We start from the raw sequence: 72,089 nt of genomic DNA on the forward strand, positions 1-72,089 counted from the left end.
GCGATACCTGGTGCACAATAGCCCAACCCTTAAGAGCCATGTTACCTTGGCACGTGTATGGCAAATAATAAACCTGCACAGCCTAGTGAGCCACAATAAAGACATCTTTTCCTTGATAGACGGAATCTTGTCGAATCTCGACTTGACCAATATTAGGGCTCCGTTTCGTTAGTCGAGGATTGAACCAGTGGCATTTGAACATGACGAGACGAAGAGGTTTTGAACCATAAAATGAAAGTTCATAGATTTCTTCGATTATGCCATGAAACTCGAGGCCATCAGTGCCGGGAGTACAAACTCCGCTGTTTGTGGTTTTTCGATGGGGCTGAGCTCGCTCGTAGCTTGCTGTGTGAAAGCGATATCCATTCACATCATAACCTGAATAAGCTTTCCCTTATTGTCGAAGCCATTTGCAACCTGTCTCAACTCCTTACTCATAGTTGCATCGGTTTGGGCCTACAAGCGCAAGAATGAAAGATTGCCGAACTAAGTACGCGAAACTCGAAATCTCGAACTAGGTACAAGGTAAATTGGACAATACCTTTGTTTTGAACCAAGAAATGAAATCAGGCCTCCCTGCTCCTAGACCCTATGAAAGAAGGGTATCGGTTTGTCGTGGGATAGGACCCCTTGGTTGATGCTAGGATACACGAATAAATTCCCTGTGCAAATGAGAAAGAATCAGTTGGATGCAGAATAGTGACAGTGTATTGAAACAAGTTCGTTGAGAACTTACTCAATGAACGGCTTCACCTCGGTTAGGTTTTGCAACACATATAGCATGATACTGCTCCACTCTTCATTATCCAACCTCTTATTGGTCGATCCACTTGCGCTTCCGAGTTGCCCTTGGAAAAGGCTGAGGTTGGATTCATTCTCGTCAGCATTGTAGTGAGGGAGTGGATTATGCACGCTAGGAAGGTTCGTTGTGTAGTATAGCTATGTGAAGTTTGTCACCTCCTCTAGAATGGAAGCCTCTGCAATGGAAGCCTCAATTTTTGCTTTATTTCTACATTTTTTGCGAACGGCCTTCAGACATCTGTTTCGCGGTTTCCTCAGTCATGAATAGCCTTTGAAGCCTCGGCACGAAGGGAAGGTGCCGTAAGACTCGAGCGGGTATCTTAAGCTGCCTCTTCTGGCCACCACCATCACCAGACTCTACCTCCAGGAACCTGGAAGCTTTACACTTCGGACAGTTATTTGCCTCCTTGTGTTCTTCATGAAATAGGACACACCCGTTCGGACAAGCATGTATCTGCTCATACGGCATCTTTAGTGCTTTAAGGAGCTTCTGTGCCTCGTACATGGTCTTTAGCAACATGTGGTCCTTTGGAAGCAGGGTGCCAACCACGGCCAACACCTTATCGAAGCCTTCTCGACTCATGTTCAAATCGGACTTCAACCCCATCAAGCGACTAATGGCATCCAGCTGAGAGACCTCAGAATGAGCGTGAAGGGGTTTCATCGCCGAGTCCATCATGTACTTGAACGCATCTACGGCTGCCTGCATCTCCGCCTCCTCGCGTCCTTTAGCAAACTGTGCTTGGTGAACGTCATCTACCATGTCTGCTACCCCGGCATCAGCATCGAAAGCCTCGACGCGTGGTCTCACCACCTCCTCTCTCATACGATCGGCTTCACCATGGTGGACCCACCGGGTGTAGTTCGGCGTAAACCCATTCTTGTGCAGATGTATACCCATGACTTCCTGGTTTTGCATTCTCCTGTTACCACACTTGCTGCAGGGACACAAAGCCATTTTCGGGTATCTAGCGGCCTTGCCAAATGCACGCTTCAAGAAACGATCGGTCTTGTTCATCCATTCAATGCTGACATCACCCTGACTTGTCCGGCCCGTGTACATCCACTGACGGTCCTCCATCCTCTAGCATATATAACATCTCCATAGGTGACCATCAATTGCATCTATGCGGTGTCCCTACTCTCTAATAGGTGAGGATAGGTCCTAATCCCACCCACGGATGCGTAGATGAGGTTAGTTTCTATGCTCCGCTCCTATCCGAGATAGAATTTCGGCAGCACCTCCCCGATGTTCTCCCGATACACGTCCTGCAAGGGAGAGTGTGTATCCAGAGAACAACAGGGGGTGATGCCGAAACACCATCTCGAACCAGAGCGGACCATGGAAACTAACCCATCTACGCATCCGTGGGCTGTCCAAAAAATGTGGATAATCCGAAACAGATACGGTCGTAGATATACAAAGATCTGCATACCTCCAACCGTATCTCTTTCGGACGGGAGACACCTAACTAGGTTACGCGACCAAAGACCACATACGGATAGAGGGGTTATACCTAGGGTGCCAGTGAGGTTAGGGTAGCGGGGCGGTGGAGAGTCGGTGCAGTGGCGAGTCGACGCGGTGCAGGAAGACCCACAGCGCTGACGAAGACGATTGGGGTCGCCGAGTCCCTCCCACAGGTCCTCCTGCAAAAAAGGGCAAAAATGGTTAGTGTAGACTCAAAATTTCGGCAGCACCTCCCCTGCACGGGGAGGTTCCCAAAACCTACAAAAAACATGGCACAAAGGCCAACAACCACATATATACCAAACATGGGCACGAAGGCCAACAACCACCAATATATCAAGAGGAGCCATGTACTTTAGTTCTCTTTCCATGCAGATGAAAGTATTGAAGTAGTACAACAACAATTACTACTAATCCTACAACTACTACTAACACTACTACTAACAACTACTTAACTACTAACAGTACTAATACTAAGAACTACTTAACTATTAACAACTACTACTACTAACCACTACTACTTACTAACTACTACTATTTACTAACTACTACTACTAGTAACCCTACAACTAACACTACTAACTAATACTACTAACCACTACTACTTACTAACTACTACTACTACTAACCCTACAACTAACACTACTAACTACTACAACTAACACTACTAACTACTACTACTAACACTACAACTAACTACTACTAACTACTACTACTACTAACCCTACAAGGGTAGGGCTTACCTTGGCGGCAAGAACGGCAAGCGCGAGGGCCGGCGACGATGGCGGGGATGACCGCAGCAGCACGAGGATCAACGGGCGGTCAGAACGACACGAGGATCGACGGGCGATCGGGTCGGCACCTTCCTCTTCTTCCTCCTCCCCCTTCTCTTTCTTCCTCTTCTTCCTCCTCCCCCTTCTCTTTCTTCCTCTTCCTCCTCCCCCTTCTCTTTCTTCCTCTTGCTCCTCTCCTTCTCCCTCTGCTGGCTGGCCGCAGGGCACGGCGGGGCTGGTGGAGCTCGGGGTCAGCAGGGGAGCTCAGGGCCGGGGGAGCTCTAGGCGGCTCGGGGCCGGACGGGTCGCTGTCCCCGGGGAGCTCGGAGCCCAGGGCGTTGGTGAGCTCGGGGCGACGGACGGGGACCCAGGGTGCGGGCGCGGGGCCACCGGGGTGGGGGTGTAGGGCTGCCGGGGCGGGGGCGCTGGGCCGCCGGGGCCGGGCGGGAAAGCCGGCCGAGCGCCAGGGCGAGCACCGCCGGGACGGGGGTGGGGGGGCACGGGACGAGGGCGTGGGGCGCGGGACAGGGGCGCCGGGGCGGGCTCGGCAGGACCTCGCTGGAGGGGGACGACGGCAGGGGCGGCGCGGGCGGCCGGGGGTGGCGACGACGCGGCAGGGACGCAGGGGCGGGTGGGAGAGGAGTGAGGAGGGGTGGGGTTGGGCCGGCCCATTGTGGGCCTTTAGGTTAAAAGATTTGCCGAGTGCCGGGCCCAGCGGCACTCGACAAAGGGTTTTTTATTTTTTGTTAAAAAATTCTTTGCCGAGTGCCCTGTGACCTGGCACTCGGCAAAGGCTTCTTTGCCGAGTGCCAAGGTTGGCACTCGGAAAATTAATTTTTTTTTGTTTTTTTCGCCCCATTTTTTTTGGGGCCTTGCTATAGTAATTAAAACTCCGTTTCAAAATTTGGGACAATTTTGAGTTTTTTACTATATTTCCTTAATTATTTTTGTTTCGTTGAATTTTTCTGACTATTTCAAATTTGAACTGCATGTACATGAAAGAATGGAATTTGGTCATTCAAAAAATGGTATTCATGATGTTTGGCGTATGTTGAGGCCGTATCCAGGAACTCGCATGAAATTATGAGCATCCTTTTGTCGTAACATGACGATATACTTGCGGGAAAAGTGTATTTAAATTATATAAAATCCAAACAAAGTCCAAAAATCACGAAACTTGTCGAGGTGTCTTGTTATCGCAAGTGGAGGCCATGGTAAAAAAATTGAGAAAGTTTGAAGCAAGTTGTGACGTCGGATACCTAAAAGCCAGACATCTCCACATGTGATCACAAGACACCTCGACATGCGGAGATGTCTGGCTTTTAGGCATCTGACGTCACAACTTACTCCAAACTTTCTCAATTTTTTTACCACGGCCTCCATATGTGATAACAAGACACCTCGACAAGTTTCGTGATTTTCAGACTTCGTTTGTATTTTATATAATTTAAATACACTTTTCCCGCAAGTATATCGTCATGTTACGACAACAAGATGCTCGTAATTTCATGCGAGTTCCTGGATACGGCCTCAACATACGCCAAACATCATGAATACCATTTTTTGAATGACCAAATTCCATTATTTCATGTACATGCAGTTCAAATTTGAAATAGTCGAAAAAATTCAACGAAACAAAAATAATTAAGGAAATATAGTAAACAAACTCAAAATTATCCCAAAGTTTGAAATTGAGTTTTAATTACTGTAGCAAGGCCCCAGAAAAAAATGGGCAAAAAAAACAAAAAAAATTAATTTACCGAGTGCCAACCTTGGCACTCGGCAAAGAAGCCTTTGCCGAGTGCCAAGCAGTGTTTTCCTAAACGCTAAACGGTAAACATCGGTCACCTACTGTTTAGCCATTATTCGGGCAAAACGTCCCATTAAACGGGCTAAACGGCCAATTAAACGGGGTAAACGGGTGATTAAACGGAAACGGCGCACCACCGTGTAGCGTTTACACGGTGTTTAAATGGGCTAAACGGCCGTTTAGGCGAACAGTGGTGCCAGGTCACAGGGCACTCGGCAAATAATTTTTTTAAAAAAAAATAAAAAACCCTTTGCCGAGAGCCTAACGTCGGGGCACTCGGCAAACGCTGACGGCAGGTGGCCGCCGTCACGCCGGCCACCTTTGCCGACGGCCAAATTTTGCCGAGTGCCCGGCACTCGGCAAAGATTTTTTTGCCGACGGCCAATCTTTGCCGAGGGCCTGGCACTCGGCAAAGGAAAATTTTTGCCGACGGCTAAAGTTTGCCGAGTGTCCGGCTCTCGGCAAAGGCATATTTGCCGACGGCCTATCTTTGCCGAGTGCCGCTGGGTCCGGCTCTCGGCAAAGATTGCCTTTGCCGAATGCCCAACAAAAAGCGCTCGGCAAAGCTTTTTGCACTCGGCAAATCAGCCTGGTCCGGTAGTGCATAGATGATAGAGGAATGCATGTTCATGCAAAATTTAAGGTTAATAAATTTGGTGCAAGGAAAAAAAGGAAATCAGCGTGTAAGTGGGTTGGGTCGGAATGACCTGTTCATCTGAACATGCAACCCTTTTTCTATTGCATGATGATTCTCTTTTTTATTTTCCCATGCACGAAAACTTTGTTCAACCTCAAATTTTGTATGAACACGTATATTTGCGTTATCTACCAATCCATATTTTTGGTTGATTTTTTCTTCAATTTTTTATGTGTTTTTAAATGTAGGAGCATGGGAGGATAAGATTTTGTAAGGGCCTTCTGATGGCAACATATTGTATCAGTAATAGTATATCTATTTTATAGGGTTTTTTTGTTCTTATTTTATAGGGTTTTAAGAGTACAGAAAGCTTGCTGCTTGCCTTTTCTTACCTTTAAACATAACACTTGTTTCTCACATGCTCTTCATTAGCCCTTATAACACTCTGGTTAGTACTTCTCCTCACAAACAAAATGATAAATCTCCATTAGTGCACTCAAAATGGGCATGACAAACAAGATTCTTATTAGGTGCGCAGAGAAGTAGTGAGAGAAGTCATAGTTTCGTGCTAGTAAGATCATGTACATCAGAATTTCAGAGACTGGAAAAGCATGGGAGTACCAGATAGCAAACCATTATGAAACATCAGAGGAACTGAACTGAGAATAACATCCTAGCACTTTGAAAAGCCTCCCATCAACAGACGAAAATGATATCCATTAGAAGGCAGCTTGCACAACCAAACATACACTGTAAAAAGCTGTAAATGCCTTTTTTTTTAAAAACAAAACGGATGTTAATGCATATCAAAATAACAGAACTTGCACACTTGTGCAATATCTTGCTCCGTGTAACACAGGAGCACCAAATATGCCATCTTTTATGGGCTTTTGACGATTTATTGGCCCAGACTCAATTGGATCGGAATTTGGCAAACTGTCAGAGAAGAATGCTTCATCGTTACCACTCTACTAAGTTCTATAATTTAAATAAAAAATATTGGTTAAGTTAATTATCTGGGATAACTTGGATTGAGATGTAACGGTTCGGTGGCAGCTAGAAGGCCTGTGCTATATGTACTTGTGCACTAGAAATACAACAATTCATGTACCATATTCTTCTCAACGCCACATGGCTTGGAGTTGCAGCAAGATTCAGATTGCTTGACACAAAATGCACATACATACCTGGGCCATCAAACTACAAATAGACCAGATATCAGGATTTAATCTTTAATGTTTAATACCGCAAATGCATACACAACTTGTCTCATATTATTACATCTTGCCCCCCAAAAAAAAAAATTAGGAGATACAAAGATCAACACTTTTGGTACAAGAACTTGTTTTCTACTGGAATGTGACCTTTCTAAAAACCTAAACAAAAAAAAAACAGAGAGGCAAGATTGCCAATTAGCTGAGGAAAAAAGTATTTCTTCACAAATATTATATCTGAAAAGGATTAAGAAATGCAAATAAGCTCAGAATAATAAAGCTGTGCAAGCAGGAATAACCAAGTTTATATCTAACAGACACGCGCCAATTCAAATGGCTCTTCTGATCGAGTGCTAGCGAATCTGATTGAATACAATCGAAAAGGCGAAACAAGGAAAACATAAAGTGTAGTTGTACAACATGCCAAAGCAGCATCAATTTATAACTCGAATCAGCGCAAACTTGTACCGAAAATTTGACCTTGAAATAATTTTGGATTATCTGTTCGCTGTTCGTCAGGCTGCGTACTCTATTGCTGACGAGTTGAAGGTGTGGCCATCACCGATGTAGGTGAAGTGGTTGTTCCCCGCACAGCTCAAGGACTAATATGTCACAGATTGCTCACTAAAACATTTGCAGCTCAGGTTTCTTTTCTTCGGCATCTTGCAGAGCCATCTTTCATAACTCCAGCCACACATTCCAAAAGCAAGCATCAAAAGGCACCTCAGGTATGTGTAACTGGACAATTCAGTGGCCACTACAGATTGCCTTAGCAAAGACTGATAGGTTCTGAACTGATCCTACATGCTACAAATATGCACGAATTGATGCATCGGGAACAAATCTGAATATGTAAGCAAACATCATTGTAGTGTCTCGAGTGAGAAGAAATAATCATAAAAAAAGCAATGTGTGAGCTCTGTTCACAATGTGTCAGGAAGAAGTGAAGAGCAGGGGAGTTTCAGGTTGAATCAATCGCCCACCTAACGACCTAGAAGTCGTATATGCCAGGTGCCAGGACTGCAACTCAGGGGAGTTTCAATTACCATGACAATTGTGCATAGAAGAATACATGTGGAAACAGTTTACAGGTGTAGAGGATAATGATCAAACCTCAGTTATGCTTTGGATTTATTTTTTAATCATCTGATGTCCATTCAAATTATAATACAATGAAAATTGCAACTGCCTAATGTATTGCCTTTTTCATTATAGAAAAGAAGCATAAATATAGTACCAAATGCATCAATTTGTAAACATACACAACAAAAATTCTCTAGCAAGCATTCACAGGGTTCTGAAGAAAGAAGTCATCCGTTCAAATGGACACCTAGCTAGATAGTAGTAAGTGGTAACTGACTTGACAGAAAAAAAAAACCAGGAGACAATAGGAGGTTCTACTGTTAGGATGCAACAGAATGGATCAATACACAGAGAATTTTTTTTGTTTATGGGAGCACTGAGAAACTTCGCTAGCAAGCAGGATCACAAAAACTTACAATGATTGTATAAGACTATAGAGTGCTTCAAAATACAAAATTTATGAGAAATGATTTCCTATACATGTAACCAAATGCAAACCAGAACGATCTAACACCGGTTAGCTGAACAGTTTCCTTTTGTCCTTTTGATGAATGATGAGTAAATAACCTAATAAAAAAATCAGTTCCTAATAAAATTAACTCGTGTTACAGATTTCAGGACACTGATCGACACAACCTACCTCATAGACCAAAAAGAAAAAACAAGTGCCAAAATCAAATCCAAAACATATAAATACCTCACGGATGTACAAAGAAATCAAACCTCAAATGCCTTGCAGATGTACCAAGAATTAAATGAAGAATGGAAAGGAAAAATGTTTATTTGTTAACTTTAATAGGCAAAAGAATTATGAGAACTTTAATATAGGCTAATGTCATGAGAGGAAATGGTGGCACCTTGAACTTTAGTCTGTAACAAAACAATAGTTGTGGGGGGTCCATCAAATATTTTAATATTAAGTTTCATTGATCATAGGTACTCAAACAATAATAATTAGAAAACAACAACATTAATACTGGACAATGAAAATATATGGGTACCTGCTATTTTATATCCTTTATTAGTAGCATGTAAAGTATATATACATTGTGAAGCAAATGAGTGCATCCCCAAAACTGGAGATTGTAGAAACATGCAAAATAGAAAGAAGAGGCATAGCACACCTTAATTCGGCGGCCAATTTTATAGTAATCGAAAATGAGGTAACCGAAGAACTTCGTGACCCAATAAAACTATTTTACTGCTGGTGCATATGAGGAAACCTTGACTGCCAATATGTGTAACAGTAAAGTTGAAGGTTTTGTCAAAATGGTATGATGTAACATTGAGCGATACATTTTATTTTGTAGGGAAACAATGCTTATTAGACTGTAAAGCAAATACGCAATAACCTAGAGAGCATAGTTGAAACACAATCAGTCTGAGGAAAGCACTAATGCATATATGACTATATCATTCACGCAGTTATCATCCATCAGGTAGAGATCATGTGGAGCATCTTACGACTAATAGCTGAAAGGGGAAAAAGCGTCACTAAACTATTCGGTGTTGGATCTCCTCTCATTGTAATCATGGACCACATATTCAGGGTCAGAGCTGTACATGCACTACTAGAAACAGTCGCTTTGCCGTATGCCACAGGCACTCGGCAAAGCCCAAAAAACACTCGGCAAACAACACACAGCATCTACAGTGCCGGCAAACGTTTCTTTGCCGAGTGTTTTTTATCGGGCACTCGGCAAATACTTTGCCGAGAGCTGAAACCGACGCTCGGCGAAAAAAGTAATGTGACGGAGTGGAGACAGTCACGGCGCATTTGCCGAGTGTCAAATCTCAGGCACTCGGCAAACCTTCCTTTTTTGCCGAGTGTCAAATTTCAGGCACTCGGCAAAGCTTCCTCCTTTGCCGTGTGTCAAACTCCAGGCACTCGGAAAACCTCCGTCCTTTGCCGAGTGTCGAATCCCAGACACTCGGTAAAGCTTCCTCCTTTGCCGTGTGTCAAATTCTAGGCACTCGGCAAACCTTCGTCCTTTGTCGAGTGTCAAATCTAGGACACTCGGCAAAGACTGGCCCAGAACGTACAAATGTTGGCTTCTTTGCCGAGTGTCACAGCGTAGACACTCAGCAAAGAAGCCATTTTAGTCCCAGAATGCACAGAATTTTGCCACGTTTCCACTTTGCCGAGTGTTTTAACCCTGGCATTCGGCAAAATGCCTCTTTGCCAAGTGTAACACTCGGCAAAGCGACCATATATTTTCTGTTTTTATGGTTCGGTCACGTATAACGTACGCCACTCAAATAAACATTACAGGCATCACACATAGTTCACAATAAGTATCACAACCAGTTCATATAGATATATCGACAGCAAATAAATGCAAATAAACTTCAGAATCACAAGTAGGTTCATTCACAACCACAAATAGTCACAAGTAGTCACAGGTAATCCATAAACACAAATGCAAATAAAATCACAAGTTCCACTGCAACCACGCTGGATCATAAGGCTCATTTGATGCCGCCGATTGATGCTGCACAAAGGAGAAGAGATTGCATGTGTGAGACAAGATTGCATGATCTCTCTGCTGCCTAACTAGTATAACCCTTGCAACTATCTTCTCAGTTACATTGTGCTCTAGTATGATTGCTTAAGTACTAGTTGGTAATAAACATATAGCATTAGTCACTAAGTTTCTAGTGTCTGGGCATCTTTATAAGATTGATTCTGCATAAACTAGAAACGATGATTCTAAGGTTGTAAAGCGACTCACAGTGCCTAAAACAGTATTTGGAGCAGGTTGAGGAGGAGGGACTGGCATTGGTGGCGGAGGTTGACCAATTGCAGCGTAAACACCCCTCATATATTCAAACATCTGCAGCTCCATCCTCTGTCGCTCTGCCTCCATCCTCTGCCGCTCTGCCTCCATCTTCGCCTCTAGCTTCTCTCGGCGCCTCGTTTCTTGTTCCAACTGAGCCTACAATATTTCATCCCAATGTTATAATGCAATGCAAAAGTACGTAAAAATCAATGAATGATGAATAAAATAGAAATAACCTGGAGTGCGTTCATCTGGAACCGTGTAGAGTCCGATCGTGGGCATATCGCTGGGCTAGAACTCGTGCTCCATGCTCGAATCTGGGAGAGAGTGGGAGTACTAGTCGTGTCGATTGTGCCATCGCCAATCCAGAACCGGCCATGCTTCTTGCCTCCTCCCGCTCTGATGACCACTTCTCCATCAAGGTCATGGGTGCTCGGATCGTACTTTGGGCCATGGACCAACCTTGTCATCGATGTGTATCCATCGAGGAGGCTATGCACGGACTCGTTGTTGTACGCCGAGGGCGGGTCCTCCAGGTTGTAGGCGACGTCGGACGTCGCCTTGCCCTTGTGGGCCAAAGCATATGCCATGAACTGGGAGCAAGGCTCGCCACCATGTGCCGTCGACTGCAAAAAAAGTAATATGATTTGAAATTATGCAGAGTTGAGCGTTAGAATAAGGAAATAAATTCGCGTACCCATCTAGCTGCGTATTCTGAGAGGTTGAGGTTGCCTTGATGGTGTGGTGCACCTGGCATCAGCAAACACCGCTCCTAACAAGCGTTGTGATTCTCCTCCCACGCGGGGTCGAACCACCTATCCACCATCCGGGCCTAGCACTGCATATCGTAGGCGCACCACCATGGAGGCACCTACGTCATCAAGTATATGACATATAAGAAGATGAAATTAAGCGTAATTAATCTCTAATTAATCTCAAAAAATAAGTATTAATGTCGGTGCAGAAAGTGACCAACACGTAAATATTTGTAGTTTTGCCGTACGTTGTGATCGGAGATGGCCTAGCACTCAATGACACAGGGTTTATACTGGTTCAGGCAACGTGCCCTACGTCCAGTTTGAGTCGGTCGGTGACTTTATTCCTAAGCCCAGGTGCTCGAAGTTTGTAGTGGGGTTATAAACGAGAAGGAGAAAGATGGGGGGAGCAAGAGGCCCGGTCAGACTCTGGTCCAAACGCCGAGAGTGATAGGGGCTCCGCTATGAGCTAAGCGTGTGAGCGTGTGCTCGTGGTTTGAAGCTGGTGGTTCTGCTGTGGTGTCCTAGTGATCTGAATGAGTCTGAGAGAACTAGAATGGTGAACCTATCTATTGGAGGAGAGCGCATCCCCTTTTATAGATGAAGGGGATGGCCTTACAAGTGAGAGAGAGGGAGTACGTCGGTTGCTAAGTCTTGCTTCCCATGCCGGCAGGTACAAGAGGATGGTAGGCGCCCACAACACTGTTGAATGTCAGACGCACATGGGAGGTGGCGTTGCCTTCTTTGGGTATGGCAGACGTCGGCGCCTGCCACACTGTTGATGTCTAGGAGCACGTAAGGGGTTTAACCATGTTCGCCCGGTACGGTAAAAGTCGGTGCCCACAACGCTGTCGATGCCCAGAGGCACGTGGGAGGAGCCTTATCATATGGGAGTCAATGGCGCCTACAACACTGTTGGGGTTCTGACAAGTCTGGAAGGTTGCAGGGCACCTTTCTATCATATCCTATCGGTACCTAGGGTTTGATCCTGGTATTGTAGTTTGCCTTTGCACCCTGCCTTATTTCTCCATTCGTTTCCTGGTCCTTATCGAGCGGGCGTCCCCGATCGGCTAGTTCTAGTCGGAGAAGAGTAGTGAGCAGGGGTTCGGCCCGGCCTGTCGGTCGGAGGGCCATCCGGAGGCGGGCTGGAGACCAAAGCGAGTGGTCCTGGTCGAAGCCGGAAGTGGAGTTGGGCCAAGCCTTCTGGTCAGAGAGGCCATCCGGAGGTGGGCTGGAGACCAAAGCGAGGGCTTTCGGTCGGAGAGGTGGGACGGAGTCGGAAGCGGGCGCCGTTCCTCCTCGGCCAGGCCTTCCGGTCGGTGACTGGATCCCCTTTCCGGCCTGTCATTTAGGTACTTGGGCCGGCCCATGAGTTTGCGTGTTGTTTGCAACGTTGCCTGCTGGGCCGAACCTTTGTTGGGAAGCCGGTCCGCGAGGGACCCCGAGTTTATGAACCCGACAGGAGCCCCCGAGCCCCGGATGATTCGGGTAGAATCGTTTGGGAGATTTTTGCCTTGACGGCGGGTGCGCGCGAGCGCACCCGCGGGTGTAGCCCCTAAGCCCCCGATCGATTTGGGCAGAATCATCTGGGTTTTTTTTTTGTATTGCCAGTGGGGGAAGTTTTGTTTCGTCAGCGGGTGCGCACGAGCGCACCCGCAGGTGTAGCCCCCGGGTGATTCGGGCGGAATCGTCCGGGGGGTTTTGTCAGCGGGCGTGTGTGCGTGTTTTTTAGTAGGGACGGAGTTGTCAACCAAGGCGTCGTTGCGCAACCGATGTGGTTAGTTTAGGGACTGGATGAGACAGAGCTCGCTGATCCTGGCGTCGGTGCACATCGTGGGACCGGGCGAGTCAGAGTCGTGGATCCTGATGAGTTAGTTTAGGGATCGGACGAGATGGAGCCCACTGATCCTAGCGTTGGTGCGCGCCGTAGGATCGGGCGAGTCAGACTCGTGGATCCTGATGAGTTAGTTTAGGGGCCGGACGAGATGGAGCTCGCTGATCCTGGCATCGGTGCACGCCGTGGGATCGAGCGAGTCAGAGTCGTGGATCCTGATGAGTTAGTTTAGGGATCGGACGAGACGGAGCCCGCTGATCCTGGCGTCGGTGCGCGCCTTGGGATCGGGTGGGTTCGGAGTCATGGATCCTGATGTGTTAGTTCAGGGATCGGACAAGACGGAGCCCGCTGATCCTAGCATCGGTGCACGCCGTGGGATCGGACGAGTTGGAGTCGTGGATCCTGATGGTGCGAGTTAGTTTCAGGGATAGGACGAGACCGGGCTCACTGATCCTAGCATTGGTGCGCGCCGTGGGATCGGGCGAGTCAGAATCGTGGACCCTAATGGTGCAGTTGAAGCGTAGCCGGATGGGACGAGTTCGGGGTCGCAGACCTAGGTGTTTTGGTGTGTAGTCGAAGCGTAGCCGGATGGGGCGAGTTCGGGGTCGCAGACCCATGCGTTTGGCGTGCAGTCGAAGCATAGCCGGATGGGGCAAGTTTGGGGTCGTAGACCTAGGTGTTTCTTGAGCCCCCGAGCCCTGTTGGGCTTTTGGTAGGGGTTGGTTTGAGTTGTGTGCGTTACCCGTCCTCGGTTTCTCACAACCGAAGGGGCTGAGTTTTGTCCCTTGTTCCGATCGCTCGGGCTCGAGTGACGCACTGGGTGAGCTCGCTAATGGGTATGATCGAGTGGAATCCGGGTCCGTCATTCGTGACGGGATCGGCATAGCCCTCTTGTGACATTCCACTACTCCTTTACCTATAACCCGGTAGATGCCTAGGTCGTTCCGGAGACCGACTCGGGTGGCCTGACGGCCTCCCCTCGATGGAGATTCTATGGGCTTGGCAGATGTTTAGGATCGAACGAGAAGGTTGAGATGACCTAGTCTGCTTCGGGGTAGACCAGGCGAGGGCCGCACAGGGCTCATCTGTGTTTTCTTCCCTAGCTCTGTTTGACGTGGGGCGGCCTCAAACCCTCCGTGGGCCGGCCTTCGAACCCCGGTCGGTCGTTGCTCATATCGAATGAGGCAACTGCCGCTTCGTGACACAACACAGAGCGTTGTGATGCATTTCGCTACATATGCGATGCTTAGTTCCCGAGCCCCCAGGCGGTTCAGGGCCCGAATCGTCCAGGGGACACGGGCGTATGGAATGAATGCGCGTATGGATGTATGAATGAATTTATATAAAGAAATAGCTGGGGTTGGTAGTGTTACCTTGATGACTCGAGCAATGGGGTTTGGAGAGCTCCAATCGGAAATGTCCGACCGGGACTCGTGCATGTCGTTTGTTTTTCAGACTTCATTTGTTTTTTTATAGAATTTAAAAATCATTCGGCCACACGTTCGTGGTCGGGTTTCGTGAGCAAGATGTTCCAAATTTCCTTTTATTTCCCGGATAAGGCCTCACACGGGACTCAATAATATGAATATCATTTTCTACTCATTTTATTATATTATTTGAATCACTTGCAGTTCAAATTTGACTTATACAAAAAAAATCCTTGAAATACAATAAATTAATTAAATATAGCAAACGGATCCAGAAATATATCAAATCTTAACATGGAGTACCACATGTTGTATGTGGAGAGTAGAAAAAGTTTCAAGGCCGGAAGTGAAAAAAAAACTTATTATTTCATGCCGTTTGTCGCTCAAATTCAATGTATATCAATTAAAATTCTATAATTGCACTTAATCAATTAAAATTATCAAATGGATCCAAAAATTTACCAAAATTACACATGAATCAATCTATGTTCTTTATTGCCTATACAAAAAGATTTGAAGTCAAACCCCAATTCGACCGTCACTTTGACTCTAAATCTTACCGAATCCTTCTCAACGCTACGATTCTTCATCTGAGATACTTTGGTTTGTAAACATCGTACGTGACACATTGTGCGAAACCTTTTGAATTTTTTACCACCGCCTCCACGTATGATATCATGAGATCTTGACAAATCTCATGATTTTCAGACTTCGTTTGTTTTTTTAGAATTTTAAAACCATTCGGCCACACGTTCGTGGTCGGGTTTCGTGAACAAGATGTTCCAAATTTCCTTTCATTTCCCGGATAAGGCTTCACACAGGACTCAATAACATGAATATTATTTTTCTACTCATTTTATTATATTATTTGAATCACTTGCAGTTCAAATTTGACTTATACCAAAAAAATTCCTTGAAATGCAATTAATTAATTAAATATAGCAAACGGATCCAGAAATATACCAAATCTTAACATGGAGTACCACATGTTGTATGTGGAGAGTAGAAAAAGTTTCAAGGTCAGAAGTGAAAAAAAACTTTTTAATTTGCCGAGTGCCAAAATAAAACACTCGGCAAACGAACCTATTTGCCGAGTGCCAGATAAAAACACTCGGCAAAGAGACTCTCTTTGCCAAGTGTCATTGGCGGACACTCGGCAAAGTGGTAACGGCCGGCACCCTGGTTGACGGCCGTCACACGTGGCGGTCTTTTGCCGAGTGTCTATTCTTTGCCGAGTGTCTTCTTGTTGTTTGCCGAGTGTTTTATTTCCTACACTCGACAAATAAGTTTTTTTTGCTGAGTGCAATTATTTTGCCGAGTGTTTATCTGTATGCACTCGGTAAAGATATTGTTTGCCGAGTGTCCGAAGGAATGCACTCGGCAAACCACCAGGCACTCGTCATATCTACTGTTTCCGGTAGTGATGGTAAACCCATAATTATGAAAACAATTCAGGTAAACATATTTTAGAGACGCGGTGAGAATTGGAGAATGTAGAAACTCACACCATTCCGTAAGCCTGAATGGCCTAGGATTGGTGATTTCTCTGAGCTCTCCTTGCTGCTGTGGCTCTGCATTTACCTACTTGAATTGGGAGGAAAACATGTTAGTTTGTTAGTTCCTAGGTACAGATAAAAGCTCCCTTCTTTAACACTGGCCATTACTCTTGATTCTGAGCCATTCGACTGATCATTACAATAGAGTCTTGTAGGACGAAGCGGTCCTCCTTTGACCTGCAGTATAGCAGAAACACAGGGAATTTTTTAATATATATGCTGTAATCTAATGGGAAAAAATGGTACAGTTGACAAATTTGATAAAGGAAACATGTATGATAGGCATATTTTGTGAAACAAATCATAAGGCAACCTATTGTGGATAGGAGGTACCAATGTGAGCAATGCATAGAAATAAAAAAATGTGGCTGAAATTGGAAGAACGGCAATCGTAGTATTCAGTAGACGTAGAAGAAAATCAACACAAAAAAAGCTCTAGGAGGGGAAGGGATAAGGAGAGGAAGGGGAACAAGGAGCAGGCACAACCCGGGAGAGGAAGATGCGATGCGCCGTCGTGATCCGGTCCATCTGCCGGCAAGGCCGACCACGGATCAATTAGGAGGTTGTTGCCAGTCCAGCTGATCCAGGATGCAGCGCATGGTCGTCGCCGGCGGCGCAAGGCTGCTCCACCTCTCCACCATCTCCGAGCGCAGCGCCGCGGTAGCCACAGCCCAGTGGCACCTCCCTAGACCTGCAGAGTGTAGGCGCCACCTGCGACCGCGCCGCCGCAGTGCGGGGAGCCTGCCACGAGCGCGCCTCTAGGTTGATCCCGGCAGTGTAGGCGCTGGCGTCGGGGCTGCCAAGGTGGCGCTTGGTACACTCCGCGAGCGCGTGCTCATTGGGGAGAACCCTGTGGACAAGGCGGCTAGAGAGGAGCCGATGTGCGAACTGAAACGCACGGCTAGGTCATGGGCGGTGGTGGCGTGCCGGGGAGTGGCGTGGGTGAGCGCGGGCGAGGACTACAACGCGGGCACGAACGGCGAGGTCAACGGCGCGAGTGCGACGAGCGACTTCACGGCAGGGAGGGAGGCGTGGGCGAGGGGGAGGGAGCGTGGGAGAGGAGGCGGCGGCGTGGGCGAGCGCGTGGTGAGGGGGAGGGCCGCGTGATTGGAGCGGGATCACACGAGGGATGGAGCGTGATTGGAGGGGAGGGAGTAGGCGACGTCCGGGTCCACCACGCGGGTGCGAGCGAGCGAGCGAAGGTAGCCGGGGGACGATTGCTCTGCGTATTTTTTAGTTGTAGAGATTTCATCGTAAAAGGAAGGGGGAAAGAGCGATGGGTGCGGGATCACAGCAGGCAGAACCATGGCCCCATGTTGGAATGTCGTACCAAAACGGTGTCTCCTCTTTAGTCTTTTTAGTTGAGATACAGAGATCTACCAGCATATCCGCCCAAGTACCCACCCTGCTCTCCTTCCATCATCAACACCTGTGATCATGCCAAGTATGCCTTAATGTTAATATAGATTGTAATTGTTTTACTTTTGTACAAAGCAAATAACCACCTTGGCCCTTTCAAGTATTTTCTCCCCTAATATACGCTCTCTGTACCAAAATAAGTTAAATTCTCGTTTACCGATGATTCAAACTTTTCTAAAGTTGACTAATAAATATATAAAAAACTAATATAATAAACTTTATTATATTTATCGTGGAATATACTTTCATAATGAATTTATTTATTCGGCTATATAAATATTTGTATTATTTTTGCAAATATTGATATAAATTTAAAAATGATTGACACGTGGAGAAGGGAAATGTGTGCTTATTTTGGAACGGAACGAGCATATAAAAAATTATTTGAATTTTAGAGGTGGTTCAGTTTGATTATGAGTTTTCCTACACAACAATTGGAGCTGAAATGCAGAAGTCGGGAGGGTAAAGCTGTCATTTCGCACGTGTGGGTGGAGTGAGTGACCGTGGAGGATTTTGTCGTGTGGTGTGGCTCGTGATCCACTTTCCCCAATCCCTATCCATCCATCCGCTTCCGCCGCTCCGCCCGCCGCCGCATCGCATCCCCATCTCATCGCTCCCAGACGAAACCCTAACCCTGCTGCCTGCCGTCGATCTCCACTGCTGCGGCGGCAGCATGGAAGAAGCAGAGAACGGCGTGAGGAACCGATCTCCGACGCGCGCCTCCGGCAACGGCGTGAGGAAGCTACCTCTTTCTCCGACGAGGGACAACGGCGTGAGGAACCGCTCCCCGACGCGCGCCCCCGCCAACGGCGTGAGGAAGCTATCCTCTTCTTCGACGAGGTCGTCCGCCCCGGAGCATAGGAAGCCCTCTGCCTCGCCTCTGCCGCCGCGCGTCCCCAGGTGGCTGATCCTCGACAGCATCGTCCACCGCAGCAGCAGGAGGCGTTGCGGTGTCGTCGAAGACGACGCCACGGCCTCGGCGCTCGCCCACGACTGCGTCGGCCGCCCCGTCCGCGCCTCCCTCAGGATCGCCGACCCGCCCGCGGTCTCCCGTCTCTACATCCACTGGACGGGCAGGCCGCCGATCGAAGGCTTCTCGGAGCCCACCGCCATCGCCGCCCACCGCAACTCCATTCTCTTCCATATGGCCACCACCTTCGAGGATCCTCTGATGTGGAGCAGAGCTCCCTTCTTCCCCGACGACTACTTCGTCTACTCCTGCTCATCCTCGTCTCCGCCGACCCTGACTCTGCTTCCCCCTTCTTCCACGGCGGCGACACCAATCCCAAGCTTGATAATTTCTTCCAGCCATACCGGAACCAGCAGCAGCGCATCATGTTGGACCAAGATGTGGGCATCCTGTGCCATGGCGACGAAGGCGAGTTCACGGTGGCACAACTCACATTTTCTGAGAATGATGAGTTTGAGCTCTGCGTGCTGCACCATGCACCTCCTGCCTCTGGCATCTCAAAGGAATGGAGTGTGAAGAAGGTGCAGAACCCTCCTGACATGAAGATAAACATCTACTCGTGGATGACTGACGTCGTCGTGCCCATTGGCAGATGCTTGTGCTGGGTCGATTACTACCAGGGCATGCTTCTTGTTGATGTCCTCACTGACAGCAGCAGCGACCCAGATCATCAGCAATCGCTCCGTTACATCCCTCTGCCTAAAAAGGCTTTGAAGTCTCGCCGTCCGTACAGGGACGCCGGCTCACCTGACCCATTGCGGTGTGTCTGTGTCACTGACAATGACATCATTAAGCTCGTCTGCATTCTTACTGAACGTCCTGCTTCGTCTTGTCCCTTCGCCATAACAACTTGGACTTTGGATGACAAACATGAAGGCAAATGGACAATGGATGTCGACACCACCATGGGAGCAGAGAAAATTTTCAGTCTTTTTGGCGCTGGCCACAGTTTCCTACCACGGGTGCAGCCAAGTTTTCCTTTGGTGAGCTTGGGTGATCCAGATGTCATCTGCTTCTTGCTGAAGGACAAGGACCGTGGCCTTTTCTGGATGATTGAGGTCAACATGAGGAACAAGAAGCTACAGTCAAGCACCCTCTATATCAGTGAAGAAGAAGAAGAAGGATATCCCCCAAAAAGGGGCCGCCGGAACAATTTCTTTGGTCACTACTTTTGTCGGGTACCATAAAAAGGGGTCCCTTAAGCGAAAACCGAAAAAATCGTTTAGACCCTGTCAAAATCAAAGTCAAGAGACAACTATAGGCTAACCCCTGGCCTTGTCCGAGGCTACCGACTCTCCGCCTCGCTCGAGGCCTCGCACGAGAGGCCTCGGACGGCCTACCGATTTTCCGCCTCGCTCGAGGCCTCGCACGAAAGGCCTCGGACGGGGAACCGATTCTCCGTCTCGCTCGAGGCCCCACGCGTAAAGCCTCGGACGAGGTGTCGATTCTCTGCCTCGCTCGAGGCCGGCTCGGCAACAACCCCGTCGCCTCCGCCTCGACAGGTCTCCCTGACAGAACGTCACGATCAATTAATGCGACCAACCACTCCCGCGACATCAACCGGACGATGGCTCAACACAGCAGAGCGGCCGACGAGACGAGAAGTCGCATCAACACCATGCCGTCCGGGACAGGACGGGGCAGGGGTTATCGGCCGCTGTGCTCGGTACTATGCCCACGACTGACGCCCGCACTGCACTGTGCTACCTAACCCCTGCTCCAGGAACAACGCGGCATGGGGAGTCAAGTCCAGGCCACTATAGCCTCGGAATCAGTGTACAGGACCAACTGCTCCTTCCAAGCCTCGGCAATCCACTTCAGGGTCTCGGCAGCCTCGGGATTCACACCCGCCGAGCCCCCGACGATGTCTCGGCCTCGGCACCAACTAAGCCTCGGCTTTTTACACTACCAGCACACAGCGACCGGCACATCGTCCGCCATGCCCTGCGTCAAGCTATCACGGGAGCTCCCACGTCGCACAGGATCGGATGCGACCGGCGCGTTCTCCAGCACATCAAGGACAGGGCCGCTCCATCGACCATACCGCCATAGTAGCGAGCTACAGGGCTCGGACACGCCACCTCCGCTTACAGGAGCTGTGTAGCGAACACATGTATCACCCCGGTCCCCCCTTCGACTATAAAAGGGAGTGACCGGGGCCATTTCTAGACACGGGCACACGCACAGACAGACAGACGAACTCACTCACTCACGCGCAAGCGACACTTAGTAACACGCACGCTTCCCCGCTGCTTGAGATCAACATCTCAAGCAATTCACACCGCTCCACGCAGAGACCTGGGACAAGCTCCCTCTCTCACCCTGCTTGTAACCCCCTACTACAAGCACTTCGGTGCAAGGAATACGAGATTGATCTCTCAGACTGGACGTAGGGCACCCATTGCCTGAACCAGTATAAACCTTGTGTCCCTTTGCATCATCATCCGGGATTAGGAGCACGCAGTACATTTTCACTAGTTGGTTGAGGACCCGCCGGTCCAAAACACCGACAGTTGGCGCGCCAGGTAGGGGCTCTACTGCGTGTCATCTTCGTCATCCCGACAAGTTCCGGATGGTAGACCCCGTGCTACCACTGCGTCTTGGCACGATAATCTGGTTCGGGAGCCTAGAGTTCATGTCTCTAGGACATGAGTACGATATGGTACTCCTCTCATCTCGAGCCCCACCGACCATCGACGACGTCACGCCCCAGCAGCCTAGGCGCAGGCGGCGCCCAGGCTGCCGTTCTCATCACGCTCGCCAAGCACGGCACGGGCGTGACCACCTCGACCCCGTGCAAGCTCAGGGCGATGCGCCACGCTCTGCCGGTATCCCATGCCCAGCTGTTGGCACAAGGTCCCTGGTTGGGGACCTGTCTAGCCTGAGCCTGGACATGGGAAAGGTGTTGGTGGCGCACGGCGACGCCCCGTCGTCAAGCTCTGCCCCGCCACCTCCTGAGGAGTCGACTCCGGCGGAGCAAAGCCCGGTGATGGCACCATCCCCGTACCCCTTCGGGCTAAGGAACACCGCCGCCGCCTATGCTTCCGCCTACGCTTCCGCACACGCGGAGCCCTCAGGACGCCCTCAACGCTTCGCCCTCGACCTCGACTCCACAACCTCGACTCACACCCGCGCCGACTCCTCGGAGGAGGACGAGGCGTGGGCCGGAGCAGACTTTTCGGGCTTTGCGACCCTGAAGCTATGCACCGCTTCTTGGCCATGAGCGACTACTGCTTCGGTTACTCTGACTCCGATGACGAAGACACTTACGACCCCACTTGCGAGTGTTTCCACATCGGGCTCGGGATGCCGAGAGCAAGCGATGAGGACGAGGGGGCAGGCAACCGTTCCCCGCTTCGCCAGGGGGCAAGCGGCGCCACACCTCCACGCGTTGTCCCACTGGCGGCGCGGAACGGGAACCTTGCACCCGGACAACTTCAACGCCCGGACCTGGAGCAGCTCCGTGAGCTTTAGGCCAAGGTCGAACAAGACCGACTCCTTTTGCAGCAGCTCTGAGACACTCTCGAGCAGGAGCAGCGGGGTCGCGGTGAGGACGGAGGAGCCCGACGGAGGGCCTGTGACGTCCACCACCGCATCAACGACGACGAAGGGGGTGAGCAACCCCCAATCTTCAATCGCGCTAGTCAGAACGTCACGGCAGCGGTGATGCTAGTCCAAGCCCTCTACCACGGAGGGGCGACGGGTCCGCGGCGAGCTCCAGGATCTCCTCGAGACCGCCGTGGTAAAGCAGGCCAAAAGCTCCGCCTCTAGACAACATGGGGGTGCTTCAGAACTACCCGCGACATCACCTCGGTAGGATAGAGAGGCCTCAGTTCGTCCCAAGCCCGCTCGGACGACGACAGCCAACAGGGTCCCCTTGGTGCACGACCGCCTCGGCAACCGACGCGAGGCGCAGGGCGACCACGATGTGGTCAGCAGGCGACAACGCCACGACAATGAGGGGCCCGCCCGAGGCTACCATCCGCACCGAGGTGGCCGCTACGACAGTGGGGAGGACCGCAGTCCTTCTCCTGAGCCGCCTGACCCTCGAGTTTTCAGTAGATCTATCCGTGTTGCTCATTTCCCGGCCCGGTTTTGGTAACCGGCCAACCTCACGAAGTACAGCGGCGAGACCAATCCTGAACTTTGGCTGGCCGATTACCACCTGGCTTGTCAGCTAGGCGGCGCGGACAATGACCTGCTCATCATCCGCAACCTCCCATAGTTCTTGTCAGACTCGGCACGAGCCTGGCTCGAACACCTCCCTCCCTCGCAGATCCACGATTGGCACGACTTGGTAAAGGTCTTCATCGGGAACTTTTAGGGCACATACGTGCGCCCTGGGAACTCCTGGGACCTCAAGAGTTGTCGCCAGGGGCCGGACGAGTCTCTCCGAGACTTCATCCGACGCTTCCCCAAGAAATGCACCGAGTTGCCAAGCGTCGGCGACTCAAAAATTATCCAAGCTTTCCTCTCCGGCACCACCTGCCGAGACCTGGTCCGAGAGTTGGGCCAGAACGTACCAACCCCGGCGGCCATGCTCCTCGACATTGCCACCAACTTTGCCTCGGGCGAAGAGGCCGTTGGGGCCATCTTCCCTGACAACGACGCCAAGGGGAAGTGGAGGGACGAGGCCCCCGGGGCCTCGGCTCCCCACCTCCCCAAGAAAAAGAAGAAGGGTCGCCAGGGGAAGCAAGAAGTCCTCGAGGCCGGCCTAGTCACGACCGTAGAGCGCAAGAATCCCCGAGGCCCCAGAGGCCCCGGGCTCTTCGACGATATGCTTAAGAAACCCTGCCCTTACCACCAGGGCCCGGTGAAGCACGCCCTTGAGGAGTGCACCATGCTCCAGCGTTACTAGACCAAGCTCGGGCTCCCCGACGATGATGCCAAGAGGAGGGGCGCTGGCGATAGGGATGACGACAAGGACGACGGGTTCCCCGAGGTGCACAACGCCTTCATGATCTTCGGCGGGCCTTCAGCGTGCCTCACGGCACGACAGCGAAAGAGGGAGCGCCGGGAGGTCTTCTCGGTGAAGGTGGCCGCTCCCCGGTACCTCAACTGGTCTCGGGAGGCGATCACCTTTGATCAGGATGACCACCCCGACTATGTCCCAAACCCTAGACAGTACCCACTTGTCGTTGACCCCATCATTGGCAACACCTGGCTCACTAAGGTGTTGATGGACAGAGGCAGCGGCCTCAACATCCTCTACGCCAACACACTGGAGCTCCTTGAGCTCAACCAGTCACAGCTCCAAGGCGATGCCGCGCCTTTCCATGGCATCATGTAGGGGAAACGCACGCGACCCCTCGGGCGCATCAACCTGCCCGTCTGTTTCGGTACTCCCTCCAACTACCGCAAGGAGGTTCTCACCTTCGAGGTGGTTGGGTTCAAGGGAACCTACCACGCCATCTTGGGGCGAGCATGCTACGCCAAGTTCATGGCGGTCCCCAACTACACCTACCTCAAGCTCAAGATGCCGGGCCCCAACAGCGTCATCACTGTTGAGTCCACATACGAGCATGCATACGACTGCGACATCGAATGCATCAAGTACACTGAGGCTATCATAGAGGCCGAGACCCTCATCGTCAACCTCGATTGGCTTGGTAGCGAGGCGCCTGACTCCAAGCGTCGAGCTAGGACTTTCGAGCCTGCGGAGGCCATCAAGCTCCTCCTAGTCAACCCTGCCTGCCCTGATGACCGGGCACTGAGGATCAGCGCCACCCTCGACATCAAATAGGAAGTCGTGCTCGTCGACTTTCTTCACGCGAATGCCGATGTATTCGCGTGGAGTCCCTCGGGCATGCTGGGCATACCAAGGGAGGTCACCGAGCACGCCTTGGACATTTGGGCCGGCTCTAGACCGGTGAAGCAACGCCTATGCCGATTCGATGAGGAAAAGCGTAGGACCATCGGCGAGGAGGTGTAGAAGCTTTTGGCGGCCGGATTCATCAAGGAAGTGTCCCATCCAGAGTGGTTGGCTAATCCTGTATTAGTCAAGAAGAAAAATGGGAAGTGGAGGATGTGTGTAGACTACACCGGTCTGAATAAAGCATGCCCAAAAGTCCCTTTCCCATTACCTCGAATCGACCAAATCATCGACTGCACCGTGGGATGTGAAACCCTATCCTTCCTTGATGCTTATTCCGGTTACCATCAAATCAAGATGAAAGAATCTGACCAGCTCGTGACTTCTTTCATCACACCATTTGGCATGTACTACTATGTGACTATGCCGTTCGGCCTCAGAAACATAGGGGCCACATACCAGCGGTGCATGACCCAGGTCTTTGGCGAGCACATCGGGCGAACCGTCGAGGCCTACGTGGATGACATCGTGGTCAAGTCTAGGAGGGCCAGTGATCTCGTCGATGACCTGGAGATTGCCTTCAGATGCCTCAGAGAGAAGGGCACCAAGCTCAACCCCGAGAAGTGTGTCTTCGGGGTCCCTCGAGGCATGCTCTTGGGATTCATAGTCTCGGAGCGCGGCATCGAGGCCAACCCAGAGAAGGTCTCGGCCTGACCAACATGGGACCAATCCGAGACCTCAAGGGAGTGCAGAGGGTTATGGGATGCCTCGTGGCCCTGAGCCGCTTCATCTCGCGCCTTGGCAAAAAAGGCTTGCCTCTGTACCGCCTCTTGAGGAAATCGGAACGCTTTTCTTGGACCCCCGAAGCCGAAGAAGCCCTCGCCAAGCTCAAGGCGTTGCTCACCAATCCTCCCGTCCTAGTACCGCTAGCCAAGGGTAAGGCCCTCTTACTCTATGTGGCCGCAATGACCCAGGTGGTCAGCGCGGCCGTGGTGGTCGAGAGGCAGGAAGAAGGGCATGCTCTACTCATCCAACGACCGGTTTACTTCATCAGCGAAGTGCTCTCCGAGATCAAGACACGCTACCCCCACATCCATAAATTGATCTACGCCATAGTCTTGGCTCGACGCAAGCTGCGTCACTACTTTGAGTCCCACCCGGTGACCGTGGTGTCATCTTTCCCTCTAGGAGAGATAATCCATAACCGGGAGGCCTCGGGTAGGATAGCCAAGTGGGCCATCGAACTCATGGGGGAAGCCCTGTCTTTTGCGCCTCGGAAAGCAATCAAATCTCAGGTCTTGGCCGATTTTGTGGCTGAGTGGACCGACACCCAACTGCCACCTGCTCAAGTCTAGGCGGAATGCTAGACCATGTACTTCGACGGGTCCTTGATGAAGACCGGGGTAGGCGCGGGTCTGCTCTTCATCTCACCCCTTGGAGTGCACATGCGCTACATGATTCGGCTCCACTTCACCGCCTCCAACAATGCAGCCAAGTACGAAGCCCTCGTCAACCGCTTGTAGATCACCATCGAACTTGGAGTACGGCGTCTCGACGTACGGGGCGATTCATAGCTCGTTGTCGATCAAGTGATGAAGGAGTCGAACTGCCATGACCCCAAAATGGAGGCGTACTACAAGCTGGTACGTCGCCTTAAAGACAAGTTCGACGGTCTCAAACTCAACCACATCGTGCGTAAATTCAACGAGGCCACGGATGAACTGGCAAAGATGGCGTCGGCGTGGGCCCCGGTCCCCCCGAACATCTTCGCCAGAGACCTCCACAAACCTTCCATCGACTATGCCTCGGTGGTGGAAGAGGGCCCATCGGTCGAGCCTACCGCAGGGCTCGAGACCCCCTCTGTCGCCGAGACCCCTTCGGCCAAGCCCAAGGTCATGGAAGTCAATGTGGAACCTCCCGAGGCCAACCAGGGCACAAACTGGCAAGTCTCGTTCCTTGATTGCCTCGTCCGAGGAGAGCTTCCCGCAGACAGGACCAAAGCCCGACGGCTTGCTCGATGAGCCAAGACTTACACCCTCAGCAACAGCGAGTTGTACAGGCGAAGCCCATCGGGCGTCCTCCAACGATGCATCACCACCGAGGTAGGCCAAGCCCTACTTTGGGACTTGCACGCGGGAGCCTACGGGCACCATGCAGCGCCTTGGACGCTCGTCGGAAACACCTTCCGCCAAGGGTTCTACTGGCCAACGGTAGTTGCTGACGCCACCAAGCTCGTATGCTCCTGCGAAGGATGCCAGTACTACGCACGGCAGACGCATCTCCTAGCCCAAGCCCTCCAAACCATCCCCATTACATGGCCATCGCCATGTGGGGGCTCGACATGGTTGGGCCTCTACAGAAGGCCCCCGGGGGCTACACCCATCTGCTGGTAGCAATCGATAAGTTCTCCAAGTGGATCGAGGCTCGTCCGATCAATCGAATCAAGTCCAAGCAAGCGGTGCTATTCTTCACTGATATCATCCACAGGTTTGGGGTTCTGAACACCATCATCACCGACAATGGGACGCAGTTCACCGGCCACAAATTCCTGACGTTCTATGACGACCACCATATCCGTGTGGCCTGGTCGGCCGTGGGACATCCTAGGACAAACAGCCAAGTAGAGCGTGCCAACGGCATGATCCTATAAGGCCTCAAGCCAAGAATATACAACGGGTTGAAGAAATTCGGCAAGAAATGGCTTGCCGAACTCCCGTCAGTCATCTGGAGCCTGAGGAACACCCCGAGCCGAGCCACGGGATTTACACCATTCTTCCTGGTCTACGGAGCCGAGGCCATCCTCCCCACTAACTTGGAGTATGGTTCCCCGAGGCTGCAGGCCTACAACGAGCAAAGCAACCACACTGCCCGCGAGGATGCCCTCGACCAATTGGAGGAAGCCCGAGACGTTGCACTACTACATTCAACCAAATACCAGCAAGCCCTACGGCGCTATCAAGCCCGACACATTCGAAGCCGAGACCTGAAGGTGGGTGACCTGGTGCTGAGACTGAGGCAGAACAACAAGGGCCACCACAAGCTGACCCCGCCATGGGAAGGGCCATACATCATCGCCCAAGTGCTGAAGCCCAGGACCTACAAGATAGCCAATGAAAAGGGCGAAATCCTCACCAACGCTTGGAACATAGAACAGCTACATCGCTTTTACCCTTAAATTTCCAAGCATTCTATACATTGTTTCTCGAAATACAATAAAGAAGCGTTCTTTAATTGTTCTAATTTTTGAGAAACCCCCCGAGCCCATCGTGGGCCTCAGCATTATGATAACACCAAAAGGAAGATTCGGCTCTGCATCTACAGAGGTGCCCACTTCGGGGCTCGAGCGAGAAACGGCTCTGCCTCTGTAGAACGAGCCTCCCTCGGGGGCTAGAAGGGGGGACTCCCCCCCTAAGTCCCATGCACCATTTTTTAGTCGTTTTTCAAAAAAAATTCTACGCCAAACTCTCTAGCGCGCTCTGACAAATCAATTGTAAAAGACCTAAGGACTGAAAGTCTATCTTAGGGCCAAAAGACCGGCCGAGTCGCGAGACGGCCTATGCCTCCGGGCTATGGCACTCCCTCACCACCTTTTGCCCTAGGGACAGCTTAGGCTCTGATGAAGTTTTTTGCAAGTGATATGTTCAGAAACGAGACAGGGCAGAGGCTCAGAAATACCATAAAAAGAAACGATTAGAAAGCGTAGACGCATAAGTACTTCAAAAAAGGCCTCGACGGCCACAAACATCACGATAATAATCCTAATTTATTTACACAGCCCCTTTGGCCCAGGTCAAGGCTTAGGATCTCCTGCGTCGGCGGACGGCGTGGGAGGAACCACCTCCTCTTCGAACAGCTTCGCCAGCGCTATGCCGAGGCCCTCTGTTAACACTGGATTTTGGTCGATTCTAGAAGATGACAGGTAGACCCACATGCGGGAAGAAGGGTGTTCGGCAAACAACGCAAGCGGTCGGCTAAATGCTTGTGCGGTCGGTTATTCTGGAAGGCGGTAACTCCATTCGGGAAAACAGAAGATGGCAGGCAAGATCGATCGGAAAGATGAGAGTTGTATTAATAAAGGAATCTATAAGTTTAGGGTAAGGAATCGTAAGTTTCCAAGTTTGTTTAGAAGTTCCTTTGTAAATCGTAGTCCTTTAGGACTCACATTTTGTCTAGGGTATAAATATTGACCCTCGACCATTGTAAGAAAGGTTCACAACCAAATCAATACAACCGGCCCCGTGCCAACTTTCGAGTCCTCTTGTTGTGTCGTCGAGTTCTTCGAGAGGAATCATCGATCCGTCGACCTCCGTAAGTTCCGACAACCTTGTTATCATGTTTAGTATCATGCGGTGGATTTAGACATGGTGCAAGTAGTCTTGTTTGTTTTCAATGGTCGTGCGGCGGATCTTTGCTTGACAATCAAGAAGTCTTTGCTTATGCTTCGTTTATGAGTAGATACCGTGCGGCAGGCGTTTACTCATATGCTTAATGAAGGCAAGATAGTTATCGGCTCTATATTAGATATGGCAAATCTAAATAGATTCATTAAGTTATCCAGTGTTGCATGTTTTAAACCTCTTATATATTTGTAACACACTTCTGCCCAATCTAGATTGATATTGTTCAGACTTCTTTCTCTTGTGATTTTACTCGTGTTTCAACGATCATTGTCTATTCTTATATTACCCTTGCAAAATAGATAATATGCTCATAGTGGCCGAATTGTCTTAATCTAGATTGTCACATGTTGCGGGTTCATGCATGTTAATCACGTTTAAGCTTTAACGAAACTAGGTATCGTGCGGCAGATGCAGGTTTTAGTTTAGTTTAATCGCTTTTATTTGTACGTTCCTTCTTCATGGATCCCAATTCGGTTGGATTGCCGAGCTTGGTTATGCATTAACTCATAATTAATTTCACTTGTTCAAACGTGTCTTCCCATGCACATGCATTCAGCAATTAGGTCTTTACGTGCATTTACCTTACGATTAGCTGAATGGTTTATGAATTTGTTGGCAGACAGCTCTCTATAGCCGTATGTCGTTGTAAGTGGCTTCAGGGCCGTACATGTGGAACTGTCCGGTATTACCCGACATGTTCCGGTTTGACATTTAATTGTTTTATCCCTTGTTAGTTTTTCAGGTCAAACTGACTGGCACGCTTCCGGATCACGAAACACCCGGGAACCCAATTGAAGCCACGCTTTTCGGCTTGCTGTGTGTGAGGCACAGTACGTCACATTTTGTGTCAACACACTTTTTGGCACGCCTGGTGGGACAGTCTGCTAGTTCAAGATGGCATCTGAGATCAACAATGATCATGTTCTGGATGTAAGCATGGCAGAATTGCCAGATAATTACAAGGATTTAGTGCTGCAAGCATGTGAGCAATACCAATGGAAGTGTTTGATGTCTTTTTCAAAAAACAAGAGCAATAAAGTGTTTCAAAAGCAGTCAATGCCAAGGGTTCTTCTTCCGCATCAAACTGATTACACTGAAGAGGAAGATGCTCAGAAGATGGCAGCCCTGGTCTATAAAGCCATGGGAGAAACCATGACAAACCATCACACAGCTTTTCTGAATACCTTTCGGGCAATCATGATCAGTACTTTTGGTCCAATGGTTGATAAATACTTCGAAGAAAATGTTGGACCACTCAATGGGCCGACGCTTTTCAATGTTCCAAAGCATCAAGAGAAGCCTATTGGAAAAGAAGTAGCGTCGCCTTCAAATATAGGTGGATTGACTCATACTGAAAAGCAATCACATCCCACCTATGGCCAGGTGACATTTGGTACCACAGGGGAAGTGCCACCTTCAGCTTATAGAGTTTCTCCAATATCAAACAGATTGCAAAAGAATATGTATGGTGATGGGTATCAAGAATTTACTGATTACAGTGCTATCAATGCTATGCCAAATCCAGGGTATAGAAGTGTTTCAGGATTGCCTTCTGGAGTGCAAGTACAAGGAAATCAGGATCCAGGCATTGATGTTTTGATGCACAGGATGGCCGATATGATGCAAAATCAGTTCGGCTTGAAGCCAAAGAATCAATCCTATTCATACAAGTCTCCTTATCCAGAATGGTACAACAGAGTGGCGTTACCTCCAAGGGTGAAGCCTCCGACATATTTAACTAAGTTTTCTGGTCAAGATGATACTAGTACCATAGAGCACGTCAGTCGATACTTAATGCAGCTTGGAGAAGCTGCTTCAGATGAAGCTTGGAGAATTCGATATTTTCCTTTGTCTCTTACAGGACCAGCTTTCACATGGTTCACATCTCTACCAGCTCATTCCATTGGTACGTGGGCAGAACTAGAACAGAAGTTTCATTCATATTTCTATACGGGTACTAATGAGAAGAAGTTAGTTGATCTCATGAGTCTGAGGATGAGAACAAATGAGACACCATTGGAATATCTTCACAGATTTAGGGAGACCAAGAATATGTGTTATTCTTTAAATTTACCAGATGATCAACTACCTGGAATAGCTATAGCAGGAATGTTGCCGAATATCAGGGAGAAGTTGTTCGGTTTAGAGTTTGATGATCTTGGCCAACTTGCACAGCGTTTAGCAGCTATGAGTAACCAAGCCCAAGGATTTAGGAGAGATAATCGCTTTCAGAAGAACAATGCCACTAATGAGGTGTATCAAGGTTTTCTGGATGAAGCGACTGAGTATATTGATGAAGATGAGATAGCTGCAGCTGAGTTAAATTGGGCAAAGGAACCCACTCAAGTTAGTCAACGCTGGTTGAAGCAACAAAAGGGGACCTATGATTTTGATGTTACTAAGGCAGATAGACTTTTTGCATTGTTGATAAAGGAAGGGCGCATCAAGCTGCCAGAAGGACATCCTATGCTACGTCCTGAAGGAGTGAAAGATAAAAAGTATTGTGGTTTCCATAACACTAATTCTCATTCTATTAATGATTGCCGAGTATTCAGAATACGAATCCAGAAAGCTATCCAAGAGGGACATTTGAGGTTTGATGGTAAGATGAAAATTGATGATCAGCCTTTTCCACAAAATATGATTTCTTTCTCTGTGAATATGGTCTCTGCCAATGATCTCAAGGGTAAAGGCAAGGTGAAGGTGTTGACTTCTGATAGAGCAAAGGAGAGTGGTGCTGTTGACCCGGATCGGCAAGTCACCAGTAAAGAGCTGTAGCAACGAATTCGGTTTCAGAATAGCCGAACCGAAAAAGGTCAAACTTCCGAACCCAGAGTTACATCACGTATTTTGCTAAACAAGTGGCAGAGGGAACAAGAGAAGGAATACTGTAAGAAGCAATGGTTTATGGGAGAACGCCGGAGGTATGAGGAAGAAGTATACCGAAGGGAGCAAGAAGAATACATGACAGAACAGGAGCAGTCTCATTGGGGTTGTTCGTTCTTTAGGCATTGTTGGAATGAAGGTTTGAGGTTGCCTGCAAGAAATAATTGTCCGGAGTGTAGTGTTCAGTACTCCGAGTATAGGCAATCTCGAGTCAACCGCCGTCCCGTCTATGAAAGACTTGGAACAAAGGTTCCTGAAGATGATCGGCGCTTAAAGATAGGTGGCTTTGAGAATCAGCAAAGGAAAAGAGTTGCAGGTTCGGGTTGGATTCATAATAGAGTGCATGATGAGGAAGCTGACTTCTATAAATACGTATGGCAAAAAGGACAGTGGTGTCCTCCAGGCCTGAGGAAAAGTCAGAAAAGAAGAGTGCAACGGTTGAGGAATAGGGAGCTGGAATTGGAAGTTGCCGAAACAAAGCAAATATGGCGTCCTAAAAAGAAGCCTGATGGATGTGGTCCTTCGGCTAATGCTTGCATGGCTTTCTTCCTCCCATCAGAGTTTATAGCTCCCGAAAGCCAAGATGTCCAAGAAGAGGTGTACTCTGATTTTGATGAAAGTGAATGTCAGGATTTGATGGCTCAGCTTGTATTAACACAGCAGGCTGTTTTTGATAAACCAATCAAGAATCGTCACTTGAGACCACTCTATTTAAAGGGATATGTCAATGGCAAGCCTTTAACTAAGATGTTTGTCGATGGAGGGGCTGCTATCAATATCATGTCTTATACTACCTTCAGGAAACTTGGGATGACTAATGAAGAATTGTTGAAAACTGACATGGTGCTCAGAGACTTTGCTGGCAATCCTTCCGATACCCGAGGTGCTATCCATGTCGAGTTGACCATTGGATCGAAAACTCTGATTACTACCTTTTTTGTCATTGATGGCAAGGGGGCATATAGTCTACTCTTGGGCAGAGATTGGATCCATGCTAATTGCTGCATTCCTTCAACCATGCATCAAATTCTCATTCAATGGATTGGAGATGATGTTGAAATTGTACATGCTGATGATTCGGTAAGTGTTGCTGCCACAGAGTCTATTTATTGGGAATATGAAGGCGTTGATTGTTTCTCCGGAAAAGTGTGGAAAGAAGGTCCTGTGAATGTTTTCAGCGAAGACCAACAACCGATCCAAGCAGTCGGCTCTCATAGTAATTTTTAATGGGAAATCCTGTCGATGGCAACAAAGGAAAGTTGGGACGTGGTTTTATGTCGGCTGATAAATTGGAAGAAATTGATGTTGGTGATGATTCTAAGCCAAGACCGATGTATATTAGTGCGAAGTTAGACCCAGAATATAAATCAGAGTTGATAAACCTGTTGAAAGAGTTTAGAGATTGTTTTGCTTGGGATTATACGGAAATGCCTGGATTGGATCGTTCCATTGTTGAGCATCGATTACCCATTAGACCTGGATTTCGTCCTTACAAACAACCTCCACGGAAGATATACAAAGAGGAGGTATTAGCCGATGTAAAGAAGGAAGTTGAAAGATTAATAGAAGCAAACTTCATTCGGCCATGCAAGTATGCAGAGTGGATTTCAAATATAGTATCGGTATACAAGAAAAATGGAAAAATGAGAGTTTGTATAGATTTCAGAAATCTTAATAAGGCAACTCCCATGGATGGTTACCCAATGCCAGTTGCCGATTTGCTGGTAGATGCAGCAGCAGGTTATGAGGTCATTAGTTTTATGGATGGTAATGCTGGCTATAACCAAATTTTTATGGCAATAGAAGATATTTCGAAAACAGCTTTCAGATGTCCTGGTCATATTGGTTTGTTCGAGTGGATAGTCATGACGTTTGGGTTAAAGAATGCCGGTGCAACTTATCAAAGAGCTATGAATTATATTTTTCATGAGCTGATCGGTAAGATTGTAGAAATCTACATCGATGATGTAGTAGTCAAGTCTAGAGATCATGAAAGGCATTTAGCTGATTTAAGAAAGACTCTGGAGTGCACAAGAAAGCATGGCTTGAAGATGAATCCAAACAAATGTGCCTTTGGAGTTTCGGCTGGTGAGTTTTTGGGATTTTTAGTTCATAAAGGAGGAATTGAAGTTGGTAAGAAGAGCATGGAAGCAATAGACAAAGTTGTGCCGCCAACTAATCTCACAGAATTGCAATCATTGTTAGGCAAAATTAACTTTGTAAGAAGATTCATATCCAATCTTTCAGAAAGAGTTTTACCCTTTTCCCCTTTATTGAAGCTCAAAAAAGATCAAAAATTTGTATGGGGTGACATAGAACAAAAGGCTTTTGATGAGATCAAACAATATATGAAAGCACCACCTGTGCTGGTACCTCCACAACTTGACAAGCCTTTTAAGTTGTATGTAGCGGCCGATAGCCTAACGATAGGATCGGCCCTTATGCAAGAGTTTGAAGGAAAAGAAAGAGTCATAGCTTATCTTAGCCGAAAGTTGTTAGACCCGGAAACAAGGTATTCGGCTGCAGAAAAACTTTGCTTATGTGTATATTACTCATGTACCAAATCTCGGCACTATTTGTTGAATTCCGAATGCGTGGTGGTTTCTAGTTTTGATGTAATCAAGCATATGTTATCAATGCCGATTTTGAATGGAAGAATTGGCAAATGGATTTTAGCGTTGTCGGAATTTAATTTAAGATATGAATCGGCAAAGGCGGTAAAGGGTCAAATTATTGCCGATTTTATTACCCAACATAGGGATCTTTCTGTTGAAGTGGTAAGCATTGTGCCTTGGGCTTTGTTCTTCGATGGATCATCTTGTAACAAAGGTGGTGGTGCTGGTATTCTCTTGATTTCCCCACAAGGAAAAACTTTTGAATACGCGGTTCCTATTGAATTTCATGTTACTAATAATCAGGCAGAGTATGAAGCATTGATTAGAGGGCTTCGGCTTCTTATAGAAGTAAAGGCCGCTGCTGTCGAAATCTTTGGGGATTCTGAGTTGGTGATTAATCAATTGAATGGTCAGTATGAATGCAAGAACAATGTGTTAAGAGAATATTATGAGGAGTGTAGAGAACTTTTGAAGAATTTTCTGGTAGTAACCTTGCATCATGTCCCTAGAGAGTGCAATGAAGAAGCAAATAAGTTAGCTCAAGCTGCTTCTGGATATCGAGAGAATCGGGAAATTTTTGCTATAGAAGAAGATGTTTTAAATACTGATCAAGTAGATGGTGATTGGAGATACGAAGTTACCAATTATCTGAAAAATCCATCTCAAAAGGTTTCCCGAAAACTCAGGTACAAAGCTCTCAAATTTGTGTTTCTTGATGATCAGTTATATTACAAGTCCATCGATGGAGTATTGCTCAAATGCTTAAGTCAAGAAGAAGCCAAGAAAGTGATGTATGAGGTTCACGAAGGATTGTGTGGTGCACATCAGTCAGCTTATCGGATGAAGTGGATAATTAGGAGAACTGGTTATTTTTGGCCAACTATGTTGGAAGATTGTTTTGAATATTACAAAGGGTGTCACAATTGTCAGAAATTCGGCAATATTCAAAAGGTTCCAGCGTCTGCTATGAATCCTATAATCAAGCCTTGGCCGTTCAGAGGATGGGGTATAGATTTAATTGGTCAGATCAATCCTCCTTCTAGTAAGGGACACAAATTTGTACTCTTGGCCATGGATTATTTCACCAAGTGGGTTGAAGCTATCTCTTTGAAGAAGGTAACGTCAGAGAATATGATCAGTTTTGTTAAGGAACATATAGTTCATAGATTTGGGATTCCTCAGACTATAACAACTGATCAAGGAACTCAATTTACTTCTTCAGAATTCTGTGACTTTGCCAAAAGTATGGGGATTAAGTTGTATAATTCTTCTCCCTATTATGCGCAAGCTAATGGTCAGGCAGAAGCATCAAATAAGATTATGATTAAAATTATCCAGAAGAAGATTGATGAAAAACCAAGGAAATGACACTTGGTTCTTAATGAAGCATTGTGGGCTTACCGAATGGCTTGTCATGGGTCCACTCAAACGTCTCCCTATGAACTGGTTTATGGACATCATGCTGTGTTACCATGGGAACTACGGTCAGGATCAAGGCGAGTTATTTTACAGAAAGAATTAGCAGAAGAAAACTATAAGAATCTGATGATGGATGGATTGGAAGATTTACATTTGATTCGTCTTAAGGCATTAGAAAATATTGAGAAAAATAAATTACGCGTCGCCAAGTATTATAACAAAAGGGTTAGGCTGAAGCAATTCGCAAAAGGAGATTTGGTTTGGAAAACTGTATTGCCGGTTGGAACAAAGGATAGAGCATTCGGCAAATGGTCTCCAAATTGGGAAGGTCCTTTCCAAATAGTAGAGTGTGTACCTGGCAATGCATACATATTGAAGACTTTATTTGGGGAAGAGTTTACCAGAGCTATCAATGGAAGATTTATTAAGAAATACTACCCCAGTGTTGAGGTTGGTTCGTGAATGTAGATCAGAAAACGACAAGGAAAAAATTGCCTTTAGCCTAAAAATCAGATACAAGACTGAGAATAGCCGATATCATTCATATCGCCTTTAGCACAAAATAGCCGATGCAGTTTGCATCGCCTCTAGCACAAAAAATGTTTGTCTGAAACTGGGTTGTTTTCAGCATTTTTTCTGACAGTCACAAGTGGAATTTTACCGAAAAGAATCAAAGAAGTAAATATTATTCCAAAGGACGAGATTGTTTATAAAGTTCATCCTAATACAAACTATTCCTCAAATAACTTGTTGAGGACGGATTGGGGGTTTGTGATTTCGGCAAGGGCAGCAGCATGATCGTCGTAGGCCTCCAGACGTTCATCGATGTCGTCGACTTCGTCCGGGCGTCCTCCAACGAAGCCAACTGGCTGGGAGGAGTAGTCCTCGTTGGTTTGGGAGGTCATTGCCGCCAGCCCGAGAGAAGCGCCGAGGTGCACACCTTGGATGACGGCCTGATCAATGCGGCCGTCCACAGCATCAAGGCGTGCCTCGGATGTCTCCCCCTGAGCATTCACCTTGTCGGCAATCTTGTTCGCCGCCATCTTCAAGCGGTCATTCTCCGCGGAAAGAGCTGGGCATGAACTAAGAAATGGATTCAAGAACAAGAAATGATGGGTATAGTGAAATTACCTCACTGTCAGAAGCAAAATCGGGTTGCAAGTTTTTGCATAAAGAATGAACTGATATATTGAAGATATGAGCATGCCATTCTTGCCACCAAGAGACAAAGAGAGGGTGAGCAGCATCTATTAGCCCAAATGGAGATGGTTCGTATATTGGTAATTCCCATCCTAATTCAAAGACCTTCTTGGCTTCCATTCCTTCTGTTAGTACTTCCCTTGATTTTATGATTGTTGAGAAGAGGAATTTTGGAGGCAGTTGGCCGCATCCTAATTGTCTGGCCACCATGTTTGGATAATAGAATTCATAGGTGGATTGTACTAATCTCCCATGATGAAATTCGGCTGGCAAAGTGCAAGGTTTGATAAAGGAGTTGAAAATCTCTGTGGATTCTTAGCCTGAACAACCAATTTCATAGCTAAACTTGCAGGGCAAAGTTAGATCTTCATTTTCTCTGTAAGGAAACCAGAGCACATTGCCGAATCCTTTGAAAAATAGCTTGAAGAGATGACCAATGTCTATATCAATGCTTATAGATGCTGCTGCTTCCCCATAAGTCTGACAAGCCTTAACCTTTGCTGTACTGCCTTCAGCATAGTTAACTGAGGGGAAACTTAGGTTGAAGAGGCTCACAGGGGTTATCTGATGCATATATAGTTGGAGCCACATTTGAATTAGCCACCAGGGACCATTTACACAAGAAATTTCTCCACCGTGGCGCATCTGAAGGGTGATCTGATGCATCATATGATAAGCAGACCCTAAAAGATATTTGCCTAATGGGATCTGGGTGCCTGTAGCTAAGTCTTCAGCCATTACCATGTGATTCAGGGTTGGTTCATTGGATTTTCCACAGAAGATGAATCTGCATAGCCACATATTCATGAAGGCTTTCAACTCTTTGTCAGAAACGGTGCCAGATGCATTCATATAGTTCTGGATATGTTTGATCCATCCACATCCAGAACTGACGGCTCTTTGATTACTCTTGCTCTTGTACTTATAAGGATATACTGGCAATGACACATTCAAACCAGTCATCATGAATACGTCGACTAGAGTGATGGTCATAATACCATGACCAAAGATAAAGGCATTGGTAGCGTCAGACCAAAAGTGAGAAGCTGCTATCAGAAGGGAATCATTCCTGGGTGTCTCTGCTAAAGATAACTCCAGACAATGACTGATGTCCTGACTTTCCCAGTGGCTGCTGCTCTTCTCCAACATTCTCCTGTACCAGTTACGCCATCCGGTGATTGGGGGAAATGGCCAATTCTTGAATATGTTTGGCCATCGGTTTGGTGAGGTAATCCCAGACTTGAAAGGAATTCTTTGGGTTTCCTTCTCAATGATTTCAGAAGGGTCAGGATTTCCCATTGGGCCAAGGAAATAGGAGTCAGGGTTGGTAGCATAAGGGATCAAAATCTGGCTCTTGTACTCCTTTAGAAGATGATTGAAATCAGAGGGGAGTAAATCAAAAGAGGAGCGGAAGGATGAGATGAAAGTTGCCGAATATAAATAAAGTTTACCTCTGGAATTTCATCCTAGGTCGCCATTGAAGATTGGAAGGAGGTCCGAGGTTGCGCTGAAAGCTTGAATTTTTGGGCAGCGGCTGCGGTTTTGAACGGTGATGACCTAGGAGGATGAAAGAGCTTGTGGTCAATTTCAGAATAAAACAACTTTTATCCCGAAATTGAGGGGGCATGTGTTAACACTGGATTTTGGTCGATTCTGGAAGATGACAGGTAGACCCACATGCGGGAAGAAGGGTGTTCGGCAAACAACGCAAGCGGTCGGCTAAATGCTTGTGCGGTCGGTTATTCTGGAAGGCGGTAACTCCATTCGGGAAAACAGAAGATGGCAGGCAAGACCGATCGGAAAGATGAGAGTTGTATTAATAAAGGAATCTATAAGTTTAGGGTAAGGAATCGTAAGTTTCCAAGTTTGTTTAGAAGTTCCTTTGTAAATCGTAGTCCTTTAGGACTCACATTTTGTCTAGGGTATAAATATTGACCCTCGACCATTGTAAGAAAGGTTCACAACCAAATCAATACAACTGGCCCCGTGCCAACTTTCGAGTCCTCTTGTCGTGTCGTCGAGTTCTTCGAGAGGAATCATCGATCCGTCGACCTCCGTAAGTTCCGACAACCTTGTTATCATGTTTAGTATCATGCGGTGGATTTAGACATGGTGCAAGTAGTCTTGTTTGTTTTCAATGGTCGTGCGGCGGATCTTTGCTTGACAATCAAGAAGTCTTTGCTTATGCTTCGTTTATGAGTAGATACCGTGCGGCAGGCGTTTACTCATATGCTTAGTGAAGGCAAGATAGTTATCGGCTCTATATTAGATATGGCAAATCTAAATAGATTCATTAAGTTATCCAGTGTTGCATGTTTTAAACCTCTTATATATTTGTAACACACTTCTGCCCAATCTAGATTGATATTGTTCGGACTTCTTTCTCTTGTGATTTTACTCGTGTTTCAACGATCATTGTCTATTCTTATATTACCCTTGCAAAATAGATAATATGCTCATAATGGCCGAATTGTCTTAATCTAGATTGTCACATGTTGCGGGTTCATGCATGTTAATCACGTTTAAGCTTTAACGAAACTAGGTATCGTGCGGCAGATGCAGGTTTTAGTTTAGTTTAATCGCTTTTATTTGTACGTTCCTTCTTCATGGATCCCAATTCGGTTGGATTGCCGAGCTTGGTTATGCATTAACTCATAATTAATTTCACTTGTTCAAACGTGTCTTCCCATGCACATGCATTCGGCAATTAGGTCTTTACATGCATTTACCTTACGATTAGCTGAATGGTTTATGAATTTGTTGGCAGACAGCTCTCTATAGCCGTATGTCGTTGTAAGTGGCTTCAGGGCCGTACATGTGGAACTGTCCGGTATTACCCGACATGTTCCGGTTTGACATTTAATTGTTTTATCCCTTGTTAGTTTTTCAGGTCAAACTAACTGGCACGCTTCCGGATCACAAAACACCCGGGAACCCAATTGAAGCCACGCTTTTCGGCTTGCTGTGTGTGAGGCACAGTACGTCACATTTTGTGTCAACACCCTCAACCTCCTCCATCAGCTTCGTGACCTCCTCATCAGCGTCCTCATCATCCTTAGCCAGGACATAGCCATCACTGATGGCCTCGAGGTCCACACCGGCGTAGTGCGAGGCGACGATGGCCAGGGCGCGCTTGACACCCGTGTGCAGCGCTCCCCAGAGTCGCTCGCGCACTTGGCCGCTCAACGCGGTCAAGCGGCTCCTAAGGGAGCTGCCCGACTTGACCCCATCAACCCCAGGGCCTCACAGATAGTACGGGCGGTGCTCTGCAGCGCGTCGTGCTCCCCGATCTTGGCCTCGAGCACCGCCTGCACTACGACAGAGGCCTCGGCTGCCCGGGAGATCTCCTTCTCCAACCCTACGCCGAAACAAGTAGGATGGGGTTAAGCACAAAAGAAAATAGGCCAAACAGGGGCAGAGCCCTACGAGACGCACCGTCGGTTTTCTCTTTCCAGTGCTGGACCTCGACCCGGGAGGCCTCGGCTATCTCTTTCTAGCTCTAGACCTTGACCCGAGAAGCCTCGGCCGCTCTGGAAGCCTTTGTCTCTAGCTCTGCATCACACCAGGGAGTTAGGGGTCAACCACAGGAAAAACAAATAAAACATGGAGAATAGGACTCACCCTCGGCCTTTCCTTTCCAGACCAGAGCCTCCATCCAGGAGGCCTTAGCCACCTTAAGGGCCTCCACCAGGGCGCCTTTCGTCAGTAGGTGCGCGCCCTGCTCTGCCCCCAGCTACCCGGCGAGGGCCTTGGCAGAGGCCGTCACTTCTTCAGCCCGGGACCTGAAGGTGTCCCAATCGCCGGCCACCCGGGTCAGCTCCTCCTCCAACTCCTTGACCCGCACCACCAAAGGGGTGGCCTATTCCTGAGCCATGGCCGCCTTAGCCTTCATATCAGCACAATGAAGGCGAAGGTCCTCCACCTTCGTGCTCCGCGCCGACAGAAGCTCATTGGCATTGGCGAGGAGGTCCTTCTGCTGCCGAAGCTGGTCCCAGATGTCCCTCTCCCGTCGGAGGAACAATGACTTCTCAAGGGACCGGGCCTCGAGCTCCTGATAGGCAGAACGGATGTCAAGCGTTGCGAGAAAACTCGGGAAAAAGATGACACCACACAAGAAAAGAAGGCGCGTACCTGGGTGACCCCGGGCAGATCGTCGGCCACGACGGACAGCGCTGTCCGCAGCGACCGCTCCGCCAGATGGCGGTATTGCTCAAAGGTGTCCCAACGCCTCCCCTCGGCCGCGTCCTCGAGGGCGAACAGAGGCTCCCCCTCAGGGTTGTCCCGGCTCCGCCACAAGACACGCGGGTGATCCCACCCGTGGGGCTCGGGTTGTACCCGCATGAGGGCCAAGTTTCCATCGCCAGAAGTCAGAGTCAGCTGCTCCACGGCACTGGCCGCCTCGGCACCTACCACCTCCTTCCCCCGGGAAGTATTGTTGGAGGAGATCGAATGGAACTCCACTTCTCGAGCGCTCTCCTGCAACGGTGGCGGGCCTTGGACCGGCGGCGGTATTGAGGCTTGCCCCGCCTCCGTCTCCACTTCCTGGGCCACCGGCTTCGCCGCGCTCATGCCGGCCCCTGCCACCCCAGCCTCGGTGGTCTTAAGGGCTCCAGTCCTCACCACTTTGGCCTCGGTGGTCCTGGGCGCCCCGGCCTCCATTGCCTCGGCCTCGGAAGTCCAGGGGGCCTCGGTCTCACCCTCGGTGGCCTCAGCAACTAAGGGCGCCTCGGCCCCATCTGACTCGCGGGCCTCGGCCTCGCAGGGCATAGGCATTTCCTCCTCCGCTTGCTTCATGGCCGCCTCGGCAGCCTCTCCCTGGGCGACCAGCTCCTTCGGGTCGGCCCTCACCGATGCCACGCCACGCTGTATGGCGGCCTGCGCCTCCACCACCCGTTGAACGGTGGAGCCCGTGCTCACCTTGAGCGACTTACGTGGCACCAGGGCAGGCACCTCTGCCTGACGCTTTCGGCTGAAGGCAAAACACCCACTTGGTCAGCATACGACCATAAAGCGAGCGGGAGACGATACGAACTCCGCTGAAAAAACACACACCTTGAACGGGGACACAACTGCTTCGGCACTGCGTCCCTCCTCTGCAATGGTGCTAGTGGCGGCGGTGGCACGGCCTCCGTGTCCGCCGGTGCCGGCCGACCCTCGCCGGACTCCGGTGCCCCCTTGACCCTCTACGGGGGTAGTTGCGTTGCCCCCACCGCCGCCTGGGCCACCTCTGCCGTCGAGCCCACCGGGCTGACGGTGCGCTTCCCTAACGCCCGTGCCTCGGGCGTGTCGGCCTCGGCCCCAGGGTGGGCGATCGCTGGCCCCAAGGCACCCTCCTCACCTCCTCCTAGGAATGTTGGGCCGCTCGCCCACGCCCCGACGTCAGGGAGATGGTCTAGGGGACCTCGCCCCACCTCGCTCTCATCATCTTCGCCCAAAGAGTCAGTCGACAGCGATGGCGACGGAGACGCCTCCACCAGGAGACTGTCCTATCTCTGCTGCCGGCGGCGCTTCTCTAGCTCCTCACGCTCGAGGATCTTCCTCGTGCACTTTGCCTCCTCGGCGTCCTTCTGCTTCTTCTATGCCTCGGCCTATGCCCGGTTCACCGCCCGCCGCTCTACGTCCTCGGGAATGGGTGGCGGGGAGGCTCACACGTCTCTCATCCCCTGTAAGAACGGTGAACACAAATAAGGGAATGGGAAATGGTGAGGAACAAGGAGGCCTCGGGGGCCGTAGCAGCGCGTGCCTTACCAGAGACAGGTACCCCTGCAATGGGCGCATCACGAACAGGGTCAGACCACCGATCCTCAGCCACCCCTCCACCATCTCCCTCACTCGACACATGATCTCCTCATCGGAGAGGGTGACGGTAGACATCCAGATGCCCTCAATCGGCTCATTCGGTGTCATCTCAAATAGGCGCCGCCGCTGAGCCATCAGCGGCAGCACCCTCTGGTGGTGGAAGGCAGCCATGACCACAGCCGTCGTAAGGCTATGGCTACATAGCCTCTCTAGCCCCTCTAGGAGAAGCTGCAGCTTGGGCTGGTCGACCAACAAGACGCCGTACCTCCACTTCTCCAGTTGGCTCTCCACGACCCGCCCGGTATAGGGGGGAAGTCCACCGTCGTCGTTGCGGAGGTAGAACCAGTTGGTGTACCAGCGGTGATTGGATGACGCGAGCTAGGCTAGGATGTAAAGGTGTTGCCGGTCTTGACGCACTTGGAGAGTGCAGCCGCCGGCCCTCACCACCTTCCTCGTGCCCGTCGTGCCCGTCGGCTTGGTGGTATGCCCTGCCCGGAAGAGGTGGAGCCATAGCTCCCAATGGGGGGCAATCCCCAGGTACCCTTCGCAGACGGCGATGAAGATGGCCGCCTACGCGATGCAGTTGGGGTTGAAGTTGTGGAGCTCCACGCCATAGTAGTGCGGGAGCGCCCGCATGAACCGGTCCACCAGTAGGCCGAGACTGCGCTCGTGGAAGGACACGAAGCTCACAACGTAGCCATCGCGTGGCCTCGGCTCCGGCTCGCCCCCCGGAGCAATCCACTCCGGTCTGCTAGGGTCGGTAACTGGATGGAGGAGGCCATCATCGATGAGCGACTGCAGCGTCTCCATGGATACGTCGGACCGACCCCAAGGATCCGCCTGAATGACAACAGCGCCGGCCATGAGTGCGGTGGAGGATGCGACTACGGCGGTAAGCCTCGCTCTCTCTCTCTCTCTCCCTCGCCCTTCTCCCTTCTTCTCCCCGGCGCTCTTTGTTCCTAGCAACAGCTCGAGGGCGGCAAAGGCGAATGCAGGCAAGGTAAGGAGGGGAGGGGCGAGGCTTGTTACGTATTTATGTAGGAAAGGGGAGAAATGGACGGGTGACGAAATCGGGGAAGTTTCCCTCAAATCTGATACAGTTGATCCGGATCCGATTTTACCGCCCACGCACCCAACTTTTCCTTATTAATCGCACGCACAGTTATGTCCCATCCGCTGACACCACGTCGCATCCGACCGCAGCAGCGGCAGGCGTCGTTCCGCCTCCCCGAGAAAACCACCTCAAAAGGCGCACCTGTCGTTATCAGCTGATGGGAGGGGAATATCCCCCACCCGATTCCTTTCAGACGAAGGAACTGGGCACCGAGCCCGTTATGGTCCAGGGGTTCGAAGGCTGGGCCCCTGAGGGTTTCGACAGCCACCCCAAGACAACAGAGTCAGGGACGACTATGGGTGAGCCGGTACGTGGCCGAGGCCCAAGCAAGCGAAACGCTTAGGATGCCCTAAGTCGTGTCCGAGACCGACAGGGAGGTCTCCGAATGGGATCCCACCGTAGGGAGGCATCGAGCCCTTAGGGCCAATCGAACCGCCCTAGGGCCCACTAGAGAAGCCCTCTAGTACTTTTGGAGTGCGTCTCTAGACCGCTAGCCGACCCCTATCGAATGGGGCACGGGCCTCCACTCGGACTTACCCGATAACAGCTCACCGGAAGTGTCACCGCTCGCGCCCACCGAGGGTAGCCTGGCATATTCCACCCCTCCTTCCGAATGAAAAGGATGCATGAGGGTCACATAAAAAGCCAAGGGAACTCTTGATCACCCTCTCGCTCCGTGTAGAGGCTCGGGGGCTCTTCCTGCAACCTTGCCAAGACCCAGCGACCCAAGCTCGCACTCGAGGGCCCGGCAAACAACCCCTCCTTCCGAACAAAAAGGATGTCCAAGGGTCGCACAAAAAGCCAGGGGAACTCCTGACCGCCCTCTCGCTTCGTGCAGAGGCTAGGGGGCTCTTCCTGCAACCTTGCCGAGACCCAGTGACCCAGGCTCGCACTCGAGGGCCCGACAAACAACCCCTCCTTCCGAACGAAAAGGATGCGCGAGGGTCACACAAAAAGCTAGGGGAACTCCTGATCACCCTCTCGCCCCATGCAGAGGCTCGGGGGCTCTTCCTGCAACCTTATCGAGACCCAGCGACCTAGGCTCGCACGCAAGGGCTCGGCAAACAACCCCTCCATCCGAACGAAAATGATGCGCGAGGGTCGCACGAAAAGCCAAGGGAGCTCCTGATCACCCTCTTGCTCCGTGCAGAGGCTTAGGGGCTCTTCCTACAAATAGGTCGAAGACAAGCAACCTGAACTCACAGAGAAAAATGTGATAAAGGGCACCGAGCCCGTTACGGTCCAGGGGTTCGAAGGCTAGGCCCCTGAGGGTTTCGACAGCCGCCCTAGGGCAATAGAGTCAGGGACAACTATGGGCGAGCCTGTACATGGCCGCGGCCCAAGCAAGCGATCGCTCGGGACGCCCTAAGTCGTGTCCAAGACAGGCAGGGAGGTCTCCGAATGGGATCCCACCGTAGGGAGGCATCGAGCCCCCGGGGCCAATCGAACGGCCCTGGGACCCACTAGAGAAGCCCTCTGGTACTTTTGGAGTGCGTCTCTGGACCGCTTGCCGACCCCTATCGAATGGGGCATGGGCCTCCACTCGGACTTACCCGATAACAGCTCACTAGAGGTGTCACTGCTCACGCCCACCGAGGGTAGCATGGCATCCTCCACCCCTCCTTCCGAATGAAAAGGATGCATGAGGGCCACACGAAAAAGATAGGAAAACTCCTGATCGCCCTCTTGCTCCGAGCAGAGGCTCGAGGTCTCTTCCTGCAACCAAACCGAGGCCCAGCGACCTGAACTCGCACTCATGGGCTCGGCAAAATGCAATAAAAACCCCTCACACGACATGAGAAAAGCCCCTAGAGGAATAAATCCACTCCTCTAGGGCCTCGGGGGCTACACCCGGCGGGTGTGCTCACGTGCACCCACCGAGGCCTCGAGTACAAAGCACCATCCCGCCAGGAGCTGCCGCGAGCCGAGTCTCCTCAAAACCTTAGGGAGAGCACTCACACTCTCCCTGAGGCTCGGGGGCTACTGTCGGGTACCATAAAAAGGGGTCCCCTAAGCGAAAACCGAAAAAATCGCTTAGACCCTATCAAAATCAAAGCCAAAGACAACTATAGGCTAACCCGCGGCCTTGTCCAAGGCTACCGACTCTCCGCCTCGCTCGAGGCCTCGCACGAGAGGCCTCGAACGGCCTACCGATTCTCCGCCTCGCTCGAGGCCTCGCACGAAAGGCCTCGGACAGGGAACCGATTCTCCGTCTCGCTCGAGGCCCCACGCGTAAAGCCTCGGACGAGGTGCCGATTCTCTGCCTCGCTCGAGGCCGGCTCGGCAACAACCCCGTCACCTCCGCCTCGACCGATCTCCCTGACAGAACGTCACGACCAATTAATGCGACCAACCACTCCTGCGACATCAGCCGGACGACGGCTCGACACAGCAGAGCGGCCGACGAGACGGGAAATCGCATCAACACCATGCCGTCCGGGACAGGACGGGGCAGGGGTTATCGGCCGCTGTGCTCGGTACTGTGCCCACGACCGACGCCCGCACTGCACTGTGCTACCTAACCCCTGCTCCAGGAACAACGCGTCACGGGGAGTCAAGTCTAGGCCACTATAGCCTTGGAATCAGTGTACAGGACCAACTGCTCCCTCCAAGCCTCGACAATCCACTTCAGGGTCTCGGCAGCCTCGGGATTCGCGCCCGCCGAGCCCCCCACGATGGCTCGGCCTTGGCACCAACTAAGCCTTGGCTTTTTACACTACCAACACACAGCGACCGGCACGTCGTCTGCCATGCCCTGCGTCAAGCTATCACATGAGCTCCCACGTCGCACAGGATCGGATGCGACCGGCGCGTTGCTCTAGCACATCAAGGACAGGGCCGCTCCATCGACCATACCGCCACAGTAGCGAGCTACAGGGCTCGGACACGCCACCTCCGCTTACAGGACGTTGCGTAGCGAACACATGTATCACCCTAGTCCCCCCTTCGACTATAAAAGGGAGTGACCGGGGCCATTTCTAGACACAGGCACACGCACAGACAGACAGACGAACTCACTTACTCACGCTCAAGCGACACTCTGTAACACGCACGCTTCCCCGCTGCCTGAGATAACATCTCAAGCAATTCACACCGCTCCACGCAGAGACCTGGGACAAGCTCCCTCTCTCACCCTGCTTGTAACCCCCTACTACAAGCACTTCGGTGCAAGGAATACGAGATCGATCTCTCAGACTGGACGTAGGGCACCCATTGCCCGAACCAGTATAAACCTTATGTCCCTTTGCATCACCATCCGGGATTAGGAGCACGCAGTATATTTTCACTAGTTGGTTGAGGACCCATCGGTCCAAAACACCGACAACTTTATTCCCAGCAAGTTCTCCTCTTACTTGAGTGAGGATGCCATCACAAGGTAATATTTTTGTGTTCTTTTTTATCCACATTTACCTCTGCCATTGCATCTTGCTTGTAGCACGCTGCAGGAAGTATTGTTCTGTTTAGCAGCCTCTAGTTTACATTTAAAAACATAAGTAGAACATGATGGTGTAGGTGGCCGGGTATTTAGCATATGCAATTTCTATGCTAAGTTAAACAAGTAGCCAATCTGCTACCAGTGATTTGACATGTTGAGATACGAACTGATTAATCTGCTAAAATTGCATGGTCAAACTGTAACCTAATCTCATCATGGTTTAAAGTCGATGTAATACTATGCATTATGCCATTAAGCTAGCGAACAGAAGTATTATTCTGTTCACACTTTGTTTAACCATGACTCTCCAATTTATGTTCACCTGTTTTTGTTCTATGGTCAGAAAGCCTATATTAGTTTGGGATCCTAACCAAAACCAGAGCAACCAGTATAAAACAATGTGCGACCCTCACCCAATTAGCTCTTCGCATTACAAACCAACTCTACATACCAAAGCCAAGTGCATGTGCTGTATGATATTGACATCTTTACTTTCTTATGAACAAACCATCTTGATTTCCATACTGTTTCTGATAGAAAAATCTTTTAGCTCGTTCACCAACACACATAAAGAGGAAACATGATAGGTAAACAGTAGGGGCTAGGGAGGCTACGCCCGTAGTTGAAATTCTACCACGGCTATTGGTAATCAGGATCAAGAATGTATAGAAAGAAGAAACCTTGTCAGAAATCTGCAGTGGCCATGACCTATGCAGCACGGATACGTGTATCGGTATCGGAAGGATACGGATACGCGGATACGGCAATTTCTAAGAAAACACGATACGCGGATACGTTTTATTATTTTTTTATAATAAATAAATAATAATGCAAATTAAAATTGTGAAAGTCTAAAATTTGAGTAACCATACTAGATTAATGCTCAATTACCAAAATTTCTATCTAAAAAAGGAGGTTAGGAACAGGAGAGCCCTAATGTCTGTTCTGGTTGTGGCCGGTGACCACAGATCCTATGCTAGGACTAGCACTTGCACTGGCACTACCCAAATATGTAGAGGCCATCTATTGGATGCAAGCAATCAAGCATGGGAAACACTAATCATGAAGCAGATGTGGGGAACACACAAAATCAAGCAACGAGAACTGCAGAACTAGAGTAGAATAGTAGATCAAGTATGAAAAGGAGATGTATTCATGGGAGGTCACCAGCAGCTTGCTTTGCTGCTGAATCGTCCTCTTCCCTACACCTTGCCCCTGCATCGGGCGAGCTAGCTGCAGCCGCGGTGGACTGGTGGGTGCTCCCCAGCGTGGTGCTCCCAGCGCGACGGTCTGTAGGAGAAGTCGATTGATGGCACGGAGGATGCGGGGGAGGCCGGCGAGCGGTGGCGCACCTCCTGCGCGGCACGCGTGTGCACAGCATGCGATACGAGGGGGCGGGGCTGAAACCCGTCGCTGGCGGCCGGTGAGTAGGGACGGAGGCTCGTCGCCGGCGAGCGGAGGCGGAGGCTCGTCGCTGGTGGCCGGCGGCCGGCGAACGGGGTTGCGGCGTCACTGCACGGGGATGCGGCGCGAGGCGCGGGCGCAGCCATGCGGGACTGCGGACATCGGACGCTAAGGCGTCGGGGCAGAGGGATAAGGGTCTGTCTTCCTGGGCTTCTTACTCGGCAGGCCAGATACGTGTCGGATGGCGTATCCAATTTGCACGAAAATAATAAAAAATCGGATACTCCGAGAATACGTATCCTGGGCGTATCGGACACGTATTTGTATCCGTATCCGATACGTATTGGATACACGATACGCGGCTTCAGGGACGTATCCGTGTAACATAGGCCATGACTTTGAAAAACATTCAGTCATGCTCCTAAGGTGATTGTTACATCCATTACTCTATAACATAATGGTGTGGTGTAGGCGGCTTCCCCAACTGAGCTTCCTTGTTCAGTTGGTGAAGCCGGGCTGTTCTTTAAGGGTGGGAGTTGAAAGTATGGAGACAGTTACGAGATCAAAGCATCTCAGTAATGTCAAAAGTTATATAGTTGCATATCTTAACGCCAAAGTTGTTCTCTATAATTAAATGAAGATGCAACTACTTGATTTGTTAATTGTACTTGTACATACTAAAATAATATATGACAATTATCAAGACATGGAATGTAGAAATTATCTAACTGGATTTTTGTTTTCTTCTCTTACATCTCATGTATGCAAGTATGGAACATTGATTGCCTTGTGACTCTGCTTTGTTTTGTGCAGTTTTTTTTTTCCCACACGAGGAACTCCCCATTTCCATTATAGCATAACGGAAATACCTTTGTTTTGTGCAGTTGGGAACTAAGTGAAAAGATGCAGGAGGCAAAAAAGGAGAGAGTGATGCAGAAGATTGGTCTGGAAGCAAAATTGAAGAAGTGATTTACTGGATGGATGACAGCACATTTTGAAGACTCGTGCTGTCTGTTTCGTGAGGAGGGAGGCGGAGGCCTTCGTGCCATGTGTTTGAGAGAACTTGTTTGATGCTCAAACCTGACACAGATCACATTACGCTTTTTGGTTGTCTGTCTTGTAATGTGTCCTCTCCATGGAGAATTTCGGGAACCTATATTAATCTGGGAAATGCATGTATGACAATCTCTAGGTGGATGTTGAATGCACATGCTGTGTTAGCCAACTCGCCCAGGTGTTTCAAGATTTGCCCCAAGGGCACCATAGTTATCAAAACAAACTTTGAAACGACTAACCGGGTGGCTGAGTGCATTTACATCTGATAACTGTCAAACTTCTGGACATAGACTAGTCCATGCTGCATTGCATTCTGGTGGTCTTATGATTGTGTAGTGTGCAGCAAGCCCCATGATTTTCGGGACTGTATCTGGGGCCTAAAACTCTAGACAACTTCCCCATTCCAAACAACAAATGACAGCTGTATCTGGGGCCTAAAACTCTAGACAACTTTGCCAATTGCAAACAACAAATGACAGATATAATCCTGGCAATAAAATGGGGTTAAATTGACAACTCAGGCTGCATGACAATAGCTTTTTTTAAAAGATGAAGTCATGAAAGTTTCTTGATTGAACATCAAGATGTCAAATGCTGGACAAGCCAAATAAGTCCGAGATCCAAAATACTGGACAAGCCAAACAAGTCCATGATCCGGCAGGCAGCAATGAGCAGTAGTCAATGTCAATCTCAAAGAAATTAAAAGACTACTAATAATCAGATATGATGGGGGGGGACCCGACACGCAGCTTGCTCAATCATATCTGAAAGCATCTAGGGTCCTAGTTGGGTTTCGGTGATTAATGACAATACGTAATTACTGTGACTAATGTGTGTTTTGCAGAAACAATTAAGTTATGTCATGGTAATGGAGATTGATTGGGCAATCATGGTTGTCATGCCCCTACGATGAAAATCGTTTCGGTTTTCAAAGGATGGACGACAAGGTTAAGGATGGACTAGTTCTAAGTGTCGTTTGGTGTTGAAGAGACACTTAGAGTAGTTTAGGACTTTGTTTTTCCTTTGACCGTATTATTAAGGGAGGTATGGACGGGTAGCTTGACCTAGGTGAGTCTAGTGGGTTAGGTGTGGTGCACACTTGTCAAATCTAGCACTAGGTAGCTCCTAAATAGCCCTTAGATCAATTAGAGCAAACTTCATTCACATATGATTGTGAGTTAGAAGTGAATGGAGGGTCAAATGTTGACCGAACGTTGGTTTCGGTGTGACCGGACGCTGGCGCAGAGTCCGGTCAGTTCATTTGATCAAGGTGAAATCGTCTGGTGTGACCGGACGCTGAGAGGTGAGTGACCGGACGCTGGGTGCTAGCGTCCGGTCAACTCCAGTAAGGTTCCAAAGAGCGGTTTTCACGATCGGACGTGTCCGGTCAGTGCTGACCGGACGCTGCTCACCACTTAACTGCTCGGTTTCGGGGAGAACTGACCGGAGCGTCCGGTCACATTGATCGGAGCGTCCGGTCACCCCGTAGAGGCACATAACAGTTCGTTTTGAACGTGGGTGTATAAATACTTCCTCTATTCGTGTGAGGGGTACTTTTACTCATTCCAATAGCTGAGAAACACCTTTGAGAGTGCCAAGAAGAGCAAGGTCCTAGTGAGGTGATTGAGATTTGAGAATCCAAAAGAGAGGCCTCATTAAGTGAAAGCAAGAGTAGCAAAGTGTGCATCCACCCTTCTCATTAGGCTTGTCATGGTCAAGTGAGAGTTCGTGCTTGTTACTTGTGGCAGAACCGCCCGAAATAGCCCACTTACGGAGGCGCTCGTCTTCCACCAGACACTAAGCACCCCGAAAGCGAACTACAGCGACGATATCCATCGGGCACACTCCAAGGGAGAACCCAAAAGATCCACATTTTTCCCCAAGGATCCAATAATGAGAACGAGTTATAATACCAGTCCATTTCATACATCAGAGTTTCTTAGAAAGTACATTCTTACAATATCAAATACCAGAGTGCGGAATGATAAACAACGGAATTTAAAAATATACATCTAATGATAGGGACGAGGATCCGTCTGAGCCCACCAGAAGAATCCTCCACACAAGGTACTTCTCATGCATCACCTGCAACAGGGGTAAATAAACCCTGAGTACACAATGTACTCGCAAGACTTATCCGACTAGTGGGAATAATTTCCCGACTCCAAGGAATATGATAAGCTTTATGGTTTGCTGGTTTCTTTTGGCCAAAAGCAATACTAATAGTGAGTCCTTATTTGTGTATTATTATCAGCCGTATTAAGTTATCATCTAGCCATACTATATAAGCACCTGTTCTATTTTCAAGCAAGAGTTGAGCAATCAGTTCCATTTCTTCTCCTTTCAACTTTTAGTTCTTACTACGGTGCTAAACCGCAGACAAGCCGTACCGTATCGCTCGGTGATTCGCGAATCAATGTGCCCAGCTGGGTGCCCCGAAAACACACGCCCCGCTTGTACCCCAGGCACAAGCGGGACCAACCCATCACTCTCCTGTCCTGGGTGTCTAGGTCCCCATCCAAACTGGGACTCCAAGCCCCCACCACTGAGTCTCGGACTTAGTGCGGTGCAAGGACCACCTCCAGCAAAAATAAATCCTGACAGTCGGTCTGGAAAGAGCCGGATCCACAACAAGAGAGCAACAAGTCTTCCAAGCGCCCATACCCAAGTATGTGCTTGGGACAATACATCTGTGACTTGCCTAGAGTCATATGCAACTAACGGTCCTTAATCGACACAGACAGGGAAAAAGTGTAACCGAGCTATGCCCTGTTGGCCGCAGGACACAACCCTTTACACCCACCAGTACCCAAACCCTATCCCTGCCCAGTCACCATTTACGTTTACCATTTTATCATGAGGGATCATGTTTATCACCCACTTGTGAGTAACGGCAGGTTACTCACGCTACCGATATCCTGAGCATAGCAGCTACTCGACCTGTACTAGTAGGACTCATAGGTAGATATTTTTATGCATGTAGTTTCCATAAAATGCCTGTAACGTAAATGCACATCATATATATATATATATATATATATATATATATATATATATCAGTGATCATTTAAAATAAGGGTTATGCACCGGGGCTTGCCTTGGGCAGGCAACGGGTCAGCAAGGTCAGCACCAAAAGGCTCCGGGGCTCCCTCCTGCACGAGGACCTCCTCCTCGTACTCCTCGATGACCTCCTCGTACTCTTGTTCATCCACCGGCACGAACTTGACCAACTCGTGATCTATATGCATGAAATGATGATGCAATACTTAGTAATATAGCAACAACAACTCTTAAAATAAAAATACATCTATCAAACTACTAAGTGAGTTCTACCAACTAAAGTGCTAAGCTACATACTGTTACCACTAACAAGTATCAAGCACGACATACGCTATTATAGCAACTACAGGTATTCTTACTCCTAATGCAGATTTACACTATATACGGTAAAGCAAGAGTAATAGCTACTTTATTTAACAACTCATTCTAAGGCTACAAAATTTACAGCAAATACATAATAACCTATTGAACCTACTGTAAAATTTTCATGGTTATATCTATCGTCAATTTACCACAAAAATTCCTACAAATATTATTCTACATGATATTAACTCTCTAGTTTTGAATTTATGACTCAAAACTTGCCATAGCTAACTGAAATTTAACTGTACTAACAAGTAGACAATATTTTTATGAACCTAACAAAATTAGTCTCACTATTTTTGGATCACCACACAATTTACTACTAATTATCAAAGTTTAGCTTGAAAACTAAATTGAATAAGCAGTAACAAATTCGCTGGAAGGATGAAACCACTTTCGATTTCACGGCCCGCGAAAACACCGGCTCGGCCCAATCCGGTTTCCCACCCACGCGCGCATGTCGCCACCGGCGCGGCCCACACAGTGCCGTGCGATGCAGCCCAACATAGGCGGCCCACAGCGGAACCGCGCGTGTCTGGCGCAATCGCGAAGGAGCCCCCACTATTTCCCCTATTCGCACAACTAACCCAAGCACTATTACGCTGAGTCACAAGCTTTGCATTTATCACCCTCTCCTTTATCTTCTTTGCCGCGGTGACGTCCCCCGGCACCCATGCGCGCATCGACGCAACGGCGCAGGCACCGGGCGGCTACGCCGGCCCCACCCGACTCTCCATTTCCTATCTAAGGGGCCGATGGTCACCTTGATGACAGCGCGCAACAGTTGGATGCGATACGGTGAACAGGGGCGCTGTCCTGAGCTCCCTCCCTGGTGATGTCCCTTTCCCTATGACGGCGGGTGCGTTCCCATGAGTGACAACGAAAACGGAGCAAACAAGTTAACTAGCAAGGTCAAGGAGCTACCCACGGAGACCGTCGAAGTGCCGGTTTGGTCGAAGATGGCCCGAGCCAAGCTGACCGTGTGCGCGCGAGGTGGTGCAGTGGCGCACAGCGAGGGCATGGCTGTGTCAGGGAGTGCTAGGCTGCGGTAATGCTACGACCGAGGTGCGCAGGGTGCTCCGGAGGGGAATACTAGGCCGGTGGTGCAATGAATTGCTACGGGATGCTATGAGTTGGCGGCTTGCCCCTGGCACACACCCGTCCGGTCTTAAGGACCCGGTGGAGCGGTGATTAGGAATTGAGGCACTGTGCGGCCTTTCCCACAGCGTAGTGGGGTGGGTTGGGAGACCGGATACCTAGCGGAGTTGAGGACCTGACCAATTGGCGTATCGTGCTGCTACCACAGCGAATTGAAAGAAGGGGGTCCCACCGGCCATGGCGACAACGGAGATAGGAGGTTCTGGCACGGCTTGGCTCGGCACAGTCATGGTTGTCAATGCAAGGTATATGTGCACATAACGACAGGGAACAGTGAGGCATACTCCAGGCGGTTGTTCGCACGGCCGAACCCGCAAGCCGACGAAACTCGGACCTGCGTCACCGTGGATGGCGCTGGACAAGGAAACCAGAGCGCGACGTGACCCAAAGTGATGATGTTGCAGGTGGCCGTCCCATGCGCGTGCAGCCATAGCGAGTCAATGGGACCAGTGCCGGGCGCGGCAATGTGTGGCGTGTTGCGTGGCCGGAGTACCGCGACGCGATGGCGAGGCAGAGCCACCAGAGCTCGAGCGTAGTGCACATGCGTGCGAGCGCTAGGCAGATACGCCCCCCCTGTAGCAGCAGCATGGGACCCAACGCGCATCCGGCCAGAGCAGGGCAGAGCACGGGCGGCGTCCCGGATGTAGCGCGTCAGCCGCGGTGAGGTGACCCACGAGGCAGCAAGCAGCCGAGGCAGCAGCGCCCGGACCGTGCGCGTGACGTGCAGGCACAGGACGACAGTGAGGACACGACCAGTGCTACGACACACGGGCTAGGTGAGCCAGCAGCAGCGCCAAGCCGAGCAGCGGCGGTGACCGCGGCCAGCGTGAGCCTTGTCCGAATTAGGTGACAAGCACGATTTTTAAAGCTGTCAAACCAATTCTTTTAGGCGCAAGAGGGTACGTTGGGCTACCGACCCGTGCCATGACATCACGCTACTTCTTAAGCTGATTTCTCTACAAAAACTGTCAAATGTGGCTTCGTCGACCCATTTTCAACTTACGCGAAATGACTTAAACTTCGAACGGTTTCGCGTCCACTTTCCAATTCTGATCTACTTGTTTCATCGTCGACTACGGAGTACGTACTACCAACTTTATCAAAGTTCGCATAAACTTCTATAGCATTTTTGCTCGATAAAAATTCGCTCAGAATACTAAACAATATTAAACGACATGAAATGTAACATCTGTTTCACGTTTCGGATAAACGTTTCAAGTGCCATATTTGATTTATACTCCAAATTACACACATGTACAAACCAATATGATGCCCATGCAGTGTTTAAGCAAACGCAGTACAATGTAACACTGAGGGTGTTACAAATCTACCCCCCTAAAACAAAATCTCGACCCGAGATTTCATGTGCCTAGTGTGAGAAAGGGATAGGAAATACATTTTGACGCAGCAACTAACTATCAGAACTAGAGAGGAGGTGGGGGTAATGCTTTAATATGTAGCTCTCCTGTTCCCACGTGGCTTTATCTTCTAAATGATTTTGCCATTGCACTTTGTAGAACTTTACCACACTGTTCCTGGTTACTCTGTCTTTCTCATCCAAGATTTTAACTGGATGCTCAACATAAGACAGATCAGGCTAGAGCGAAAGTCCTTCAACTTCTACAGCTTCTTCAGGAACCCGCAAACATTTCTTCAATTGTGAGACATGAAACACATTATGAACTGCTGAGAGAATTTCAGGAAGCTGGAGACGATAAGCAACGGGGCCACACGGCTGCAACACCTTGTATGGACCCACATACCGAGGGGCTAACTTGCCATGGACACCAAACCGATGCACCCCTCTCATAGGAGATACTTTGAGATACACAAAATCCCCAGCTACAACTCCAAAGGCCTTCTTCGCTTGTCTGCGTAAGCCTTTTGTCGGCTCTGAGCTGCCTTCAAGTGGCTGCGAATAACACCTACTTTCTCTCGAGCCTCTTTTATGAAATCAGGCCCAAAGTACCCACGGTCTCCCACTTCAACCCAGTTCAGTGGCGTTCTACACTTCTGCCCGTATAAAGCTTCAAATGGTGCCATGCAGATGCTCTCTTAGTAGCTGTTATTATATGAAAATTCAGCTAACTTCAAACACTTATCCCACTTCTCAGGAAAAGAAATGGCACAAGCCCTCAACATATCCTCGAGCACCAGGTTCACCCTTTCAGTTTGGCCATCCGTTTGTGGGTGATATGCTGAGCTTCTAAGAAGATGAGTACCCAGACATTCCTGGAGTTGCTCCTAGAAACGAGAGACAAAAATTGACCCTCTATTAGAGATGATAGTAAGACGAACTCCGTGTAAGGTCACAATCTGATCAAAGTATATCTCCGCATACTTCCTGGCAGTGTATCTAGTGTCCACCGGAACAAAGTGGGCAGACTTGGTGAGATGGTCCACAATGACCCAAATAGAATCAAAACCCGTGGAGGTGCGGGGTAAACCCACAATGAAATCCATGGAAATATCCTCCCATTTCCAAATAGGAATGGGCAAGGGCTGCAAATATCCTGGGGTCTGCATATGATCTGCTTTAACCCTACCACAAGTGCCGCACTCCGTGACATGCTGGGTGATGTCCTGCTTCATGTTAGACCACCAGTACAATTGACGCAGATCATGGTACATCTTGTTGCTGCCAGGGTGGATAGACAGCTTAGAATGGTGTGCTTCATTCAAAATTTTCCTTTTCAACTCCTTATTGGATGGAACCACCAGTCTATCCTTGTATCTCATGACTCCATGCTCATCAATGCTAAAGTGAGGGCCATGCCCTTCGCCCATCAATTTCCTGATGTGAGGAATCTCTTCGGGGTCTTGCTTCTGCTCAAGAATAATTTGCTCTAGCAATTCTGAGGTCATTGCAATGTGAGCTAACACCTCTGCATGGTTGAGAGACAAAGGTATTTCCTCAACCTGATGTGACTTTCGGCTCAAAGCATCAGCTACAACATTGGCCTTTCCTGGGTGATAATGGACTTCCAAGTTATAATCCTTTATCAATTCTAACCATCTCCTTTGCCTCATGTTCAGCTCAGACTGAGTGAAAATATACTTAAGGCTCTTGTGGTCTGTAAAGATATGCACCTTGTTGCCCAACAGATAGTGCCTCCAAATCTTCAGCGAGTGGACTACAACAGCCAGCTCTAAGTCATGAGTGGGGTAATTCACCTCATGCTTCTTCAGTTGGCGCGAAGCATAAGCTATCACACGCCCATCTTGCATAAGCACACACCCCAACCCCATCTTCAAGGCATCACAATATACATCAAAGGGCCTATCAATATCCGGTTGGGCCAACACAGGAGCAGTGGTCAGAAAAGTCTTCAGAGCTTGGAAAGCTTCTTCACAGGCTGGACTCCATTCAAACTTAGCTACTTTTTGGAGCAACTTGGTCATTGGCTGGGCTATCTTGGAAAAATCCGGGATGAAATGTCGATAGTATCTAGCTAGACCAAGGAACTGATGAATCTGGTGCACAGACTTGGGAGACTTCCAATTCAATACATCTTGCACCTTGCTGGGATCCACTGAAACATCGTCAGGTGTCAACACATGCCCCAAAAACTACACTTGATCTAACCAAAACTCGCACTTGCTGAATTTAGCATACAGCTTGTGCTCCCTTAGTCGAGACAGTACTATCCGAATGTGTTGGGCATGCTCTTCATCATTCTTGGAATAGATCAGGATGTCATCAATGAAAACTACCACAAACTTATCCAGCTCCGGCATGAAAACCGAATTCATCAGATACATGAAGAAGGCAGGAGCATTGGTAAGACCAAAAGACATCACTAGGTACTCATACAACCCGTACCTAGTAGAGAAAGCTGTCTTTAGTATATCATGTGGCCTGATCTTGATTTGATGGTAGCCTGATCGGAGATCGATCTTCGAGAACACCTTGGCACCAGCCAATTGGTCAAACAAAGTATCTATGCGGGGCAAAGGATACTTGTTCTTAACTGTTACCGTATTAAGAGGGCGGTAATCCACACACATCCACAGAGTACCATCCTTCTTCTTCACGAAAATAGCCGGGCAACCCCATGGTGAAGAACTAGGACGGATGAAACCTTTGTCCATCAACTCTTCCAGCTGTTTCTTCATTTCTGCTAGTTCCCTTGGAGCCATACGATACGTGCATCTGGAGATAGGAGCAGTACCAGGCTCTAGCTCAATGGAGAATTCTACCTCCCTGTTCGGTGGCAACCCAGGAAGATCTTCGGGGAAAACATCTGGAAAGTCACATACTACCGAAATGGAGGTAAGATCCAGATAGGCTTTAGCATGGGCAGCAATAGGTATGACTGGATCTAAGGGTACAATAAGAGACATCCTATCCTCAGAAGAAGGAAGACAGAACTCCACACTCCTCCGCTTCAAATCCAATACTACCCCATACACCCACAACCAGTTCATTCCAAGAATAGCATCAATGCCTTGCCCAGGCATTACCATGAACTGTAGGCGGTAAGTGTGGGTGGCTAATACCGAACTTACTATATCTGTTCGGGTATTGATGAACATTTGCAACCCTGCAGTACGGATCTTATAGGCATACGGTATAGCCATAAGTGGCAAGTTGTGCCGCTCTACAAACCCCATGCTCATAAAGGAATGTGATGCACCAGAATCGAACAACACCAAAGCTGGATGGGAGTCGATGGTAAACATACCAGCCATCATCGAATCCTGCTGCAAAATCTGCTCAGCATCTGTGAAATGCACCTGGCCGGATCTGCTGGGCACTTTCTTCTTGATTATGGTACTCTTGACAAGCCTAGAATTTGCTGACGGTTGAGCGGACTGAGCTGGCTGGTTTTGGGGGCAAGCTCGAGCGTAGTGGCCATCTTTGCCACACTTGAAGCAAGCACCTGGCTTGTTCCTGAAGCCCTGATGAGGTGGGACCTGATGTCCCTGAGACTACTGAGGCTGCACCTGCTGTAGAGGTGCGCGGTACTGAGCAGACGAAGTTTGAGAAGTCTGCTGGGACTGCTGGAATGAAGGCCCACCTGATGCTTGATAGGGCCCTCACCAGACAACCTGAACCTTTTGAGTGTGAGGGTGGCTAGAAGACCCTACTACCACCCGCTTCCTCTTCCACTCTACTTGGGACTACCGCTAAAAACCCTCCATGACAATGGCAGCGTTCATTAGTGCCCCAAAGGTCTGATAGTTCACCGTGTACAGCTTCTCTTGAAGGATGGGAGCGAGACCACGAAAGAAACGGTCCTTCTTCTTGTCATCAGAGTCCACATGGATGCCAGCATACTGAGCCAAGTGATTGAACTTATTCACATAACCCATCACTGTCATGCTTCCCTGGCATAGCTCCAGGAACTCAGTCACCTTCCGGTTGATGACACCGGCAGCTACAATTGTGGAGAACTTGGTCATCTAGCACATCAATGTACCAAGCCCAAGAAAGACAAGTACAAGAACAAGTACAAGGGCAAGAAAGATGACTCAAGCAATGAAGATGAAGATGAGAAGAAGAAAAGCAAGCCATACAAGAAGAAAGATGGCAAGAAGAAGGACTTCCACAAGAAGAAGAAAAGTGGGAAGGCATACATCGTCGGTGATTGACTCACGGACATTGATTCATCTAGTTGCTCATCCGATGATGATAGTGATAATGAGAAGATGGCCATGACTCTTCATCATCTTCACCAACACCACCGCCATCATCCTCTACACACCTATGCCTTATGGCCAAAGGTGAACGAAAGGTATCTAATGATGATGATAGTAGTGGTGATGAAAATGCTAGCAATGATGATAGTGATAGTGATGATGATGAATATGAATCACCTTCTTATGATAATCTTGTAAAATTGCTAAATCAATACACTAAGATCATTAGAAAGACTAGAGCTAAGAATGACAAGCTAGAAGCTAAGAATGATTCTCTTTTAGCTAAATGTGATATAGCGGAAAAGGCTAGTGTTGAGCTTAGAGAAGCTAATGATGCTATGTCATCCAAACTCAAGGAGCTCAAATCTTCTAAGAAAGAGCTTAAAGAAAAACATGATAAACTTGAGAGAATACACAATGAGCTCATCACTAGCCACAACATGCTAAAAGAAGAATATACTACTCTTAAGATTAATCATGATAATCTTCTTATCGCTCAAGAATTTTTATCCAATGAGCCACATGATGCTACTAATGATGTTGTTAAGATTGATATAGCTACATCATGTGATGATTTAATTGTTGAGAGCATTGACCAATGATCTAGTGGCAAAGGCAAGCAAGTGGTTGAGTCCAATGACTATGATGAGTATGTCAAGCTCAAGCATGATAATGAAAAGCTCAAGAAAGATTTTGAAGAGTTCAAAACCCACAACACCATTGTGCTAGAAACTCTTGATCATGATGGTGATTTGATCCTTGAGAATGAGAAGCTCAAAGAAGAGAACAAGAGACTCAAGGAAGAGAAAATAATGATGCACTCAAGGAAGAGAAAAGTTAAGATGCACTCAAGGAAGAGAACAAGAAGCTCAAGTTGGAAAAGAGCATCTCAAGATTGGATTGAGCAAGTTCACAAGAGGCAAACATCTTTAAAGTGAGCTACTAATGAACACCGTCATGAAGATGGATAGAAGTGGCATTGGGTATGTGGCAAATCAAGAGAAGAAGAAGGCTCAAGCTCAACAACAACAACAACAAAAGCAAAAGCCAAAGCCAAAGAAGTGTTTTGAGTGTGGACAAGAAGGTCACTTTGCCCATGAGTGTCAAACTCCACCACCATAACTCTTGGCCAAGCATGCTAGACCCTTTGCTTTCAATGCTCATTATATGCTTAGGAAGGATACTAGTGGAATGATGAAGGTTATGTTCTTAGGACCTCCCAACAAGAATAGGCCTAAGAAAATTTGGGTAGCAAAGTCACTAGTTGAGAAAGTCAAGGGCCCTCAACAAGTTTGGGTCCCTAAACAAGCTTGATCTCTTGTGTGTAGGTGAACTACAAGACCAGTGGAAGTCATTAGGTAATTGATAGTGGTTGGACACAACATATGACTGGTGATCCTCGTATGTTCACCTCACTACATGAAGAAGTAGATGGACAAGAAAAAAAATCACATTTAGAGATAATTCAAAGGACAAAGTCAAAGGATTGGGCAAAGTGGCAATATCAAATGATCATTCAATCTCAAATGTGCTATATGTTGCTTCATTGAGTTTCAACTTGCTATCCGTTAGACAATTGTGTGATCTTGGCTTCTAATGCCTATTTATCGAGAAGGAAGTTGTATCCAAGAAGAATGATGAACAAGTGATATTCAAGGGATTTAGATACAACAACCCATATCTAGTGGACTTCACCTTCAAAGATGCTAACTTGAAGACATGTCTATTCACCAAAACAACTCTTGGGTGGCTATGGCATAGAAGACTTGCTCATGTTGGGATGAGCTCACTCAAGAAGCTTACGAAGAATGATTTGGTGACAGGGTTGAAGGATGTGAAGTTTGAGAAGGACAAACTTTATAGTGCATGTCAAGCCGGCAAACAAGTTGCAAACACTCATCCTACAAAAGCTTTCATGCCAACAACAAGAGTGCTAGAGCTCCTACACATGGATTTTTTTGGACCAACAACATACAAGAGTTTATGAGGAAATCTTTATTGTCTTGTGATTGTTGATGACTACTCTAGATACACATGGGTATTCTTTCTTCATGACAAATCTAAAGTGGCATCATGCTTCAAGAAGTTTGCCAAGAGAGCACAAAATGAGTTTGAAGTGAAGCTCAAAAAGCTTAGAAGTGACAATGGGAAAGAATTTGATAACACAAACATTGAAGCCTATTGTGATGAAGTTGGGATCAAGCATGAGGTCTCCGCAACATATACTCCTCAACAAAATGGTGTAGTTGAGAGAAAGAACCAGACACTAATCACTCTTGCAAGAACAATGCTTGATGAGTACAACACCCCCGAAAGCTCTATGGGCGGAAGCTATCAATACCGCATGTTATGCATCCAACCGCCTATTCCTTCAAAAGTTTCTTAGCAAGACACCTTATGAGTCGCTCAATGGGAAGAAGCCGGACGTCTCCGTCTTTAGGGTGTTTGGTTGCAAATGCTATATCTACAAGAAGTGACAACACCTAGGAAAGTTTCAAAGACGTGATATTGGTTTTCTTGTTGGTTACTCATCAAAGTTCAAAGCATATAGAGTATTTAATCATGCCACCGGCTTGGTTGAAGAAACATATGATGTGGAATTTGATGAATCTAACAGCTCCCAAGGAGCACATGAGAATCTTGATGATGTAGGTGATGAACCATTGAGGGAGGCTATAAAGAACATTCTGGTTGGAGACATCAAGCCTCAAGATGATGACGATGATGTACAAGTGATTAATCTACCTTCCTCATCAAATGTGCCACAAGATGGTGATAAAGATGGGAGAGTTGAAAATGAAGATACTCATGTCTCTCATGATCAAGCGGTGGCACAAGCACAAGATGTTGATGCTCCACAACCTCCCCCTCAAGTGGTTGATAGAAGAAATACACCTCTACTACAAGCTCATCCACAAGATCTCATCATAGGGAGTCCATCAAAGGGTGTAATGACTCGCTCACAAAAACTTGCTTCATTTATTGAACATCACTCTTTTGTCTCTTGCTTTGAGCCTACTAAGGTAGAAGAAGCTCTTCAAGATCCGGATTGGATAAACGCCATGCATGAAGAGTTAAACAACTTCACCCACAATGAAGTTTGGACTCTTGAAGAGCGACCACAAGGTGCAAGAGTCATTGGAACAAAGTGGGTGTTCCACAACAAGCAAGATGATCAAGGCGTTGTGGTGAGGAACAAGGCAAGACTAGTTGCAAAGGGGTTCTCTCAAGTTGAAGGTTTGGATTTTGGAGAGACCTTTGCACCGGTTGCAAGACTAGATGCCATTCGTATCCTCCTTGCATATGCATCACATCATGAAATGAAACTATATCAAATGGATGTGAAAAGTGTATTTTTAAATGGCTTTATTAATGAACTAGTCTATGTTGATCAACCTCCCGAGTTTGAAGACCCTAGATATCCTAATCATATTTATAGGTTGTCCAAGGCGTTATATGGGCTTAAGCAAGCCCCAAGAGCTTGGTATGAGCACCTTCGAGACTTCCTCATTGAGAAGGGCTTCACCATTGAGAAGGTTGACACCACGCTATTCACCAAGAAGCTTGATGGATATATCTTCATTTGTCAAGTATATGTTGATGATATCATCTTTGGATCATCAAATGAAGATTCTTTTAAAGAATTTGGTGAATTGATGTCGAAGGAATTCGAGATGTCAATGATTGGAGAGCTTACATTCTTTCTTGGTTTTCAAGTCAAGCAAATGAGAGAAGGGATTTTCATCTCTTAAGAGAAATATACAAATGATCTTCTCAAGAGGTTCAAAATGGATGAATGTAAGCCAATCAAGACACTAATGCCAACAAATGGACATCTCGACCTAGATGAGAGAGGTAACATGGTTGATCAAACTCTCTACCGCTCTATGATTGGTAGCTTGTTATATTTAACCGTATCTAGTCCCGACATCATGTTTAGTGTGTGTATGTGTGCTAGATTTCAAGCTAATCCTAAGGAAGCTCATTTAAGTGCCGTTAAAAGAATCCTTAGGTATCTTAAGCATACACCAAGCATTGGCCTTTGGTATCCCAAAGGAGCTAGATTTGAATTAATTGGCTATTCCGATTCAGATTATGCGGGTTGCAAAGTTGGTAGGAAAAGCACATTCGGAGGGTGCCATTTGCTTGGTAGATCACTTGTGTCTTGGTCCTCCAAGAAACAAAATAGTGTGGCTTTGTCCACTGCCGAAGCGGAATACATTGCCGCGGGTGCTTGTTGTGCACAAATACTTTACATGAAGCAAACTTTGCTAGACTATGGTGTAGTTCTAGAAAAAGTACCTCTTTTGTGTGACAATGAAAGTACGGTAAAACTTGCAAATAATTCAGTTCAACACTCTTGCACCAAGCACATAGATATCCATCATCACTTTCTTAGAGATCATGTTGCTAAAGATGATATATCACTAGAAAGTGTAAGGACCGAGGATCAATTGGCGGATATCTTCACTAAACCGCTAGATGAGGTGACATTTTGTTGGTTAAGGAATGAGCTCAATGTGCTTGATTTTAGCAACTTCACTAGAAAATGAGCTTGTGTTGTCCCTTGCATTGCATTGTAATATACAACATGTTTACTTTATGGTAATGGACTTAGGGCTTGTCTAACATGGTTAAGATAACCGCCGGAAAGCAATTGAAGAAGCTTAACCTTGGACCAAACTTGACAAGCAACTAGAATTACCTTCAAGTATTGCATATGCATGTATGTTGTTTTGTCGTTTATCATCAATCACACTTTTATTGTCTATTTTCTTCAAAAGAATTATAGCCTAAGGCAAAATACTTTGAAAAATTTGAGGGTTTGAGAGAGGTCACTCATATTAGTCCCAATTGGTGTTTATTTGGGTCTTATTGAAGTTGGGACTTGATTGGGAACAGGCAGCACGAAGAACTTTGAAGAATTGCTAAAAAAGAGTGATCGGACGCTGCACCGGACTCTGATGTCTAGCGTCCGGTCAGTTCATAGGAGGTACCGCTGCTGAGAAGGAGTGACCGGACGCTGAAACAGTGCTTTCCCAGCGTCCGGTCAGATGGCGATCCAGCGTCCGGTGAAGCGAAGGTGATGAAGATAGGATCGATCGGACTCTGGCTGCATCCGGTCAGTTGGGATCGGACGTGTCCGGTTGTGATTCCAGGGGATTTGGACCTCTCTGGAGTCGACCGCACTCTAGGTGGCAGCGTTCGGTCATTGCCACCGAAGCGTTTGGTCAGTAGAAATCATGCGGGATCCGGATTCTTCTCTGTTTCCTTTTCTATCACGTCGGGGACCCATATAACTCAATCGCCGCGCATTTTTAACCTAACCCGCCAACTTCGCCGTGCCGCCGTGCTTCCTGCCCGTGCCTCTGCTCCATCGCGAATCCATGCCCTAGTCGTGCCCTAGCCGTGCCACCACCACCACATTGTTCGCGCCCTACTTGTGCTGCCATGCCAGCGCCGCCTCGCCTGCACTGCTCCACGCCGCCGCATAGCCACACCTCCCTACGCTCGAGCACCGCCATGCCCGTGCCCTGCTCCAGCGCCGCCACCGTGCTAGCAACTGTGCATCCGAGCTCCAGCTTCGCCATACCTCACCACTGCCCCAACAGTGCCACCAATCCACATACATTGCCAACCCTAGCTTCACAGTGCCGATCCGGTGGTTCCTCAATCCATTCCTTGTTCTTTGGTTCGCTGGTTCATCAGGTAGCAAGCCCTCATTTCAAAATTTGTACCTATTGCTTGCTTCTTAGGGTTTCGTATCTCTAGATGTTTATTTAAATTATTCATATATATCCAATCTATTCCATCGTGCAGCAAGTTGGTGTTGTTGAGGTCTCTTTGGCAGTTGTCAGTCAACTTAGGGCCAAGCTCGCAGGTACGGATCGAGGCCAAGCCTCAGAAGTGACAGTTGGCAGTTGATTCTTGTCAGTGTAGTTGTTCTTTTCAGCTCCATCAGATGGCTCGTGTCAAGAATGTCAGAGGCGGTCCAGGTGATGAGGATCCAAGGCGGCCGCCTCGCTTGCCTGTAGATGCAAAAGGCAAGGCAACAAAGAAGCTTGCAACGAAGAAGCGCAAGTATCTAGATACTGACACAGAGAGAGCAGCAGTAGTTGCAGCCGTCGCAGAGCGTGCAGAGAGAGGAGGAGCTAGGAGTGGAGTCCAGATTGCAAATCAGCTTTCACTAGCTTAGAGGGCCGCTGTCCAGGAGGTTGAGCGTCGTCATGGTAGTCTAGCTAGGACAGCCATGCTTGGAGGATAGCATGTTGCTATAGATGAGAGTCAGCCTCAGGGGGAGGCACAGCAGTAGGCATAGCCATCAGAGTAGATAGAGCAGACTCAGGAGGGAGTGCAGTCAGAGGAGACATAGCAGGCACCTCAGCCATAGTTACGCTGCTCTGGTCATACCCGTGCTCCAGTCACACCGAGGCCAGAGACATAATGGAGGGGTTCTCATCTGCCTCCTAGACCACAGGGACCGCCTCCAGTGACTCATCTAGATTTGAGGGCCACCATGGCCAAGCAGGTGCAGCAGCTCAAATTTGTGCAGTTTGAGGACTGGTTCCTGCCCCGGAGGGATGAGCGTGCATCAGAGGGCTTCTACATACCACTATAGGAAGAATTTTATAATGCATATCTTAATAGTGGGACAGCATTTAGGTCTCAGAGGGTTTGTTCTATTGAGGCCATTATAGCAGCAGCTGGAGAGCATATTTGCCCCTACCTATCTTACTTGCTAGGGCTGACAGACTTACTCGGACGGACAGGCAGATATGTTCTATCTTGGGTCCACGAGTTCTATGCTACACTTTGGATTGACCCACAACACAGATTTATACACTTTGCATTCAGAGGTAGAGATTGTAGGCTGATGAGCTTCAGCATCAGGGAGATACTTAGGCTTTAGGAGCAGCCCGTCAGGCTACATGAGGTGTGCTATGGTCAGACAACACCTCCTAGACGTCCACATGGCGGTCTAGTGCCTCCTACAGACTTGGTCCACCATTGCTTCACAGAGCCATTCGGTGAGGGGTCGAGCAGGACACCTAGTGATCTCACTCCTACAGCTAGAGTGCTGGATGCTATCATGAGGAGGACCCTGCTTCCGAGGATGGGATATCGCGAGGGCTTGACTTGCATACAGTTATGGCTACTGAACTCTCTAATGCAACAGACTGTATTTGATATTTGGGATCTCATACTGTTAGAGATGGAGGATACTATTGCAGAGGGGTTCAGAGGTCACCGACAGTTGCCCTATGCTCACTGGATTACTTTTCTGATTCATAGGGCAGTCACAGTTAGGCCACCTGAGATGTTGGCAGAGTATAGTGGTGCTACTACAGAGTTCCCTGCATATAACATGACTCAGATGCTCCGCCATAGTGCAGTGAGGACACCTAGCCAGCCGCACCATCGCCTAGAGGTGCTAGAGACTGTAGCCCAATAGGATGAGACTATCAGGGGCATTGCAGCTACAGAGGAGGAGCAGCTAGATGCTAAGTAGGAGGGTATGGTCAAGAGCGACCCCAGCGACAGCTCAGATGATGACTACCAGGATGACCCTCAGATGCCTCCTTGACGACATGACCATGAGGCTGGTAGCTCTAGTTCAGCACCACCTGCACCGCAGACAGACCCCGCTCTACTTGCTATACTTGAGCGGATGAGGTAGAATCAGGCTCGTTAGGCCCAGGAGACAGCAGCTGCCCTTGCACAGGTATAGGCCAGACAGGACGAGTTTCAGCGTCAGCAGCAACAGCGGGCTATGCAGCAGCAGCAACTCCTCATATAGCAGCAGTACTTGGGTTCATGCAGCATGTTATTACTGCTATTGGAGCTCCACCACCACAGCCTTCACCCCAGCTTAGTCAGCCTGCCACCACTTCTATGACTCTAGCTTTCCAGCCCAGTGGGCTTCAGAGTTAGGGATAGCCAGCGCCTCAGTTTCCTTCACCTACAGAGCAGGTGTCCCAGTGGTTTGCTTCGCTAGTGCCAGCCCTGTAGTTCACGCCTTTACATACGGGCTTCACTCCGCCTCCGAGTTCATCAGTGCTCACCCCAGTCTCTAGGAGCCTTGGTGCAACATTCAGCGAGTTGACAGGGCAGCCTACACCGCCAGAGTTACATGTCCCTGGTCCTTCCACAGTTGCTCCTATTACTGGGACTATAGAGACGCTCCCTTCATCAGTTGCATCATTAGAGCCACCTGCTACAGTTATACCTGTAGAGTCACGGGCTGCACTAGTACCAGATCCCTCCCAGACTGCTTTAGCATCACTTCTAGTGATAGAGGGTCATACAGCTCAGAGATCAGGATCAGATGATGATGACACACAGTTCCAGATCACTCATCGCACCTCAGCGCCCGACTCGTCCGCTGCAGCCCCGTCGACCAACCCTTAGGTTTTGGTGTTTGACGCCAAAGGGGGAGAGGGATCGAGTATGATAGACTTAGGGGGAGCGATACATTTAGGGGGAGCTTTATCTATTACATTTGGATTTTTATGTGTGATACATTCTTATGCATTCATGTTTAGTTTCATGCATTGAACTATATCTATGTGATCGTGATATCTATGTGATGTGATAACTATGTGATATGTGACATGTGTGATCTCTACTTGAATTATTTATATGTCATATCACTTGGTTATGCTCATTTGCTTTGCTTCCGCGTTTTACTCCGATGCAAATGAGCTTTATTACTTGTTCTCATGCTTATTTCATATCTTTTGAGTACATCATGTTGGCTTGGGTCATATAAGCTTGCCTAACTCTTTTGTTCTTATTGTCAAAAGCTTATATGAACCAAGCATGTTTAAAACCTCATCTCTTTCACATACTCAAGGTTGTATTATCATCAATCACCAAAAAGGGGAGATTAAAAGCATCTAGGCCCCTAGTTGGGTTTCGGTGATTAATGACAATACGTAATCACTGTGACTAACGTGTGTTTTGCAGAGACAATTAAGTTAGGTCATGGTAATGGAGATTGATTGGGCAATCATGGTTGTCATGCCCCTACGATGGAAATCGTTTCGGTTTTCAAAGGATGGACGACCGGCCATTGAAGATTCTCCTCCATCCTTGTTACCTATATATGGCCAAGAGAATACATATACATCATCCAGTGCAAAAGCTGATATAGATAAGCATATTAACAAGTAGCAATAATGAAAAGGACATGACACTGCATCTCCACTCCGAATGAAAACTCCGCAAAGAGTTGAAAAAGACAGCAACTATTAGATAGACTTCATGATATTAATTACTCAAATTTGTTGTTCATGTGAGGCCAATATGCGTACTCTAGTGACATACAAATTTAAACTACTGATTAAGGAAACATATTAATGCATGGAGGGTCCTATCAAAGTTCATATACAAAGTAATATTAACAAAAAGAATAAGCAGGAATGCTTGGGGGGAAAAACAATAAGCAGGAACCCTTCACAAAGTTAGGATGTGATTTGAGTTTTGACAAGCACTACAATTCTTGGGAAGAATGGGTAAGGGACAACTGGAAATGACTAGGCATCTTTTTAATATTTTTACTGATATTACCTTCTTATGAAAACTTGCAAAAAAGGTGACATAAAGGCAATCACTTTTTTAGCTAAAATCCTAGGAAACTATATTGCCAATTTCTTATATTACAGAAAAAGATGTACTGGCATGGTGTCACCATTGTTTCCATTAGTTGATTCACTACAAAGTAAAGGGTTCAACACCAAGGAAGCTAGGTTGCCAGTCTATTCAATCTGGTAGCACAGGACATAAAAATATGGTACTCAGGAAACAAGAAGCTGTAGTAGTCGCAACAACTGAGAAAAATGGAGATGCCAAACTGTTGCCTTTGGAGGAAAGGTAAACATGGAATAACAAATTTTCATCAAAGTTGTCTGATAGTCCAACACTGTGACTTCAGCAATGCAAGGCAGCAGTCAAATGAGTCAAGGATACATACACCTGAGCCTTATAACTGCACTAGTCACTTGAGGAAACAATAAAAATGCTCGGAATGAAAATTTAAAGAACATCATCAGATCCGTGCAAGGAAGAATGCATGCATATGGTTGATTCCTGGGCAGGTATGTGGAGTTCTGGTCAAGTGGGAAATATGCCATCTAAGTTGTCTCTCAATAAGTTATCTGCTGAACTGACACTTATGCCTCTTGTAAAATTTGCAAGACTTTCACATTGTAGTGCTTTGATGGTATTTTACACAGTATAAGTTCATTCGTCTAGCATTCTCCATGTTCTAAACTAAATTAAGATAAACCGTATATGATATTGAACTTCCTTCTGTAAATCTGATATTAGGTATGATTTGCATCACGCAGAAGGATATCTAGACATGTTTTTCAACAATTTTTTGAGAAAGTGCAGATAAATACCTAGATGTGATGGATAACAAAAGTGGCAGGTACACCTTACCTGAGCTGCAAGTAGCCTACAATTTACAACTGTGCCTAGGGTTTGGTTGCGCGTGGCACCGGACGCTGGAGGCCAGCGTGTCCGGTGCAACTCAGAGAGGTTCCAGAGAGGGATTTTCAGGACCGGACGCGTACGGCCAGTATGGACCGGACGCCAGCAGAGTCCGGTCAACTAGCTGTTGCCTGTCAGAGATTACGTCATGTAGCCGTTGGCTATTGACCGGACGCGTCCGGTCACCCCGACAGGCGCGTCCGGTGCGTACTGAAAATGCTGAGTTGGACTCCAACGGGTATGTTTGATTGTGGGGGTTATAAATACATCTCCTACTCCTCCAACATACCCCTCTTGCTCATTTGATCAGCTGAGGCAACCATTGGAGTTCTTGTGAGAGCAAGTGCCTAGTGAGGTGATTGAGATTTGTTAATCCAAGATTAAGGACCTCATTAGTGTCTAGGGAGTAGCAAGTGTGCATCCACCTTCCTCATTAGGCTGGTTTGGGTCAAGTGAGAGTTTGTGCTTGTTACTCTTGGTGATCGGCATCACCTAGATGACTTGGTGGTGATTGGTAGTTTGATGATCATCCGGCGGAGCTTGTGGATGACCCAACTCATCTTGTGAGCGGTTGTGGACGATTCACTGTGCTGGAGTGGCGAAGAATCAGCCCATAGAGAGCACTTGATCCTTGCGCGGATCAAGGGGAGCGATACCCTTGCGCGGGTGCTCCAACGAGGACTAGTGGGGAGTACCAACTCTCCGATACCTCGGCAAAACGTCGCCGAGTTCCTTCCTTCTCTTTACTTTAAGCATTTACATTGAGCAATTCATTTCATGTCTTTATATTCTTAGAATTGCCATGCTAGAGTAGGGTTGGAACCTAGGTTGCTAAACTCTTTGTGCGAATAGAACAATAGGATACACATTTAAGCACTAGGGGTGAAGTGGGCTAAGTTTAGGACTTAATTATTGCAAGAATTTTTAGAGAATCCCAATTCACCCCCCTCTTGGGCATCTTGATCCTTTCAATTTGTATCAGAGCCGAGTGCTCTTCTATTTAGGCTTAACCGTCTAGAGCAAGATGTCTCATGGCGATGGACCCCCTCCATACTTTGAGGGAGATGATTTTTCTTATTGGAAAATTCGCATGGAGGCATACCTAGAGGCCATAGACGTTGGAGTGCTTAGAGCCGCCACACAAGGCTTTCCAAAACCTAAGGATCCCACAAACCTTGTTGGTGATGAGGTTAACTACGAACGATGGAATGCAAAGGCCAAAAACACCCTCTTTAGAGGCCTTTGCAAGGATGTGTTCAACCGTGTCCGGAACCACAAAGACTCCCATGCACTATGGTTGGACATTTGTGCACTACATGAGGAAACAAAGAGTGAGCGTGAGGAACGATATCATCTTGTCATTAAAAAGCTTAATTCATTTGAAATACTTCCTAATGAATGTGCTAATGAGATGTACTCACGCTTGAATGTGCTTGTAGAGGAAGTTAATGGGCTTGGACTCACTCAATTGCAACCATCCGATGTTGTAAGAAAGATATTGAGTGTGCTTCCCATTGACAACTATGGGCATATTGTGACCGTGTTACATCAAGGTGATCTTTCCACATCTACACCAACTCAAATATTAGGAAAGATCAATGCGCATGAGATGTACATACACATCACACCACAAGATGACACCTCATCTTCCACCAAGAAGAAAGACTTGGCTTTCAAGGCTAGCCAAGAGAAGAAGGGCAAAG

The 72,089-nt window shown here is 48.3% G+C and overlaps 1 pseudogene; it reads left to right on the forward strand.

Moving 5' to 3' along the window:
• Nucleotides 1-18,021: 18,021 nt before the first annotated feature.
• LOC136482792 (uncharacterized) lies at nucleotides 18,022-49,886 on the forward strand (annotated as a pseudogene).
• Nucleotides 49,887-72,089: the final 22,203 nt, after the last annotated feature.

The sequence above is a fragment of the Miscanthus floridulus genome, chromosome 9 (assembly GCF_019320115.1).
Source record: "Miscanthus floridulus cultivar M001 chromosome 9, ASM1932011v1, whole genome shotgun sequence".
Classification (NCBI taxonomy): domain Eukaryota; kingdom Viridiplantae; phylum Streptophyta; class Magnoliopsida; order Poales; family Poaceae; genus Miscanthus; species Miscanthus floridulus.